A 72089-nucleotide genomic window follows, 5' to 3' on the forward strand; every position below is an offset into this window, starting at 1 on the left:
TTTGTTTATGAAGGTAAAGCTGCTATTTGTCTCTACCTGTAAATAGTTGCTCAGGACAACGTGAACTGTTTGTCCAATAAGCCTTCAAATCAAAGGCATTAATTTAATAATTGTTTTGACTTTTTGAAAAGTCACTTTTAAACAGGCTAGCAAAATATGTAAACTTTTCTCATCAGAAGGACATTTGACCTCAAAAGCTGTCCTTGTTGAGAGAGGTGACTGGACTCTCATATTAAGTGTTATGTGGTCTGTTCTATTAGGTTAATGTCAGATGTTACTTATTTCATTTCCTGACTTAGAGAAAGACTTAAATGCTTGTTAAAGGATAATTCTAGGCTTTGTGGAGTGGAGGTTATTGGTTTTTTTTAACTCTGTAGGGACTTGAGCTATAAACATGCAGTCCTTCATGTCTGGTTAGTATTCAGCTTATTGCTCGACTGCAGCTTTATTGTTGAGAATTGTAGAATCTCTAGTTGGATAGGACCCTGTAGTAGTTTTGACTTTAGTCAGCATAGGTCAGCATTAGGCCTCAGTTTTTAGCAGGCCTCAAAGGGTGTGACACAGATTAGAGGGGACAGGTATCATCTGACTTAAGCAGCCATAGAGGTATTTCATATCATCTGACATCATCAGGAAGTGTCGGGGAGTATAACAAGCAAGGTGGGAGGAGTCCACCAGAGATCATCGAGTCCAGCTCCCTGCTCCTTGCAGGACTATCTACCAGTGAACCATATTACTAAGAGCATTGTCCAGATGCTCCTTGAGCCCTGACAGGCTCAGTGCCATGACCACTTCCCTGGGAAGCCTGTTCCAATGGTGCCCAACCACGATTTCAGTGAAGAAGCTTTTCCTAATGTCCTGTCAGAAGTTCCTCAAATGCAGTTTGTTTCCTTCTAGCTGGGCAAGCTGGAGGCACTTTCCAGAATGTCAGTGCTACGTGACAGTTCCTCTGGCTCCCCTGTGTTTGGAAAGTGTTTCCTGGCCTGTTGATGAGTTACTCCATGGAGGAGCAGCCTCTGCTGAGACTTGCTTAGTGGGGCAGCACTGGGGACCCTGGGGAGAAGGAGTTAACATGGGCTGCTTGGGTGTCCCACAGAACCTGCTCAGCCCTGAGGCTGAGAGGAGCATGTGGTGAAACTTAGTGCTACTGGTTTCCATAGGAAGGGGTTTTGGGGCTTTTAAAAATCTGATCTGTGTTCCTTGAAATCTGGAATAAACAAATCCATTGTCTCTGAGTAGCAGAGGTGCTGCTGTCTGCGATAGTTCCATAGCTATAGCATAATTAGCTCAGGCCTAAGTTCATCTTAGAGTTTTACCTATCAGAGTGCTAACTAGGGCGTCAGGCCTCATTTTTTTCATACTATTGAGGAACAGTTGATGGTTAGAACTTGCTAAAACCAGTGAAAAGAACTTTTAGGTGGTGAGTTACTGTAACTTTTCTTTGTTTAGTTTCCTTTAATGATAGAAGTTCCTTGCTGTCATATGACCTAGTATAGTCCTGAGAAGAGTGGTTTACCCTGAGCATGGAAATCTAGATTATAAGAAATAAGGTCTCCTCTGTTAAAGTGTTGCTCAATAGGACTGTAAGTCTTGGGGTTGCTCAGAGCTGTTAGCACACCACTAATAATGTTCAATGGGAAAGGTCTGCTGACCTTTCCTTGTTTTACTGTTTTTATTGCTCGAGTGGATGATGCAAACTTCCTGGGACAGGGTATGGTTTCGTTTCTGTTATACTGAGTAAGAACTGTCTTAAACTGGCATATTCCTAATAAATTATAGCACTTGTATAGCTTAAATAAAAAGGATGATGAATCACTTGGTTGGTATTCAGGAGCACTTCACAATGGGGTGTTAACAGGATCATAACAAAAGGAAGCATCCACTGTGGAAAAATAGCAATGCCAGGTAGTCATGGGCAAGTTAAACATGCAATGGAGAGCAAATGGCAGTATCATTTAAAGATGTAAAGGTGTTCCATATATCTTTCTAGTTTAAGATTACTTCAGTAATTTTTTTGAGGAGTGAAAGCCTGAATTCTAGAGAGTTCTTAAAAACTCTGCTCGTGCTACATACTCCATACTAAATCACTTCGGGATCTGGATTTATGAAGGTTCAAAAGAAATACAGAAGATAATATGCTACCAAAAGTAGCAAGTTTAGTTGCTTGACTAATTGACTATTAGACACAGGAGTTGCTTTAATAATACTTGCAGGCTTCTTTAGTATTTTTGATCTTGCATTAAGACCAGAAGTCGTGTAGCTTGGACTAAAATACCACAGTTCTACCCCCTACCCCATTATCAAAAAAAGCAACAACCACAAACAAAACAAACCCCAACTCCTAATTAAACAATCTAAGAAGTCCCATCTCTGTTTTACTAAAATTGCTTGTCTACTGGTTACCCAACATTTATTATCCTCAGCTTGCTTTGAGAAGTGAAAAGATTTATTTGGAAATATTTAAATTAACTTTTTGATTTTGTTAAAAAGCCTCTTGGTCTTCAACTTGCAGCTCTTTTTAATTTTTCTATGTAGAACTTCAGGATGCAAAAATGACAATTATGATAGTTTTAGTGTTTTCACTAAGCCATTTTGATGTGGAAAACATATCTGTAAGTGGATGAAATACAAGTTTTCATGCTGAATACTAATCTTGGGTATGTGTGAGTATCCTTTTATGCCATATGAGCCTCTTGAGTATCTTTTAGTTTTTCCTTTTTTTTAAGTGGTAAAAGGGGTTCTATATAACCTTCCCCCTTTTTTGTCTATAATGCAACATCAAAACTAACTTGAAATATTTTTTTTCAAAACCAACGTGATGGTTCTTTGCTGAGTTCCTCTTGTAGCAAATCTCCAGATGAAACTTTGAAGAACCTTGAACAGTGTTGTGTAGAATGATTTATATTGGCATAAATGGATTTTAATCTGTGCATAAAGGACAGACAGCATAATGTGTGCTTTTGGCAGGTGTCTAACACCGGTCAAGAACTACAAGAAAGCTTTCAAGGAATCTTTTAGGTTGGAAGATCATGATCATGATTACCAAAAAACTTCCTAAACTTATCCAACCCTCAGACTATTACCCACTGTTGGTTGTCCAGGTTGGAAGTGATGACATTAATAAAAGGAGTACCAGAGTAATTAAAAAAGATTTCAAGGCACTGACCCGATCTCTTCAGGGGACAGGAGCACAGGTAGTAATTGCCTCAGTTCCTGTGCTAGTTGGGATGAATGAGGAGAGGTTTAGGAAAGCCCAGCTTACCAACAGGTGGCTTAGGGGATGGTGCTATCGTCAAAATTTTGGGTTTTTTGATCATGGCGCGAACTCCGTGTTGCCCAGTCTCATCAAAGCAGATGGGCTTCATTTATCTAGGGAGGGCAAAAGAACTGTAGCCCATAAGTTGGCAGGGTTAGTTAGGAGGGCTTTAAACTAGGTTTGAAGGGGGAAGGGACGGCAACTGGGCTCTCCAGAGATAAGCCTAAGGGCATAGAGCCTGAGTTGAGAATGAAATCAATGGCCCAGCTGAAGTGCATGTACACCAATGCACGCAGTATGGGAAACAAACAAGAGGAGCTGGAAGCCATAGTGCAGCAGGAAAACTATGACATAGTTGCTGTCACAGAAACGTGGTGGGATGAATCACATGACTGGAGTGCTGCTATGGGGGGCTACAAGCTCTTCAGAAAAGACAGGCAGGGAAGGAGAGGTGGAGGGGTGGCTTTATATGTTAGAGAGTCTCTTGACTCTGTTGAAGTTGAGGTCAGCAGTGACAAGGTTGAGTGCCTGTGGGCCAGAATCAGGGGCAAGGCCAACAAGGCTGACACCCTTGTGGGTGTCTGTTACAGACCACCCAACCAGGATGATGAAGGGGATGAATTATTCTACAAGCAGCTGGCAGATGTCTCAAAATCTCCAGCCCTTGTTCTTGTGGGTGACTTTAACCTGCCAGATATCTGCTGGGAGCTTCATACTGCAGAGAAGAGGCAGTCAAGGAGGTTCCTGGAGTGTATAGAGGACAATTTCCTTCATCAACTGGTAAATGAGCCTACCAGGGGGAAGGCCCTGCTAGACCTACTATTTACAAACAGAGAGGGGCTGGTAGATGATGTAGTGGTTGGAGGCCGCCTGGGGCATAGTGACCATGAAATAATAGAATTTTCAGTCCTCAGGGATGTAAGGAGAGTCACCATTAAAACCTCTACCTTGGACTTTCGGAGAGCAGATTTTGGCCTATTCAAAGAACTGATTCAGAGCATACCCTGGGAAACAACCCTTAAAGGTAAGGGGGTCCAGGAGGGATGGACATGTTTTAAGAGGGAGATTTTGAATGCACAGCAACAGGCTGTCCCAGTGTGCCGAAAGGCCAGCCGGAGGGGAAGACAGCCAGCTTGGTTAAATAGGGAGATTCTGCAAGAAATCAGGGATAAAAAGAAAGTTTACAGACTATGGAAAAAAGGGCTGGCTACTTATGAAGAATTTACAGATAGAGCTAGGTCATGCAGGAAAAAAATTAGGGAAAGAAAAGTGGAATTTGAAGTAAATTTGGCTATTTCAGTTAGGGATAACAAAAAGTCCTTTTATAAATACATTAATAACAAAAAGAGGGGCAAGGAAAACCTCCATTCTCTGTTGGACTTGGAGGGAAATATAGTTAAGGAAGATGAGGAGAAGGCTGAGGTACTTAACACCTACTTTGCCTCAGTTTTCACCAGTAAGACAGGTGGCCCTCAAGACAACTGGCCTCTGGAGCTGGTAGACAGGGAGAGGGAGCTGAATACCCCTCCTGTATTCCAGGAGGAAATAGTGACCGACTTACTGAGCCAGCTGGATCCTAACAAGTCTATGGGACCAGATGGGATCCATCCCAGGGTGATGAAGGAGCTGGCAGAAGAGCTTGCCAAACCGCTCTCCATCATCTTCCAACAGTCCTGGCTCTCTGGGGAGGTCCCAGATGATTGGAGGTTGGCGAATGTCACCCCAATCCACAAAAAGGGCTGCAAGCAGGACCCTGGCAACTACAGGCCTGTCAGCCTGACCTCTGTGCCTGGCAGGGTTATGGAGCAGTTCATCCTGAGTGCAATCACACAGCACCTTCAGGGTGGACAAGGGATTAGACCCAGCCAGCATGGGTTTAGGAGGGGCAGGTCCTGTCTGACCAACCTGATCTCTTTTTACGATCAGGTGACCCACCTGGTGGATGAGGGGAAGGCTGTGGATGTGGTCTATCTGGACTTCAGCAAGGCCTTTGATACTGTCTCCCATAATATACTCCTGAAAAAGCTGGTAGCCCATGGCTTAGACAAGTGTAGCCTCTCCTGGATTAAGAGCTGGCTGGAGGGCCGGGCCCAGAGAGTGCTGGTGAACGGAGCTGCATCCAGCTGGCGGCCGGTCACCAGTGGTGTTCCCCAGGGGTCTGTGTTGGGTCCAGTCCTGTTTAACATCTTTATTGATGATTTAGATGAGGGGATTGAGTCCATCATCAGCAAATTTGCTGATGACACCAAGTTGGGAGGGAGTGTCGACCTGCTGGAAGGCAGGAGGGCTCTGCAGAGGGATCTGGATAGACTTGAGAGATGGGCTGATTCCAATGGGATGAAGTTCAACAAGGCCAAGTGCCGGGTCCTGCACTTTGGCCACAACAACCCCCTGCAGCGCTACAGGCTGGGCACAGAGTGGCTGGAGAGCAGCCAGGCAGAAAAGGACCTTGGAGTACTAATTGACAGGAAGCTCAACATGAGTCAACAGTGTGCCCAGGTGGCCAAGAAGGCCAATGGGATCCTGTCCTGTATCAAAAATAGCGTGGCCAGCAGGACCAGGGAAGTGATCCTTCCCCTGTACTCTGCATTGGTGAGGCCACACCTTGAGTACTGTGTTCAGTTCTGGGCCCCTCAGTTCAGAAAGGATATTGAGATGCTGGAGCGGGTCCAGAGAAGAGCAACAAGGCTGGTGAAGGGACTGGAGCACAAGTCCTATGGGGAGAGGCTGAGGGAGCTGGGGTTGTTTAGCCTGGAGAAGAGGAGGCTCAGAGGTGACCTCATCACTGTCTATAACTACCTGAAGGGAAGTTATAGCCAGGTGGGGGCTGGTCTCTTCTCCCAGGCACTCAGCAATAGAACAAGGGGGCATGGGCTTAAGCTCTGCCAGGGGAAATTTAAGTTGGATATCAGAAAAAAATTTTTTACAGAGAGAGTAATCAGGCATTGGAATGGGCTGCCCGGAGAGGTGGTGGATTCACCATCCCTAGAGATCTTTAAATGCAGATTGGACGTGGCGCTGGGTGCCATGATCTAGTAAATGAGCTAGAGTTGGACCAAGGGTTGGACTCGATGATCTTGGAGGTCTTTTCCAACCCAATCGATTCTATGATTCCATGATTCTATGAAGATCATGAAGTCCAAGCATTAACCCAGCACTGCCAAGTCCAGAACAGTATAGTCCAATACATTAACTACAAAAGGTATTGAAAAAAAAATCTTGTAATTAAGATCACATAAAATGAAGCTGGTATGCAGTGCTAGCAGTTTAGAGAATGTATCATATGAAATGGATTATGAAAAATGAAATAAGCATGAAAATGATGATGGAACAGTAGGCCCTTTGATACATTCACAAACCATTTCTTTAATTAAATTTTAAATTTAAAACATGAGTTTGAATACAGCAATTAAAGAGGTACTGTGACAGCACTGAGAAATTACATAGGCTGGGGAAAGACTTAATATAACACATAAAGTTTGAAGATACAATTTAGCTTCAAAAGGATAAATGAAAAGGGCTGGATTTGAGCTGAGGCTTTAAAGCCAGAAGTCAAAAAAATGGTTTTTTAGCAGCCAGCTAGTACTTTTGCTCTTTATAAAGCATTAAGTTCACTTTGCAGAAGTGATAGACTTCCTTTGCCTGTCTTAGTCTATGATTGCTGTATAGACATAGAAGAATCGTTGTTTAGAATCACTGATGTTCACATCCATTTAACATTGAACTGCGGGTTCATCTGCAGATGCCCTGTAACTTCCTTTGAAACGTGATCTTTGCTGTGATTTATTTTTTATAGCTTAGCCATCTACTTAATTATTGTTACTAAAGTAAAAATCAAGTTTTATTACTAAATATTTTTTGCTCTCTTTTTTTATTACCCACAAGATGTAGGATGTATTTGATTTGCCATTCTGTTTTGAACTGACCTTGGTTTTCATGTTTTCATTTGTGCCTCAGGGTAGTAAGATTTTTGAACCAGTTTGCTCAAATTTTGAGTCTAACTGAAGCAAGAGAGCAGGAGCATCTAAAAATTGCCAGAGTAGGTAGTCTTTGAGTCAAGTCCTGTCCTGTTCAGCAGTATCCAAGGTCAGTTAGGATTCATGGACTGAGAGGGTGTGTGCTGGAGTCCACTGCTGGTTCACTTGCATTTCAAGCTGGTGATGCTTACCAAGGGAAATCCTAGTGCAAGCTTGAACTTAAACCAAGCAATTTTAAACATTTCTTCTGTGGAAGCAGCAGTGGATTGTGTTTTGAAGATTACTTTAGCCCAGTATTTCACATGGAGTTATGTGGATCCTGTTCAAGTTTTCACTAATAAGTAAGCTTTGTGAAGTAATTATTTCTGAAGTTCCCTGATGAGCTGAGACACCCATTGAGTACACAGAAAGTTATTTAGATTCTTTGTGCAAAGTTGTTTTCATTTATTTCTTACTGCTTGGTGTTTTCAGTTCTTAATAGGCAGAAGAACCTGACTGTTGGAAAGCCTGAAAAAACACTGTTCACGTAGAAAATCTTGACTGACAGTCACTGACAAGTCTATGCTTGAGTGTAGAGGCTTCTTAATTAGTTCAGTCAGGGTTGGGCAGTAGACATTAGTTTCATACTGGAAGTTAATGATTAGCTGTTCTTATCTGAAATCTGTTTTCCTGTGCTGCTGAATTAAGCAGCATCAGTTCAGTGTGAGGTGGATAACCAAAACATGGGGTTTATTCAGTGGTTAGACAATTTTTGTCGGGTTCTGGGTGGCTTTTTTTGCAAGTTGCATTATCCACAATGGTGTCACGTTTACGTAGTGCATCTTTTATCTTTGGACATCATTCAACTTGTGTCAACTTCAGGCTTTTCCTCTGACAAACTGCTGCTTGGTCATGTTCTGAAAATGGCTGTAGACATTTTTCTCTTTTGTTGTGACCATTCTTTGAATTTCTGTTGTATCTGGCCTGAGATGTTGGTATGTACTTTGGCCTATTTCTGCTTGGTGAAGTTAGGCTGCAAGTCAAGGGGAGTGAAAGTTTGTGTAAATGAGATCCGCCTAGGGTGGGATGCATTGAACTTCCTGCTTTTTGACTCCATAAAATAGTGTAAAAAAAAAGGGGGGGGGAGGGAAGGGGAGGAGAAGGGAAGCAAACCAAAAAAACCCACCCAAACCCCAAACCTAAACAATATATGTGAGCTGTTAACCCATTGAATAAAGGTAATTTTCCTGCCTAGATCTGCTTTTCTCTGTAATATAACATTAAATGCTTGACTGCCTCAGAATCAAAAGCAATTGAAAAATTCTGGGTCTGTATTATTCAATTTTCAGTACCTATTAGTTTATATAATATACATGTCTCATCTTGTGCCTGTTGGTGTTATTTCTGCATTAATCTGCAGATCCAAACCTTAAGAATCAGAAAGAAGGAAGCTCAGAGGGAGAGCCCAAGCTGTGTACTTTGAACCCAACAATAGGCAGTTTTTCATTTAGATACCCTTGTGTCTGAATTGTGTGCATCCAAAGTGCAAAAATTAGTTCTTGTGAAGAATCCATCACCCCATTAATTTCACATCTGGCCATTTTTAATGCATCTTTACTGATGTTGCCACTGACTGATAGAGTTCTGAAGTCCATTTCTTATCCATTTAGACAGTGCTTTATTATATTGCTTAATGCTAACCTCTAAATTTAAAATACCATATGGTGTGAAGTCACACTGTGCAAAAAAAAAAAAATCAAATACCTATCAGTGTGCCAGTATAAACCAAACCAATCAAGCCAAGCATCAGCTGTGCTCAGGCTGATGTGTTTTGCATGATGCTCATCGGTAGTGAAAGATAGGAATCCAGTTAATGGATTCCTGTGCTACCCTCTCTCTGCCTGTTTTTAATGATAGTCCAACTGACCTATAATTCTCAGCTTTCCTGTCTGCCTAATGGTTCTGCTTGACCTCATCTCTCTTCATGCCTTCATTACCATAAGAGTCCTGCAAGAGTTCGTTAATTATTAACTTTCACTCAGTCATTGAAGCCTTCAGAACAAGCCACCTGAGCATCAGCACACTATTCTTGCAGGTGGCAAGTGCCTGTGTCTGCAGAATTATGTCCAGAAAGATGGAAAGACCTAAGCATTGTTTGGCTTTTTTCTAATATTTTTATCAATTGGAAATATGGATATTTTTGTTTAGTAATGAACTAGTACTGTTAGGGCACATTTTTAAAAGTTCATTAGTTTTGCTGCTGTAGTTGGGTTTTTTTCTCTCATTTCAATATTTATAGTCCTTTAGTTTCCTCTTGTTTTGTTTATAGCTCAATGAATTAAATTGGACTTTCACTCAAAACAATCTTAAACAGGGCTCTTGACTACCCCCAAAAATATTATTTTTAGGTAGAATTTTTTTAAGGTTTTTGAATGCTTTGTCCTAAATGATTTTCAGTTGGGTCTAACCTTGGTTTAAGTTACTCTTTTTGCAATGTCAGCGCTGACCTGCAGGGGACCAGTGCTGTGTAGTCTGTGTTTGATTTTTTTTTTTTGTTACTTTGTCTCAAAGCACAAATTGAGCCTTTTGAAGTTATGAGGAGGGAAAAAACAGAACCATATTTAAAATACACCTATTGAGTATGTGAGTTTTAGGAAATTGCAGCATCTCTGACAAAGATAGTGCTGTAACCCACCTTTTTGTCCTGAAGAACTGGTGATTACTTTTGAGAGAGTCAGGGGAAGCTGAAGTCAACAGGCAAAGGAAAAGCAGATACTACTCAAGCTTAAAGAACCCTGGTCAAGGGGACAGCTTCTCTGAAAGAGATGCATGTACTGGAAAGAATGGAGAGTTAAATTTCTGCAGTTGTAGCAGTGTCTGACAGTCATCTTTTTGCTTATGGTGAGTCCTCTGGGCTCTGAAGTCATTCTCATGATGTGCTCTGCTCTGCTTCTTGCCAGTGGTGCTGTAGATCTTCAGAGCCTTCCTAGAAAATGTTACACTGTTATTTCCCATGAAGCCTTTATGGGATACTGTGATATTCCATATCTTCTCCTTTAATTGTTACTATTAACGTCATTATTTCCCCAGCCTTCAGACAGTGGCTCATGATGCGTACAGCCCACTGAGTCTGTCCAAGAACACTAGTTTTCTTTGTTAAGCAAATGGTTTTCAGTGGTCACTTGAAAATGCCTTCTCTGGAGGTCAGCATGCAAGACTTGAATTTTTTCAAGTGCATACTTGTGTGGTTGAGTTAGAATCTTGTGTGATTTTCTTGTTAAAGCAAAGTAAAATGCAAGTGGAACAATTTGCCACTGGTATTTTATTGCAGCTTTGGTGCTTTAGTAATTAAATTTATTCTGAAATGTGTGCTCATGGATTATTTAACATGGCAGCCTTTTACCCTGGAAACACATTTGTTGCCAAATAATGTGTTCTCTATTTATTTGTATGCCTAAAGATAAAACATAGCTCTGCATTCCATTTTTTAACATATTTTTCAAAAGTCACAGTGGTGTATAGATCCAGAACTATGACTATGAAGTAGATCTATAAAAACAGTATGTGAGGAAAAGAGGTGTGTTTGCTTTTCAAGGTCAAGCAACATTTAATTTAAGACTTCTGGTGCAAAAGAATAAATTTTCATAATCTCTCTTTTCTTTTAAAACAGACTGGAGGCCAAGAACAGAGTGCAGCACTGGCCATAGGTAAGAATTGAAACTGAACCTGCTTGAAAACTCTCCTGAAAAATAAGCAAAATTGTAATATGTTAAAGGGCAGAAAATAGGACTGTTTGCATATTAGCAATTTTCTCTTCAAGAACTCATTCTCCCTCATTTCCTTCTATAACTTTTGAAGTTTGTGGTGTTCACTAAGAAGTCCTGATCTCTAGCCGAATTAATGCCTTTCTGATTCAAGTTGCTAAACCAGGCTGCAGGGGTTTGCTTTTTGCTTGCACAGCACCTCACCACAGGCTGGTAATGATTTTGAAAGCTCTTCACCATAGCAGTGTTCCAATGAAGGTATTTTCAGTGTGCACAGAGTTATAGTAGTTTGGCCACATTTGTGAATGCATCCTGGAAGATGGTACAATTTCTTGAGAGATTTGAATGAAGAGACAATGTTTTGGTGGTGGTTTTATTTTCTCAGCCTCTTTTGTAAAGCTACAGCATAACTTTGCTTCTGAACCAGATGCCTTATGCCAGAAACTAGTACTCTGAACCAACTTGTAAGACTGAAGAGGTAGCACATGCTCATGTGAAGGTTTTAGCTCTTAGTTTTTTTAACCTGCTGCTTGTTATTAGACCTACGGCACAGTGTCTGTGTTATACTTCACATTTATTGTGCTTTGCCAGCATAACTATCCATCTTCTGTCATACTGGGAGGGCAGTGGTGCCAAATGTGAGGTAGGGAGGTTTTTTCTTCTGTTTTTAATTAATCATCAGGAAGTTCTTTGAATTTTGGGGAGCTGATGAAAGTGATTTGTGTGGTGTGTTGACCTGGGCTGGTTGTCAGGTGCCCACCAGGTCCATCACTCCCCTCCACAGCTGGACAGGGGAGAGAAAATAGAGCAAAAGGCTCATGAGTTGAGACAGGAGAGAGATCACTCATCAGTTACAGTCATGGGCCAAATAGACTTGCCTAGGGAAATTCATTGAATTTATCACCAATCAAATCAGAGCAGGATAATGAGAAGTAAAACAAATCCTAAAAAACACCTTCCCCCCACTTCTCCTTCCTTACCAGGCTTCATTTTATTCCCAATTCACTTCCTCTTCCTTCAAGTCTCAGCATAGGAAGATGGACAATGGAGGTTGCAGTTCAGTTCATCACATGTTGTTTCTGCCTCTGCTTCCTCCTCAGGGAGGGGAGTCCTTACCCTGCTCCAGTATAGGGTCCCTCCTACAGGAGACAGTCCTCTTTAAACTTCTGCAACATGAGTCCTTCCCAATGGCTACAGTTCTTCACAAACAACTGCAGTGTTGGTCCCTCCCACAAGGTGCAATACTTCAGGAACAGGCTGCTCCAGTGTGGGTTACACCACAGGGTCACAAGTCCTGCCTGCCAGCAAACCTGCTTCAGCACAGGCTCCTCTCTTCATGGGGCCGCAGGTCCTGACAAGAACCCTGCTCAAGCATGGGCTTCCCATGGGGTCACAGCCTCCTCTAGGCATCCACCTGCTCCAGTGTGGGATCCTCCATGGGCTGCAGGTGGGTCTCTGCTCCATCAGGGACCTCCATGGGCTGCACCATGGGTTGCAGGGAAACCTCTGCTCTGGTGTCTGGAGCACCTCCATCTTCTTTCTTGCTGGCCTTGGTGTCTACACCACATCCTTGGTGTCTCCCACATATTCTCCCTCCTCCCTTCTCTGGCCACAATTACTTTTATGCCAGAATTTTTTTTTTTGCTTCTTAAAAACCTTATCCCAGAGGCACTACCACAGTCAGTGATGGGCTCTGTCTTGGACAGCGATGGCTCCATCCTGGAGCTGAGGGAATTGGCTCAGTTAGACATGTGGGAAACTTCTGGCAGCTTCACACAGAAGTGTCCTCCCTGTTGTGCCCCTGCCACCACAGCCTTGTCATGCAAACCCAATGCAATTTGTCTTCAATTTTGTTGACAAGAGTAGAAAACATTTCCAAGTGCTGTGTCCATAACTATGTTAATACTCCATTCAGAATTAAGAATATATGTCACTATAAATGTTACTAAAGTAATTGTCCTTGCTTTAGTGCATAATTTATATTTTAAAATGCTAATTTTTCAGAATTTTGGGGTTTGATGAGATACCACATTTTTGTTATTCTTAGGGAGAGTTTATGATATTGCTGCCTCAGACCCACAGTCCTTATTGCTTTACTGTCTTGACTTGCTGGGTTATGGAAGGAATCTAGGAACTGGGGATGCATACAGCAATGTTTTGCAAATCTACAATAAACTAATGGAAAAACATCTAGTGCCAGCAGCAGTAATACCTTTTTCATTGAGTAGCTTTTACTTGCAATGTCATTGAGTGTGTTATTAAAGTTGCAGTTGGAATTAGTGCAGACTTCTAATTTATAGCGTTTTGTGCATTTGCAAAAGATACCTTATAAAAGACACTAAACTGGGTCCATCTAGCCAAGTGAAAGCTCCAGGACCAGCATACTGCCCTCTGTATGTGTGCATTTGATTTTGCACATCCTTTCACACCGTCCACTTAACTCCTCTGCTATAACAGTGCTGCCTCTGCTTGGGAAGGGAGAGTCATCCAGAAAAGCTAGCAAAACTCAAGGAGCATTGCTGGGAATGCTACTGCCAGCAAGAAGGGAACACTGCCCAGAAAATGGCTTCAGCACATGGCCAATAACTTCTCTTTTCTTTGAAAAAACTGAACCAACAGTATTTCAGGCAGTGAAGGGAAAATGTTTATAAATTAAGGTGGTGTGGTGTATGCTCCAGCAGAAGTTCGGGTGTCAGGCTCCTGATGCTTTCAACTTCTCCAGCTATACTGAGACAAAGTAGGTACCAAATGCTTGACAGCATCAGAAACCAACAGGGAATCACCAATGTGAAGGGTTGGGAGGGACTGGCAGAAGCCCTACCTGAGAAATGTGTTCAATAGTAAAGCATCTTTTGAAGTCATCTTACCTAGTAAGGTAACTGAGCTCCAGAAAAGAACTGGAGACTACTGAAAACTTTAAGCTTCACAGAATGAGACAAACCTAACTAGATGATGCTGTCTGAATAAAGTTAAAACTTGAAAAAACTCAATAGCCAGTAAAACCTGAGCCTTCAAATGTGAGCAGATGCCTAGGGAAGAATGGGAACAGGCAGACAGACCCATATGGTTCCTCTAGTATATAAGTATTTTCAGGTCAAGTATTTTTCAGAGCCAGATGTGTTTATTCGTTGTATTCAGTATTCTTTAATTGTTTTCTGTTCTGCATATATACCTGGTTTTCCCAAGAACTGCTGCAAACTCCTTGTGAGATGGGATTAAATGGGCTTCTAGAGTTCACAGATGGACCAGTGCAGGAAATCATAACTCTGCATGATATTCTGTATATTTGTTACTGATCTTAGTGAATTGCAGGTTGTATAATGCCACTGAAGAGTATCAAATGTTCATCCATATTTCAAACAGGTGGATGAAAATAAATTGTTTTATGATATCTTAGGCTTACAGGACATGGTTAGTTTAAGATTAAAAGAAAATTTGAGTTGAGTTGGGAGGGTTGGAAAATGAGATAAAAAATTATGATATTTATACAGCTAGAGGAATCTGGACCAATGTGGTCGAGGTTTTTTTGTTGTTGTTGTTTAGGTGGGATTTTTTTAATGCTTGTTTTCTAACAAAAACTATCCAGGTTCAATACAAGTTGATGCTGAGTTTCATGAGGGACTCTGAAGAAGGAGCTGGATGTAACAAAGATGCCTGTAGAGCCTTGATCTTGCAAGAAATCTCTTATGAAACTCCAAATACATCAACAACCATGTAGAGACCAATTTTATCCTTCTGCCCTGCCTAATGCCTGTCTGTTACTGTTTTCAAAAACAGATGGGATGGGAAGGAGCAACATCCTGCCAGTCATCCTCTGTTGTACCGTCATCATCTGGGTGTGCTTCATTAGCCTTCTCTATTCTGCAAACATGCTTTGTCTGACTGGTGTCTTGGAAAAAGGGAAGTCCATAAATGATCAGAAAGCTATCCTGAAATATATAAACCCACCCTTCCAGCTGAGTGATTTGGAAGGCCATAGGACTTCCCTTCCTCCTTGATGTTTCAGAGTTGGTGTGTCACTGAACTGAACTCACGGATGGACAGTCTGTGTCAGGTTCGTACATACAGGATTTGTGTTTTAGCACCGTGACATTGTGGAAAAAAATGCCTTGAGAAGGGATGTGTCAATGACTATTAATATCCATCAGCTTGATGACTAGATAATTTGTCATGGCACTGTTAGTGTAGGTTTACAAGCCAGGGCACTGAAGGAATGCAACAATTTCAGAGCCCATTCAGAAGGAAACATTTTACGTGAGTGTCGCAGAGTGATGCAGATGCTTGTACTCCTCCTTCTGGTGCGTTAGATGGCAGCAATGTCAAGCCTGTTGGACACTCAGTGCAGTTTCATCCAGCTCAGTACTGAAATGTGTGGCAGTATGGGAGATGGGAATTAAGCTACTCTGAAATAAAATTCTAGTTGGGGTTTGGTGTTTTTCTTTACACCGAAGTGAAAAGCTGGCAGAAGAAGGACTTAGCAAACAGATTATTGTTGTGCTTGATTTTTTTTTTTGAGAAAAGAGCTTGAGGGTTGTTAAATTACAGGCTGACATCCTTGAAATATGAAACTTTCTTAGTAATGTGGTAGTGTAGCAGAGTTTTAGTAGGCATGCTGTCTTTTGTAAAGTAAGCAGCTTTTCTCTGAAAGAATAAAAAACCCCTGTATGTAAATCTCCCATAGCTCTTCTTAAGTGGGGGGTTTTGTATATTTATGTACCTGATAAAAACATTCTCAGTTTACTTTGAAAAAAGACAGACTTCAAGGTCAGCCGCTCTTTCTATGATAATGACAGAGTAAGCAGTGTTTGGGCTAGAAGGATATTGCTGGTTCTGAGCTGTTGAGCTCTAAGATACCTTGGGCATGTTTGCTTCCAACTTCCGTCTTTGGAAGATCCAGCGGTAGGGCAGCGGCCTCTGTTGGAAGAATTACAGCACTGCAGAAGGCTCTGCAGATTTCAAAATTTGAAGGAGAATACAAAGTGTAAGTTGCATTCCAGTGGAAATGTCCGTGAACTGAAAAAGGTGTTTCTTCCTGATGGTTGCAATGTAGTGGAGTTAAAAGAGCATTTTGCAGAATTAAGTTAAAGCATGTTGAGCTAGTGTCATTTTGAAAGAAGAAAGCATAGTTAATTGGTTTTTAGCCCCAGATTCACTCTTTGAAAAATTGTGCAGTTACTTTTTGAAGGGTAATTCACAGCAGATTTTTGGAGCATAGTCTCTCCCCTATTCAATGCAAGTTCTGTTTTAAAAACAAGCGCAATTCTTCCAGACAAATTGGTTTTATTGCAGACTTGTGTGAGCATTTTATTGTAGCCCCTGTCAAATACATTATTCAGTGTCAGCTGTGCCGCTAAAATGTTCTCAGATTAACACGTCTCTAAGACTGCTCCTTCTAAAGGAACTGTGGATTCTTCAGTGCCTTTCCTTTGATTCCTCTTAGAGGAAAAGTGGACTAAATAAACACTGACTTGATCATACTTTACTATTCTGGGTTTGAGGAATGTGGGTCTATTCACTAGTCTGTTTTCCCTGGCAGACCTCCATCTTCCTGATATGACAAGTTTTGAATTCAGTTTTGTTCAGAAAGGAGACTTTATTGATGATGTGTGATTTCAACAAAAAAAATCCAAAAAAACCCAACCCAAACCCCCCCTTCAGTTTCAACTAAAACAGTTTATTTTATTGAAGTCATTTTAGCCAAATGAATTGAGGCAACTTTAAACAGCTTTTTGGTAGCCCAAAAACTTACTTTCTTGTACAAAAACATTTTCTGTCTGGCCATATAATTTGTTTTTCCTCTCTTCAGATAAGATATTAATGATCGAAGCCCCAAATAGTCAATAGTATAGGGTTTGTGTGGTTGGGTTTTTTTATTTTTTTTTTTTAATTCTGACCTGCATATTTTTTATTCTTATTGTGGTCGATTGCAGTCCCTGGTTTGTGGCCACTGGGTGTCAGCAGTGCAGAGCTGTGAACAGGTCTGGGCATGGGGTTGGACTGGAAACTCTGTCCCAAAAGTGTCCATGAAAACCAATGAAATCTTAACACTTGCTTGAACAACTTGTCCATCTATGAATGAAATTGCGTGCTTTATGCACAGCTGGTGGCTGCTCTGGCACTTTGTTTATGTGTTTGATTCAGCATTGGGGTGACATGCTCTGAACTGTTACCTTTAGTATTAGTAATGTTGCTAGAGCTATGATGAGTCTTGAAAATGAAACCAGATTATCCAATATATGACTTGTTTTAAGCTAATAGCACTGACTTCTTCCTAAATCTAAAGGTGATAATTTCTGTGTTGGTCTCCTTTCCACACTATGAGAGATAACTACTATTTTTTAAAATATTGATTCTAATTATTTTCTGGACAATGTATTTTATTACTTTGGGATTTTGTACAATTACAAATCTTTATTGCTTTAAACACCACTGATGTCAATAATAGGAATAAGAATGTGTCAGAAGGCATCTCTGCTTTGCTAGCAATATTCAGAAGAGAAGTGAATGTGCATTAGACCAGAAAAAAACATATTTGCATCCAGGGAAAATGTTACATCTCTCTGAAAAGAGAGGCTCTTGCAGTGTATTTTACAAGCCTGTTTCCATCTCTGCAGCAGTCTCTATCTTTTAGGGTTTAGGGCAGATACATTCTCACTGGTTATGAAGCTTAACTGCTTCATTGGGAGAGAAAGTGCCTCTGGATCCCATAGGCTGCCGGCTCTGTGATGCTGTGTGTTGCTAAGGGCTGCCTTGGATTCAGCTGATGTGGGCAGCCACCTATTCACTGCCTCTTTTCTTTTTATTTTTTTTTCTTTCCCTGTTTATGGCCAGATACTGTAGGCAGAAAATGTTCAGTAAACCATGAAACAGTTGCCAGGCTGATGGGATTATCATTCTAGAAAAATAGTATAGGGAGATGTTCAGCAAGGGTTTTGTTTATGTAGTAATGCTGTGTTATAACACTGTTGTATTCCACTGTAATGTTATACTTCTAATTCTATAAATGCTTTTCACTTACTTTTTTTGCCAAAGTATCTCTGAATTGGAGATTTATGCCACATTTACATCACTAAATGAATAGTCAAAACTGAAATCCTGGGAAGAAAATGTTTGTTCTTTAATTAGATGTACTTTCCATATAGTGTTGTGCTTAATTTCCTGCTCTGAACTCCAGAGCCATGGATACCAGGGTTTCATGGAGTAGAGCTTTCATACTCTGGATGTCAGCATTGGGAATAGCATATACGTTTCCAAAAGGTGAGCTGATGCTTTCTTGAAGCAGGCTTTCTTCAGTGGCCACAAACACATTTTTTATCTATTTTTTTAAAGTAGTTTGAAAACATACTATTCTTCCAATACAACCAAACAAAATGAAAAATATCCCTTAGGTACACCTTTGTAGTATTTTATCTTTAATGAGAGTAAGCAAAATCCTTGTTCATGTACAGTTTTTCCTTTAGGTGTGAGAGGGGAAATTTCTTTAGTGCTCCTTGCATTGTGTATTTCTATTATATTTCCCCTGGGCTTAGCCCGGAGGGGTGAGGGGGAGCTGAAGTGTGTCAGGGATGTTTTCAGCAGGAAGGGCATGCGTGCAAGACTTGTTTTGAAAATATGCCTTTGCTTTCCGCTTGTCTGATCATGACAGTACACGCAACATCATACAACCCCATAAGGCTGTAATGGGCTGAATCATTTTAATCAAATGTGGCATTCCGTATGTCTTCCTCTGCAAGTAGGTCAAGTTTAAACCATGTTCTTGGCTCGTGCTCCGATTTCCCATAACCTGTTCCACGTGGCTCGAGTATTGCCATGCAGTACAGAGCATGCCAGCAGGGATTCTAAGCAGCCTCACAGGGACAGTCAGTTTTTGGACAGAAACTAGGGTTTTCATTCTGCTCTGATTTTATGATGTTGGATTTGTGGCAAGAGAAAACTTCAGTGCTCTAATGTGTGCTTTTACTGAGTCCTAGACTGTTAGTTTACTGAGTGAGTTGCCTCTGGACACTGCACTACAAAATCTTAAAACCAGTAAGACCCTTGAGAGAAAAATTGGTTTGCAAGATTTGAAGTGTACTATATTCTGAATGAGAATACCAAGTCAAACTGGACAGAGGTTGACAATCCTGAAGCTGAGAAAGAACAAATAGGTAGTGATCTAAAGGGTATCTAAGGCTGGACATGTGAATATTTTGATATTAGTGATTGCAATATGCAGAATTCTTCTTGATGAGGATTACAGCTTCAGTGTGCATTTTGTTCCAATTGTGCTGCAAGAGTTGTGGGTCAGAAGATGTGTTAGCATCCACATAAGTCACCTCCAGTCCGTGTTCTGAATCAAGTGTTTGGTAGGACATTGAAGTCAGTAGTAGTGTTTGCTGTTGCCTTTGGTCTTCATACAGACTGAAGTCTTTCTTGAATTGGGCTGATTGATGGATCAACATGCTCAAGAAGAGTGCAGTTAGTGCTGGAAGATGTCCTTGACTAGACGGCGGTAGCTTAATGTCAGGGCTACCTAACTGGAACCACATCTGACTTTGTAAACCAGTAATTTTACTTCAGCTGAAGTTGTGGATTTCTCAGGAAACTGGAGGAGTGCTTGGGAAAGTAATACTGATTAGTCATGCCACTATGGTGGTTCATCGCCAAGGTAATTCATAGAACTACCGAAGTCTTCATCCTAATGATGCTTTCAAACAGGGCATCAAATAGCAGAAGAGGTCGGTGGAGGTTGTGGTAGGTAGTGACTGGTTTTATAGACTGCTCATGCTACATGCAAATTGTCATTATCTTGGATATTAGTCAGCAGTGATCCTTCAATGCGTTTTGGGCCCAGAAGAAATGTAAATGATGAGCCATCTTGAGCAAGACAAGAATGTCTAGTAAATCTTTATCAGGGGCTTGATATATCTCTGAGCTAGGCTACTTTGCTCTGCAGTGATCCAGTTATTCTGCTGACCCAGCAGCTTCTCAGAAAGGTCAGATTTCATTTTCCCCTTTATGGTTTTATACCCGAGTTCAACAGATCAGCTCTGCTTGCTTCTCAGCTCTACCTTTCGAAGGGAAATAATGTACAGAAGCATAGAGCCATGTAACCTTAGCCATGGCATGTTGACCTGCAGCTGCTTCCATGTATCTGGGAAGTTCCACAGGTGGCACCATGGTCTCGTTTCTAAAATGCCATTTCAGAGCTCAAGAAGGGAGTACTTAGCCTTGACAGAAGACTAAATTCCGACTCGTTGGCTCTTGCATTCATTACCTTGAATGCAAAGATGAGAAAGTGTCCTCCCCAAAAACACTAGAGAAATTACATGTTCTCAATATTTGTATAAATTGAGTTTTACAGATCTTTAAAGCTTTTTAAAGTCTTTCTGGATTACAACTTGGAGAAAAGATAATTTTTACAGTTTTTAAAACACAGCAGGCCTACTGGTATAAGGAATGCTTGAGATCCTTCAGTAACTGTTACAGTTTGCCTTGATTCAAGTTTCAAAAACACTGTTTATTCAGCTTTGCTAGATTTCCATGCACTCCATAAAAACTGAATATACAGTGAATGTTTTGATGCTAAGGAAGCAGATATGACTACACATCGTGTGTGCAATACTCTGATGTGACTAAGGTTTATCAAGATTTTTTTCAGTACACTGAACACTCAGGGGAAAAGGTCTGTTAGGAACATCATTATGAGCAAGTGTTCAGGCAGCTTTCTATTCATGTAAATTGAAATACACTCCTGTATCCCATCTTGTCATTTTGCTGCTGTTGTAGTTGAATTAATCCACTGTCATCGTCTTCAGTTTCTCTCCTTTGCTCAAGGAGGCTCTTCACCAAGCTTTTACCTTGAGGTCAGTTGCATCTTCTGCTTCAATATCACTTTGCCTATTCCATTGTAGTGCCAAACCTTTTGTTGTGCTTCTCTATTTGTTAAATTTAACTCCCAGAAAAGAAACCATATATTCTTCCTAGAAAACCTTTCTGAGAGATTAAGGTATTTGTATTGCAAAACCGAGTCCCCAGTCCCCTCCTCATTTTAGGAGGTAGCAGGGGCTTAATGAAGAAGCAATCTCTTCTGCAGTGGCTATATGCTCTCTTGTACACTTAGCTTCAGAATATTCAACCCTATAAGCATGCCCCTACTGTGACCTTCTGTGGTAATGTTATCCAATATTTAAGCCTCATGCATGATCCTGTAAACTCCTAGGAGGCTGCTTAATATCAAAGGCAAATCCTACAGAGGCATTTTTTTGAGATACGGGAAATATTTCAGTGGAGGAGGGAATGGTGCAGCTGAAGCAGTAATTGTAGGTACAGGAGTTCTCTTTAGGCCATTAACACTATTCACTGCCATGTGTTTGATGCTTGTTTGTTAATGGTAGAACTGAAATATGGAATACACTGTTCTGAGATTGAGGTTTGGGGTTTAAATCTGAATCTGTGGCCTGGATCATCATTATGCAGCTTCTACTTTTGGCTTTTTATTGACCCCGCTTAAAATATTTTCTTTAAGGATACCTCTGTCCACACCTCAGCAAGAGGACATGCATAATTTGGAAAAAGCTGTTGTGTGTTTATACAGCATTGGTGCATACATAGCATTTAAGGAGTTTATTCAGCTATGGAATAGAAGGTTCTGGAAAAGCTGCCTCTTTGAAGAAACATGTTTTAATGGTTTAGTTTTTAAAAAGAGCCTCTAGACTGGACATCCTAATTTAAAAATTCCTTGAAATAATGAGAGTTTCTCACAGGTTTAGAAGTCTGATCTGTGTTATAGTTTGAGCTGGCAAAATGCCAACTGCCTGGTACCCAGTCAAAAAGTCCACTCCCAGAGCAGGAGAGTGGGGGAAAACAGCAGAAATGAGGCTTTAAACACAGTGAGGTTTTTATATTTATACAAAGAAGAAGAGAGCTTAACACAGAATATGAAATAGCACATGGTGACAGGAAACAACAACAGGCTCACCGAGGTCGCCCCAGCTAACAGGTGAAACTCCAAACCAACCAAACCGCCTCCCCAGAGGAAACCCCCCAGCAAGAGGGAAAGAGGAATTAACAGGAATGTGCTCACGTCCCCGGCTAAGCAGACGTGCCGACCGGCAGGAGGGCCTGATATCAGCAGTCAGGGAGCGGGAACCGTCCTGGTCAGAAGCATGGACCGAAGAGCCCAGAGACTCCTCCCACCTTGCTTGTTATACTCCCCGACACTTCCTGATGATGTCAGATGATATGAAATACCTCTATGGCTGCTTAAGTCAGATGATACCTGTCCCCTCTAATCTGTGTCACAACCTTTGAGGCCTGCTAAAAACTGAGGCCTAAATGGGGACCTATGCTGACTAAAGCCAAAACTACTACAATCTGTTATTCCAGAAACTGCATTCAAATGCTTAGGAAGCATGTCTTGCATTTCCTTGAGTTTCAAGGAGAAAGCTGAATGTGTGAAAAAGTGAGTCTATGCCTGCTGCTGAGTTCTGTGTGCAGAGTCCCCAGTCGTCAGCTGGGTTACACTCAAAGTCACTGTTCTGAAAATGGAGATATTTTTTACAGTCATTTGGTCATTCTGTAGAAGTTGTTGGAGCAAAGACTGAGTATTTCAACAATTTGTAATTAATTTACCCTTTTTCTCTAGCTTTTTCTGATGATGTGAGTCACTGAATCATGTGGATCCCAAAAAATAAATCATGTGCTCTTCTTTGTTTGCTTTTTCGCCTCATCAACTAGTTGCGGTTTTTATGGAATTCAAGAAATCTATCAACACAGGTTCTGAAAATTAGTTTTGCCTGACAATTTGTTCTGAGTTCACACTGCTTCAGTTTTCTTGATTCCGGATAATTAATGTTTCTTAGTGTCACACTGCCTTCCTCCAGATAAACAAGGGTCTTCAGTAAAAGTAAAAATCAGGGGGAAAAGAGCATGCACTGGTAGACTGGTATAGTTAGACTAAAGTGAAAATCATTGTTTTATGTTTTAAAATAATTTGAGATGAGAGTTTTGGGTGATGTCTTGTTTGTCTTGCAGCTCACTCTAGTGAGCTCTTGTTATTTGAAAGCAATGGTTCTTAGGTATATTTTCAGCCACTGTAAAACATGGGAGGATCCTTGGAAAGGCTGCCTTATGAAATGCAGTTTCCATGCTCCTACTGAAGGTATTGATTTCTGAAACCTGTGGTAACATTTGAAACTGTTTTGATAATCTCTCTGATCTCAAGTAATCTAACAACTATTTTTTTCCACTTTTCATTCTTTTAGCTGGGATGTGACAGCAAACACAAGAAGAACTGTTGAAACTTGATTATTCTACTGGTTTTGGAAAAGTCTAGCTTGTGTTTAACTTGTCACTCTGTGATTTAATGGGAGACCTGTTCATTGGCCACAAATGACTACTGTTTTGGATTATGGAGAGATAGTAAAAAACCAGGCTTATGATGACACCAGTTCCATTTGAAGTTGCTTTTGTCCTAAGCAACAATGGATTTGTTTGGCACTGGATGCTGCAGTTATGCAAAACAATTGCTCAGTCATCGTAAGTCACATGTTCTTTAAGTGTGTTAGACAAGGATGAAAAAGATTGAATCTTTTTTTTGTCAAAGCTTATAATTTTTTCATTTTTTCAACAATCCCTGAGAATCCCTGAGAAGAAGTGACATGGAAATGCACTGTACAGTGCACATGTTCTGCTTCCCACAAGAAGCTGACAAGTCCAGTGTGCAAAAGGCAAATGGGACCCTACTCCAGTGACCCCCAGCCGTGTACTTGAAGTAGGAAACGGTTATTGGAACTAAATTATTTTGCCATTTTTATTTTTAGGTTTGCTGGCATGGGTAATCTCATTAAGGTGCTAACCAGGGACATAGACCACAATGCAGCACATTTTTTCTTGGATTTTGAAAGTAAGTCTCTCAGCCCTTCACAGCTGGTGCATTTCAAATGGTAACAGTAGGGTTGCTTATACCTGCTGCAGTGAAGGCCAGGGGGACTCAGTTGCAAATCTGGAATTTGAAAGAGTTGCATGTGTTTTTTCTGTTCCTCTTTTGTTTGTTTGTGTTTGTTGGTTTTTTTAATCCCCTCCAGTAGTAGCCAAGCCATCATCATGCTGCTGTGTGAATTTTCTTTCAATGTGCTTAGTCATTTTGGGTCTCTGTGGTCACTGATGTCCATCCATCTGCCTGCAAATCAAGTAATCATGAAATGGAAAATTCTGTCAGTATGCCATAGTAGTCTGTGCTGAGCAGTTTTCACTGTAATCCTCTCTTAGACAAGAGTGAGTCCTAAATCATTCCTAATTCTGCTTTGGTCATTCATCATGCAGTTAATGTGCATTTTCAACATCCAAAAGTCCAAAGTGAAACTGTGAGCTTCACAGATGTTTTAGGCACCTTGTGTAAAAGATCTGTGGTGTACCTGTGTTAGCATTTTCTGCACACTGAAGTAATATACCTAGATGTGATCTTGATGATCTGTGATGGCTTTCTGACAAAATTATAAGGGCTGATAAAATGAAGGCTCTTTCCTTCTGTTGTCCCATCAGGTAAAAATCTGTGGCATGGCTAATGCTTGCAAGTATGGTACTTGGCCCTCAAGGCAGTACTCCTGCTCAGGACACTGGTGCTGGGGTGTTCTGGGACAGAACTGGTCACTGGCAAAGCCTTTGGTTGGGTTCTGCCCCTTTCCGAAAGGGGCAGCTGTGGAGATGTTGGTGACATGGTCACTTCCTACAGGAAAGCAGCATTGCTGGGATCGCCAGCTGTCCATCCTCGAGGTGTGGGGGTCTCCCTTCACCCACCAGGGCGGCAGCCTGAAGGACGGGTTCGTGCCTGATGGAACTCTCTGGTCTTCTTTCCCCCACTGCTTCAATCAACTACATTTGGGCTGTTGCTTCTTGTAAAAAGAAAATTTTCTTTTCTCTCATTCTTGTCTTGGCAGGTACCTTAACATGGGGAACCTTCTAAAAGTTTTGACATGCACAGACCTTGAGCAGGGGCCAAATTTTTTCCTTGATTTTGAAAGTGAGAAGATGATTTTATATATCTATTACTCTTTGCCTGCAGTAGACTGCATTTGTCATGTACTAAATGTATGTTTTCATTTTGCCACCCCTTCTAACTGCTTTGTATGCCTGAGCTATGGATAATTGTTCAGCAAACTTTGATATAAAGCAATAAGCTGTTCTAAAATATCCTCAGATTCTAAAATGTAAAATCTTTATTTCAACGAGAGCTTTCAAATTGTATTTTGCTGTTGAAACCTGATACGGTTCTTGTTTTTTTCCACTAAAGTTCTGCCTGCTTTTAATCAAAACTTTAAAAATAACTGGAATTTTTTAAAGATGTACTGAAATTGCAAGGAGATGTGTGCACCTTAAAGGAAGGACTGAAAAGGAAACCTGATTCTTGTCACTTCCAGCGTGCCACTTAATAATGCTGCTTATACAGATTTGCTCACAACAGCTATTCATAGCTCCAGCATCATCACGTTAAAACTGTATATGTGAACCTTATTTGATTTGGCACCGAAATTTAACCTCATTTCTTCTTAAAAGTGGATCTGAAAGTGTTTAGAGCCAAAATAGCTTTTGAAAAGAAACCTGTAATTTGGCTGATCAATGCCAGGTATTATAGCAGGTTCACATATTGTCTATATTTCTGCTTTTAGTTTTTGTTGCATGATACAATATAGCCTAAGAATGGCAGGTAAGTGTTGCTGGCTTCTGCTATGCATGTTTAATTACTGTCTTTTGGGATGTGCTACTGCTTTACCCAGCTGTACATCAGCAAGCATAAAATAAGAAAATTAATGCTCAAGTGCGTTTTGATGATAAAAATATTGATGAAGTACTGTGATATGGATAATTTGAGAGGCATTATATCTTCCTTTCTTCCCCTGAATTATTTTTCAGTTGTGTTTGGTGAAACAGTAGCTTGTTTATATTAGTTACAATATGAGAGCAAATGCTTGGAGAAATACGTTTTTGCTTTGATGATACTTAAAGTTATAACTTCTCTAAACCCTTACCCTGTAGTGTTGATTTTTATCAGATATCTCTTCTGAATATATTGTCATTGGAAGATGATAGCCATTCAAATTATTCATAAAGGGAAGATTAATCAAGGGCTGTGTTCAAAAATCAGAAAGCAAAATTTGTCTGAAATCAAATCTTGCATATCCTCAGAATAGGTAGAACTTAGCAAAGTAGTGAGAACTCTTATGTGAGACTATTTGAGCTGTGATGTTCCAGGTTATTTTATGAATATTGAACATTGAACTGGAATAAATTAAATTCAAGTGAGCTGAATAGAAGAGGCATAATTCTGAAATAAATTGCAATAAAAATTGCTGTTTGGTTTTTCTTTTAATACAGATTTTGTAGCTGTCAGTTTTGTTTTAAAATGCATGTTTTGAGCATGAACAAGATTTGGCATGAGAGTAAGCAGGTTGCTGACATGAAGTGTTTACATATGCAGTTAAATTAAGTGACTTATATTATGGCTGAATTGTTAGACTGTTCTTTATTCATTTTGGAACCTGTCCTGCCTTTGTTTCTGCTGCTATACTGTGTATCCATGCTTCTTTCTCCTCTGTTTCAGATAGCTTGCCTTGACAGGATCTTGGCTTTGACACAGTCAAGATCTTTCTTCAAGACTTGGCACTTATCTTGTGATACTTAATATTGTGTTTTTATGTGGAAGGACAAGTAAGCTCTGTATTAAACACAAATATGACAATTCTGTGTCACGTCTGGCCCAATAAGAGGCAGTTTGAAGGCTTTTGTTCTGAAATCCATCTAAATCTTTGGAGTGAGCAGGCTAGTTAAATGTTTCTTGTGTAGTACCATAAAGAGCTAAAAATCAGTGTCCATAAAGCTTTATAGCGCTACAAACTTCAAATTTTGAAAGGTTTTTAACTTGCTATTATTATTTCCCCCACATATTTATCTTGGTGCTGGTTTCCAGTGGTTGGTATGACTATCAGAATGCATGAAGAAAGCATTCTGATGATTGATATGGTGGGCTGTTGGCTTTTCCTTGCCTCAACACTGGTTAAGCTTATGCTTTCTTTGGTCATTCACCTTACCTGTTTAAAACAGTTGTCTTAAGTATTCTGCTGAAGTCTGTGTAGCGCCATTAGAACATGAGCAAAGTGCACAGCTTTGTAAGGACAATATTGTCCACATAAAACAACAACAACAACCTGTAATGTGGGAAACTTACAGCTCAACTTTTACACTGTATTCATAACTGTCACAATACAACTCCTTTCCAAATTTGCTGATTTGAATAGTAGCTAAAATATAGTGTACTTTCAGATGGTGATCTCAAGCTAGGGCTGACAGTATTCTGTATTACCCCCAGAAAACTTGGCTATGTTTCAGAGGAGCCACAGCATTCTCTGTAGTAATGCCAATAGAGATGAATAAATTATTTCATCTCCATCAGTCTGGGATTTGTCTCTCCCTTGTTTTTGAGTTTTGTCCCAGACAGTTTCAGATGACTTGACATGTTCTTCCCTGGGAAAAATCTCAGTTTAAATAGTGTTTGCTGTGCAGTATAAACTTTTAACCCCAAATTTCTCTTCCTAGTAGTACTGTAGGCTAGCCAAAAATTTTTTTTAATATTCACTAAATGTGTGTGTTCCCCCTCATGCCATATGTTGTCATATTTTTGTAATATTTAGTTCACATAAACAACGTTTGTATATTGTTGCAAGTCTATTCTTGTGTTTAAGACTTTATTGTGTGAGCATTCTAAACTCTTAATGTATATTGCATCTATTGCAGTAATATTCTGATTAAGTTTAAAATTAATTTAAAGATGAGCTCCCCACTTGTTTACAGGACCTCAGTCTTCCCTTTTCTTGCTATATTAGATTACAAATAGGAAAGTTGCCCTGAATAACCAGGAGCCAGCTCCTGTGACAATAACAAACCTCAGAACATCTCAGTGAGCTGTGCTGTGCTTACTGTGTTTTTCCTATTTTCCACAGAAAATGGAAATCTTTTTGGTTTTCCAATGGAAAAGCATTGCTGGGTAAAGGCACAGCCTAGTTGTAACGCTGTAGCAGGAACCTCAATGGATAGATATGGGGAAAGGGAAGTCCCTGACATTGTATGTCTCCTCCATCCTGCTCCATGAATGCCTGGCATTGCCAGCTGCTTTTCCTTAGTTGCCAGTAGTACCTCCAGAAGTGCAACTCCTTTTCCTGCTCTGTGCACTCACATGGAGGAAAATGAGTTCCACAGTTAGTGATTCTCAAGCCAAAGTCCCATAGCTTGAGTCCTCAGGTACACACTGAGGGATGCTCTTCCCATAATACGGAATGCTGTGTCCATCTAGTCAAGGTGACAGGTTAGGAAGAGGAACGTCTCCCTGTTTCTCCACCTGCAATGCGCTTTCAGAATGCAGTGCCCTGATCAGTACTGAGAAACAAATAAACCAGTTGCTCTGGGTCACCCAGCATTAGGCCTTGAAGACTTTCTATATCATGCCTTTTATCTATGTCCTAATAAGATCTTATAGTATTCAGAAGGGATTATAAAAGAATTCAAGATTGCTTTTTAAATTTGAGCACTCTTCTAGGTGGAAAAAAAATTACAGGCGGTAGAGGAAACTAGTTGGGACAAACCAGGTTTACAGATTTCTTTTATTTTAGAGGACTAGGTTCACCAAAATGAAATATGTACCAAAAGGAATAACTCAGTACCTACTGGGGTTTAAAACAGTTTTATATTTAGAAGTTTGTAATAATCAAAACAAACAAGCAAACAAAAAAAATAGTCACCACCCCAACAAATTAAGTATAAAACCTTGGTTTAGGTTTCCTGGAACATTTTAGGGGAATGAAATACAGTAGTTGGCTGATTACATCCTACACTAACAGAGCTGCTGAAGGTGTTGACTTGCCTAGGCAGCTGTGCAGTGAAGACCACAAAAATTATACCTGGAAGATGATTTTTGTTTCATGGAGGGTCACAGTACTGCAGCTGCTCTGCTTGTTGGTGTGTTTCAAAATGAGGAGCAGGAGTTCTTGTGGGCCCTTCTGCTCTGCCCTCCCAAAGTTAAAAAATGAACTCTCCTTACTACACAGAGTGAAGAAAAAAATGGCATGAAAAATTAAGTAGGCAGGAGATGTAGGCAGTGTGAGATGATCCAAGTGACAAGTCTTGATTGCATTATTTAACAACACAATCTGGAATGCTACAGAGCTTCACGTTTTGGTCTGTATTTCACTATAGCATTTCATGTTCGTGCATGAACTGCTGCCAGTCAAGTGATGCTTCCCTGTCTGCTCTTTTCCCTCATTTTTTGTCTTCATTTCTTACAGCAGTCTTCAGCAGCTTTCAAAATTATGTGACCTTTGTGATGATCTGAAAAGCACTGGCCACTTTTACTCGATGCCTAATCACTGTGGTGCTCTTTTATTTATTTTTAAATGAGTGACCAGCTCTTTTTTAACCTGTGCTAATTCTTGATGTTTCTCAAAATATCAGTTAAACTGTTGCAAGGTCTATACATAGGCATATTTGCCAATAATGCCCACTCTCTATGCATTAAACCATAAAAATAAGAAGTATAATGCAAAACTTACAGCAAAATCCATACAGTCAATGCACATGAAATTTATTTTCTCCTAATACAAACTTTGTTTTTTCTTGTGTTTTTCTAGTTTGTAACCCTAGGATACTGCTGGGGTTTTATTTCAAATGTAAAGATGTACCTAGCTTCCATGGGAAGTTGTATGTATGGATCATGGAAAAAGCACTTTTAAAAAGACATTTTCCAGACCCCTCAAACTGTACAAAGTCATGATGATATATTGTCCTTAGATCGCTTTTGTTTGTCCCTATAAAAAAGAGTCTATTGTTAATACCCTCATTTTTGGCATTGGAAATAGTGGATTAAACTACAATGATATTGATTTCATAACATATTTTTCCCAAGTAAACAGAGAAGTGGTTTTTTGGGTGTTTTTTACAAGAGCTTCAGTAACTAACAATTATTTTTTAAAAATATGAGTCTAAGAGGAACTAAATTATTACCTTCCTCTAGAATTTTAAAAGAAAAAATCTATTTCATTTCGGGTAAGCAATGTCCGAGATACTTGTACTAGGTGGTTCTTTTTATAGGTTAAAACCTTTTGTTGATTATTCTCAAAACATACTTTTTACAGAATTGCCTTTCTTTAAAAATATGTGTGTACCTTTTTGAAATTATGATTAAATATACATTTGGGAAGTCCTTACCAATTATAAAAAAACAGGAAGACAGCATATATTTGTAAAGACATGGGAAAACACCTCCCCATGCCCAAACTCACACTACATGTTTTTGTTCTCAACTCTGATTGTGCAATGAGTGCAATAAAGAATATGTTTTGAGAATTAATTTTATTTAGAAGTAAAAGATACGGTTTCTTTCCCAACCAGTTAAATATGAGGTAGAGAAGATGGAAAATAACCTGATGCAGTGTTTCTACATAACAGTAGACATGGACACCACCTGTGCTATCTGCACTGAGTATCTTTGAGTACTCACCTAAATCTTTTCCAGTGAGCCTGTACTGCATCCCAGGGTGAAACTATATATAATCATAAAGACAACTCATCAAGATTTCTTCTCCTAACTCAATTTAAAGTGAGTTAGGTGTGGTTTTGGGGTGGTAAACAAAGCTGAGACTACTAAAATGAATAGAATTACTCTCTTGGAGTTCCTCATAGATTGTAGTAGCTCTTCAGAGAATGAAAATTCTTGATGAGTTGCTGCATGAAGAATTTGTCCCATAAGATGATGGTGCGCCTATTGAATTCCATATTGTTGTTAAATTTATATATATACATTTAATATGTTCTGCTGTTTAGATGCCCAACCTACAGAATCTGAAAAGGAAATTTATAATCAGGTGAATGTAGTGTTAAAGGATGCAGAAGGAATACTGGAAGACTTGCAGTCATATAGAGGAGCTGGCCATGAAATACGAGAGGTGAGCTAGAGTATTAAATTATGCACAACCTGTGGTTGCTCATTGTCTGATCCTAACCAAATACTGCTGGGTTTTAGCTTTGCTTGCAGGAGCTGTTTTGGCAGAGCATGTTGTCTATTAAAATCACTGTCTTGAATTGCTGCTCTGGAATGTTTCTTTTTAACAGTGAAACAGATGTCGCTTCTGTCAGTCATATTAATCCACATATGTAATAGCAAATGATGCCTCTCAGACTTTTCAGGGAATTGTTGCTCTTGATTTTTTCATTGTATTCCCACATAAGCTCTTCTTGAGTTAATAGTGAATTTGAAAAGAGCATGGCGTGACTCTACAGTGCAATACTGAGTAGTGTTGACATCTTCTTGTGCGGTAATTGGAGAAGTCTGGTGTGGTAATCCTAACACAAAAGACATCTCATTTTCAACCCCTTTTAATGGCCTTTTATTTAATAAAGTAGATGTTTGGAATAGAAGCAAAGTTTCTGTACAGAATATCACTCCATTTTTCCCTTGCCTGTAAGAAAGGGTAGGATAAATACTTTCACAACCCCCTTTCTTTCTTTCTTCCTCACATGCAGCATGGGGACTTACTTTGCTCCTGAAGTAAGGAGCTACTCACTGTAACATACCCTTGAGAATTAGTATTAGATAGGAGGAGTCTCTGCTCACTCCAGATGAATTTGAGATATTCATAGCTGTTCAGCTTTGCAAGTTTTTCTCTCCACCGAATTCGTAAGGTAGGTTTAAGAAGGTTAACTGTGTCACACAAAATCCTTAGGAGAGGAGATGGCTTACTTGATCTTTAAGGATGGAGAGACTGTAGCATTAGAGATCAGTTTCGCTGAAAATGCAGCCGGAGAGTTATGAGCATTTTTATTTCTGTTTTCTTAGTATATTTTTGGTTGCTAAGTAGTAGAGTTTCTATCTTAAAAATCTGGAGAGGTTTAATTTAAGGTATATGTCTAGGAAGTTTACTGTAAAGACAAGGTCTAACATATATCCCTCAAAGCTCTGGTATACACCATGTTCTAGTGGTGCTTTATGTTTTTGATTATGCTTAAATGCTCTTACTGTAATATTTACCCTGAATTCCACAGCAAATTTGTTGATTTTTTTTCTTTCTTCTTTTTCCTCATTTGCAAATTTGGGAATTGATGATAGATACCAACATTAGGATGAGACTTTGATCACTAAACCTTTTTGCTTGGAGGAACCACAGTAAAGTTGTTGATTTTAATTAACTAGGTCTAGTTATGTAAAGTTTCTTATCTGAAAAGTTTTATTTTTAAAATTTCTTTATACTGTCTCAGAGTTGTTTTCCTGATCAGGATACTTAATTTCAACGCAATTACTTAGACTTTTTTTGGAACTTGGATTAGTATAGGCTTGTCTCTCAACTGAAAACTACTTGGTAGATTTTTTCATTATTAGCGCTCCAAACAATTGTCCTGTATAGGTTATTTTTATAATTTTTTTCATCAGCAGTGCATTAGTTATTCTTACTCTAAGCATACTTTTCTCTTCTCTTTTTCTAATTTAAGGCAATACAGCATCCCAATGATGAGAAGCTGCAAGAGAAGGCATGGGGTGCAGTTGTTCCACTAGTAGGCAAACTAAAGAAATTCTATGAATTTTCTCAAAGACTAGGTAAGTGGAAAGGTATTAACTTGGGGTTTTGTCTTCATTAATTGATACACTTGGCATATTCAGATGTGACCACATCTTGGTCAACTCGTTAGCAGGAAAAAGTTCATGTTGCATAGATTCCTTCTGTACACTGACTTGGATCTTATTTATATCTGTGTATTACCTTCTCGCATGTGACAGCAGACTTGCTTCTGTGGATACCTGAAAGTTCTGAGAAAGAGAGTGGGAGTATACTTGTCATCCTCTTTTTCTACTACTTTAGTAACTCTGGAAAGCAGTAACCAGATGATTGTTTGAAAATTAATGGACTAAATAATCTGGGATTTAGTTTTGTAAATGTTTCTGGTAACAAGAGAACTCAAAAGCAACTGTATAATTTGTCCCTAAACACCAGAAATAACTTGGTCTGTGGAAGTGCCTGATCTTGGTTTGCACATGCAATACTGCAAATGGTGCTTCATACCTCTTATGAAATCAACTTCACTGATGTGGTGGCTAAGCTGATTAAACCTATTAGACTTGTTTTTTCATAAGCTGTTGTTATCTCACTTTTAATCACAGTTATTAGCATAGCTCATGAAAAATGAATTCAATACATGGAAACTTTGTGGGCAAGTTCTGCTTTGTTAAAAAGGTGAGACTTTTTTTTGAGAAGATGAGCAGGAAGTTGGATTATAAGTTTATCTTAAATAAGACATGACTTCTGCTTATAGTTACGTGCCTCTTGAATTCTTTGTTATCATAAAGACTGAAGTCTGCCAACACAGGTTATTGAAATGTGTTCTACACAAATGTTTCAGACAAAACTTGAATAAAACCTTTTCAAGAAGGTTTTGTGGCTGTCAGTGCTCATGAGACTTAGTCTGCACAGCAGTTTGTAAGTAAATATGACAACAGTGACACATAGATAAGCTGTTCGTCAAGCCCTTTTATTATTAATTACCATCTATTTTGGAAGACGTATATTTTAAGTCTAGCATGCAGAATATCAGCCAATAGAGATACAAGAAGCAGGTGCAGTTGTATATTGCAAACTACTCTCATTTTAGAGGCAGGATTGCGAGGCCTGTTGGGAGCCCTGACGAGCACTCCGTATTCCCCAACGCAGCACCTGGAGCGAGAGCAGGCTCTTGCTAAGCAGTTTGCAGAAATTCTTCACTTTACACTCCGGTTTGATGAGCTCAAGGTAAGAACTTGTCATTTTGTAAGCACAAAGGCTGACAAAAAGAAGCCAGGTTTGTTTACTGAAGCAATCCATGTTGTGTTCTGTTCTAGAACAGAATGTGCAGTACATACTCAAAGATCTAGCATGCTTGGCTTGTTTGCATGACCTAGAGTTAAACTGGAAAGCAGATGAAATATCATATTAGCTTTAGGCACTTGTTATATTTCAGTTCATGTTAATCATGCTTCTTCATCCAAATTTGGCATATCTCTTGCAATAATGCTGTTACTTTTATTTTGTGCACATACACAGTCCAGCCATTTTCTTGCTAATGTGCAAAGAACTAAGCTGAAGTTACTAATTTGCTGATCTGATCCTTGGAGTCAAACTAGAAAAGCAGGTTTTTTCAACCTGCTAATTTCCAACTCCTGCTTAGGAGACTGCTCCTTTTCTTTTTCTTGTTAGATCTTATTCTGCAAAATCTGAGAAACTAACCAGAAAGCTTTACTTTATGCTTATTAGGTCCCAACAAGTCACAGGCTTTTTCACTTCAGGAAGTCAAATATTTTTGTTTGGAGTATTATATTTTATGAAAACTTTTCTTTATTTTTCTTTAATTTGTCACAACTCTTTTGCTTCCATGTCTATATAGATGACAAATCCTGCTATACAGAATGACTTCAGCTACTATAGAAGAACTCTGAGCCGTATGAGGATTAACAATGTCCCAGTAGGTAACCCTTGGATGAGATGGAATATAATCTTATACTACCACCTCTCTTCTTCATGTACAGAACAACTAAACTCTTTTTATTTTCCTTCTGTTTTGTAGGCAGAGGGAGAAAATGAAGTAAATAATGAGTTGGCAAACAGAATGTCTTTATTTTATGCTGAAGCAACGCCAATGTTGAAAACCTTAAGTGATGCTACCACAAAGTTTGTGTCAGAGGTAAAAGTGTAAATTTATGTATTTAGAGTGCTTCAGACCACTGCAGGGCCAGGCATAATTTGGAACACAAAACTTCTACCAGGCTTAATTTGGCATGTAGAAATCAAACTTGGCTTTTGGATCCTCAGGAAATGTGATGTGTCTTTCCTGGATGCTGTAGAGGTTAGTGACTTCAGCCACCAAAAGTTAATGCATAGTGTTTCATCAGTGCTGATAGAGGGGAAGGTAGGACAGGTGAATATTTTGCCTCCATTTTGAGGGTGGCTTAGAGCAGAAATTTTAGAAAATTGAAAGGGAAATAGTTTGCTTCTATGTGTTTGAAATAGGGAAGGGAATTGAAATGTGGCTTCCTTTTCTCCTTCCCAAGACTTCTGTTGCGCTGTGTAACGTCAAGTACACTACATGATTGCAAAATGGGAGGAACCTGAACTGGAAGAGTCTTCCAACATTTTGACACATCCCTATTTATCCTTAACTACCTAGATAAATATTGGTGGTAAAATCCAGTCACTACAAGTATTATGCTTGCCTTCTGGTAACTGTAATGATTTTTGGCTTACATGCAAAGAATGCACACAGTTTCTTAATTTAAATAATTGTATGTTGCATGATTAATTCAAAGACACATTTGTCTTTTAGTATGTTTTCCTAAGCTCTGCTTTACGTTTGAAATACCTTAAGAAAACTGGCCTCTTACTTTGCATTTCTTTGTGATGCTTTTTAGCAGCAGTATTAAGTTTTACTATTACAGCAGATGACTGTATTTGGCTGTAGAAATTTTTGTCTGTAAGGAGCAAGTTAAATGATTCCTTTAAAATTTACCAGAAGTCAGTGGTGTCAAGTGTAGTTCTTTGACTACAAACAAGGAAGCAAAACCTACTTGGTAGACTTTGTTCTGGAAGTTGCTCATCTATATGGTAGGATTTAAAAAAACAGTGCAAGACTACCCGAAATACCAGAATTCTGTTTATGTTTTTAATTTCTCCACATTACCATGCCAGCAGATCACTGATTTGATTTAGGTGTTGTAGTACAACACTTCACAACAATTGAATTGGAAACTTAATCTTTTTTTGCAGAACAAAAATTTACCGATAGAGAATACAACAGATTGCTTAAGCACCATGGCCAGTGTGTGCAGGGTCATGTTGGAAACTCCGTGAGTATAAATAGTGCTTGTACTGGGTATGAGTCATCTCTGTAGCTCCAGATGTGACTCGTGGTGCATAAGTTGAAAGAAATATAATTGGGGTAATTAGGAACTATAATGTTTTCTCTTTTACCAGCCTAGTTTTTTACCTTGACATGGAAGTGCCTTGTCTCATTTTGCTAGCCCTGCAAAACATTCATTCTACTGTTCTGAATGTATTAATATTTAAAACTAGGATGGCTATGGAAGCTAGACAACCTCTTGGCACTCTTTATAAGTGGTTTTCTCATGTATAATTCAGAGAAATAGACTATTTGAGCATGATTGCCTAGGGCCTCCTGAAAGAGGGGCTGTGGGCAATGCACTGGATGCTACATCCTTGTGGGCTGGCCCAGCTCATGGCTGTAACAAAATGACTGTGCCCCTCTCTGGGGAATTAAGAGACAATTTCTAGGCATAAAGGCAGTCTGTTGTCTACTGTACATTTGAGAGGCACTAGGAGCATGACCAAAAAATCAGACTAAATTTTGGTTTTCTTTTTAGTCTGTTTTTTCTGTGTTCTAAACACTTTTACATTGGTAAAAATTACTTGGGCATGAGCTAAGTCTTATTTAAATAATTTTCTGTCCAAATATCACAGTACTTGTTTTGGAATACATTAAATGCTCCAAACATTTATATTCTTTCCCTTCTTAGAAATGGACTGTTCCATTCAAGACAGTAGTTAAAAATTGTTCATTCGCTTGCTTTCTTTATAATATTTTTCCCCTGAGTCAGGAATTTGGATGTGTATTAGAGAGCGGCAGGGAGAAGTGTAGGAAACATTGAAAGCAAAGTTAGTGTGTATTCTTTTAGCCTTTTTAGAAGCAGAGTCCTACTTGAGGTTTAAGAGTCTTTATTAATCTTCAGGTATCTTTCTAAGCAGTCATCTGATTTGTAGAGAGGTTATTGAAAGGGGAAAAGCCTGTCAAAATCTTAGTGTTGATGGATTTGCGTTTCTTGTTTTGGTTTGGATTTTTTTTGGTGGAGGGGATTCTCTTTTTTTCTCAGAGCTTTTATAGTAGAATTTTTCTCTTTACTCTTATTAGGGTGTCACTAGTATGTAGTCTTATGATGTCTTTCATAGATAATAACCTGCATTTTTAAATTACAGTGAATATAGAAGCAGGTTTACAAATGAGGAAACAGTATCGTTCTGTCTGAGGGTAATGGTGGGTGTCATCATACTCTATGACCACGTGCATCCAGTGGGCGCTTTTGCCAAAACTTCAAAAATTGATGTAAGTTTATTGTTCCTAAAGTGTTTAAATTGTGTGTAAGCTCCTTTTCTGTCTGCCAGGTTCTAGTAGCAGATGTATACATTGGATTGATGATAAATATGTAGTGGTAACTGCAAGCAAAACTATGTATTTAAGTAATGAGAAATAAAAACTAGGCCTTCAGGCATGTAAATGGTCATTGTTAGGTCATGCAAAATCTGTTTTTATGGGCTTCAGATAGTGTCTTGAAATACTTGTAAACAGTGGTTGTGTTTAAAGATCCAAATCAGAATGACTGAAAATTAACAATGGTAATTGGCTTGTTCCTTACTGTCTAGTGAATAGGTCAGTTCATTATCCACCAGCCTTCCAGTTTTTAACTTTTTGCTGTTGTTAATAAGTCTGTGGAATAAATGCTGTTACTATACATGGCTTCATGGCTGTTTAAAATGGTCTATTATCCCATTGTATTAACTAAGAGGTAGTCATTATTTCACTAGCTGAATGTAATAATTCTTAAAGGATTTACAATAAGTATTTTTGTTCACAGTTCCCTTTTTTTTTTCCTTAAGATTGATAAAGCAGAGCTTGACATGAAAGTTGCATTGTCTAAAGTTGTAATACAATGGTTTGGGCTAAAAGGGACGTTAAAGATCACCTAGTGCCAACCCCTGTGCCATGGGCGGGACCACCTTCCTCTAGACCAGGTTGCTTAAGGCCCTGTCCACCCAGACCTTGAACACTTCCAGGGGTGGGGTAGCCACAACTTTGAGTTTAAAGCCGTTCTCCCTAATCACTCTGTGCCCATGTAAAAAGTCTCTTTCCAGCTCTCCTGTAGCTCCCTTTAGGTATGGAAGGGAGGTCTTTCCAGAGCCTTCCCTTCTCCAGGCTGAACAGCCGTAGCTCTCTCAGCCTGTCTTCATAGGAGAGGTGCTTCAGTGCTGGGAGCATCCTCGTGGCCTCCTGGACTCGCTCCAGCAGGTCCGTGTCATTCTTCTGTTGGGGTCCCCAGAGCTGAGTCCAGATGGGGTCTCACAAGAGCAGAGTAGATGGCAAGAGTCGCCTCCCTCCACCTGCTGCCCATGCTGCTTTGAATGCAGCCCAGGACAGTTTGGGTTTCTGGGTTGTGAGTGCACATGTGGTGTCATGTGTTACTGTTTGTCCACCAACACACCAAGTCCTTCTCCTCAGGGCAGCTTCCAAGCCGTTCTCCACTCAGTCTGTTTGTGTGCTTGGCATTGCCCTAACCCAGGTGCAGGACCTTGCATGTGGACTTGCTTGCTGAGCTTCATGAGGTTTAAATGGCCCCACTTGTCTGTCCACACCCCTCCCTTCCCTCCAGTGTGTCAGCCTCACCACGCAGCTTGGTGTCATCCACAAACTTGCTGAGTGTACTTAGAATGCAGCTTTTTAAGAAACTAAGCTAGTTTGTCATAGGAAAATACCATACTGAAAGCTTAATTCCTTTCTAATATCCAGAAAATGTCTTTACACTGCTGCTATTTTTACATACTTATCTTTTCTCTTTGTCAAACTGAACATTAAGCATCTCTGTAAACTCAGAAGGAACTAGCATGAAAAAAACTGTAATTTTTTTAACTCCTAGATGAAAGGATGCATCAAAGTTCTTAAGGACCAGCCTCCTAACAGTGTAGAAGGCCTTCTAAATGCTCTCAGGTACTCTTTTTTTGTTTTGGATTTTTTTAGTATTTTGACATGAAATTTCATTAATTGTTCAGGGCATTGTCTTCCATGAATTCCGTGAATTGTTTCAACAGCAAGTATTCAGTCACTGTTACAGGGAATGGTGAATTATTGCAGGTTTTCTTCCAATGTGTCTTGAGACAAGGATGCATGAAGAAGCCAGTTTTAACTTGTAAACTTGCAGTTGTCATTCTAAGATAATTTGTTGCATAGATTACCTGCATGCAGGTTAAGAACAAGTCAGTATGGTGTCGTAAGTAATTAGAGATTGTTTCTCTTTCAGAAAGCACTTAAGGCACAAGTCTCAGTGCTTTTGCTGTAGAATAGATGAGACAAGGACTTGACATAATAATTAGAGCAGTAAAAAAAGTTAATAATTCAGTATATTAATCTAAAACCTGCTAATCTGGGTCGTAAAGCTCTATCTGTAGACAGAAACGCGTTCTTTGTGTCGGTGTTCAGCATAAGAGAAGTGACAAAAAATGCCAAAATGTGATAGGCAGATCAAGTCATTGTTCTTGTCCTTAACTGGAAAAGTATCATACTATTTTGGCAATAGATAACTGTAACTGGATGTTGTTACTCATGCACTTGCTTTGGAATGTGGAAGCCTTAGGTTTGTCTTGCCTTAGAATGTGAATTTGGGATTGCTTTTTCTTATCTGTAGTGAAACTGCTTTAATTTCATTTGCCATTCTTTTTATTTTTTTGTGTTATGATGTGGTAAGAAGTGAAATAATATGGTATTGTAAGTGGGTTCATTTTCAAAGTTGTTTCAGATTATTTGTTAAACAAACAAACAAAAAATCACTTAATTTGAGACTTCACATGAGTATTTCCATGCTAAAATCTTGTTGATTATTTCTGAACTTCCTGTACATGATCAGTCTTTGAGAGGGTGAGCAGTGAAAGCACAAGGTTCCAGAGGGAAAATGCTCCACATTAGCTTTTATTTTCTGACTAGTTTATTGTGATTACAACTGCAAATGGGCACCAGGCTTTACAGGTACCCCATTTTTTCTGCATCATTGTTGACACTATTTAATTCCATGGAAGGTATATTTCAGGTTCTCACTCCCTTACTTTGTGGGTTAGCAGTGTAAATTCAGTCAGTGCTGTCATGCTGACCTTTCCCTGCACCAATCCTTTCCATTTATGGATGTTTTGACAGCCCTGGTTTCATACATTTGATTAGTCCTTTGGCTAGCATATTTAAATATTTTAGAAATCAATATTTGGAAATGTAAGGAAGACATGCGGGGTGAGCTGCTGTGTGCTTGTGTAATGAAAGCCAGGTTCAAGGTGATGCCATGACAAGTCCAAATCTGGGTGTTTGATTCTGGAGGAATGTTAGAAATCTCATGTTTTCTCAAAGGATAGATAATGTGTTTCAAAAGCAAATGGAAGGTTGTGTGGATTTTGGAGGGAGATCAGCTGTTTGTAATTTGAAATTCTTATGAGCATTGTAATCATGTTCACCTTTTTCTCTCATGGGCAAACACTTTTCAGGATTTCAGAAACCCTTAGGCCACTTGTTTGTGGGAAATATAAATGACCAAAAAATGCTACAATCTACATTGATATTAATTTCAAAAAAAAAGTCATTATATATCCCTCAAGTGAGCAAGTAAATATCACTGCAGCTTTGGACAACAATGAAAGTGCTAATTTAACTTGTTACAGTACAGAATAAGTTTTCATTTGTTTTTAGATTAGTTGGGAAGGAAGATCAGGTTAATTTTACAAAGAAGCCAGCATTGAGGATATACATTACTCCCTTTTAAAAATAGAGGTAACTAAGCTTCATATAGATTTAAAAATAAGCTATTGTCCTAGAGAATTTTGAAGGGGAAATGGGCTGAAATTAGCACATGGGTGTGCTCTCAGTTTTAACAGAAGTCACTTAAATAAGGAGGAAATTAGGCTGAAAAGTGGTTTAATCCATTGTCTGTCATTGAGGGATTTTAAGAAGGTTAATGAAGTTTTGAAGAAAGGTTTCTGAAGTTGTTTTATTTGAAGATGTTTCCTGTGGAGAGAGACCTGAGTTAGTCTGATTGATAATCACCTGTCACAGGTGGTAATATGACTTTACTATAAAATGGCCTACAGCCTTGGTGCAAGGCTGCTGGGTTATAACTCTGATTGATAACAGCATTTTCTGATCAGAAAATGTGATCTGTGTTCTGGGTAACCATTGACTGGGTGGTGATCCATGGTTCTGAGGGTTTTGCTCTGATACTGTCAGTTTGAGACATAAACAAAGAACTTACATATTTGTTACATGAAAGTGCAATAGCACCTATGCTTATCTCAACTTTTATTTCTGTGTTTAGGTACACAACAAAGCATTTGAATGATGAGACTACCTCCAAGCAAATTAAATCCATGTTGCAATAACAATGACCTGGAATTCTCACCTGCTGTAGACAGTATTCTGCAATGACTGAGATGCACAGATTTATTTTTTTTTAGTGATTGCAACTACTATCTGGTTCATTCTTGCTTTTTATTTTCTCTCTTCCTGTTTACCCTTTTTTTTTAATCACTTTCTTGTTTCTACGTAAGCTCAGACTTCTTTTCTGTGCCAAATCAATGAAATTTATCAATTCTGGAAAGTAGTTCTACTTCTCAGAATAGCCATCCTAAGTGGCAGCTAATTATGCGTTGCATTTGGATTTCTCTGTACTGGGGAAAGATTTGTGACTTGAACTAAATATTTTTAAACTTGTGGTTTTTTTCTTTTTTTGAAAAACTAATATTTAATATTGCTTCTTCTGCATGGCAAGACTGCCTACTTCTGCTATTTAAAAATCCCTTGATGACTTCATTTTCTATTGCAGCTTATTTTCATGTGCAACCATGAGGAAACTAAAAGCAGATTTGTTTAAATTAACTGTGTTTGTACAAAATGGTACCCAACACAAAAGTTTTTTTAAATGAGTAAAAACTGTTTTGTTTAAAAGTTACGTTTGCATTTTGACTCATTTTTGTAAGGATGTGTGTTGTATGTTTAACCTTTAATAACTAACGTTGAACTGTGGTGTGTGCGTAGCAAAATTACGTATGCATGTTCATGTCAAATGATTGGCTGTGGATAAGATAATAAAATCAGCTTTCATTTTTCTAAGTGTGGTTTGATTTACCAGTATTTTGAGTGAGATGTCTTTGTGCTCTTTGAATTTTTACAAAAAAATAAATTTATAAATTTTATATAGTGAAAACTCTGCTGTTTCATTACCAGTAACCACTAGCCTAATCCACTGATTTAAGCCTATTGTGTTTTAGGGTTCTTCCTCTCCACTCTGTGCTGTTTCCCTGTCCCCAGAAATATTACTTGGATGGTGTTTGTGGGGAGGAACTTTGTGCAATCCATACAGAAAGAACCCAGTTTTAGGATGTAGCTGAAGAACTTGCATCTTGGCCTGAGCTGGCTCCTCAGTACAATCGTCAGGAATGGAATTCCAGATTAGGCTCTTCCCATACCAGTGGTGGGGAGTTGAACTTCCCTTGCTTTCTACTGGTCTGTACTCTTTTTGAACTAGATATTTGAACTGTATAAAATCTGAATAATCTCAGTACTAAATGTTTCTTCTTTATGTATCATTTTATAGCAACAACTGTTAAATAGGTCAGTGAAGATCTTAAAGCTCTTGTGGGAAGGAAAGAATTGAAGGGAGAATGTGCAGCTTGTAAGAAAGACCTTGGCAGATTGGAGAGTTGAGTAGAGAACTGACTAAAATTCAGCAAAGGGAAGTGCAGGGTCTTGCACCTGGGGGAGAATAACCCCCTCCACCAGGCCAGAATGGGGGCTGATCTGCTGGGAAGCAGCTCTGCAGAGAAGCCCCAGGGGGTCCTGGTGGACAGCAAGCTATCCATGAGCCAGCAGTGCCCTTGTGGCCAAGAAGGCCAGTGGTGTCCTAGGGTGCCTTAGGAGGAGGAGCATTGCCAGCAGGTTGAGGGATGTGATCCTACTCCTCTACTCAGCCCTGGTGAGGCCCTCACCTGGAGTGCTGTTTCCAGTTCTCGGCTCCTCAGTGGAGGGGACATGGAGCACCTGGATTGGGTTTAGCTGATGGCAACAAAGATGACTAAGGGACTGGAACATCTTTCTTATGAGGAAAGGCTGAGGGAGCTGAGCCTGTTCAGCCTTGAGAAGAGATGACTGAGAAGGGACCTCATCAGTGCCTATCAGTATCTGAAGGGAGGGTGTCAGGAGGATGGACCAGGCTCTGCTTGGTGAGGCTAAATAGTAGAATGAGAGACAGTGGGCAGAAACTGATGCCCAGGAAGTTTTGTCTGAATATGATGAAGGACTTCTTTCTTGTGTGGGTGACCAGGCACTGGAACAGATTGCCCATAGAGCTTGTGGAGTCTCCCCCACTGGAGATACTGAAGGAGCATCTGGATGCAATCCTGTGCTATGTGCTCTGGGATAACGCTGCTTGAGCAGGGTTGTTGGACCAGATTGACATACTTTGGTCCTTTCCAACCCGACCCATTCTGGCATTCTGTGAAAACAAGAATTTAGAATTACTAGAAATTCACTGGGAAATGGCATGTTTTGCGTCAGAGGTAACATTTTAGTGCACCTCATGTGCATGGTGCCGTTGTGATTACAGCTAACATGAGTTCTGGAAAGGAGACTTGAAACCTCTAGGCAAGTGTGAACCCCTTAGCTTTATTTTTCTAGGCAAATATTTTGTAACTTTACATAGCATGCTGGCTCCAAGTACAAGGTACTGGTGTCATCATGCTGTATTTCCTGTGGATACCCCTTCTACACCATTAAGAAATATTCTCCTTTTTATCTTTTGTTTGCTTATTTTTGGAAAGAAGTTAGCTGCAAAATTGTAAATCATGAAAGAGTTTAAAGGAGGTTTAAATGTGTATTGTGGGTACCCGTATGTTGATCTCTGTTAGGCAGGGCAAGACATTTTTTTCTTTCCTGCCAATGATAATTAGCAGAGGTCTCTGCCTCAGAAAACCAACCCAAGTGCAATGCTTGCAGCAGGAGAAAAATATTCTAACTTTGATGTGATACTGCTCTATAGTCCTTTTGGCAATATCACAATTGTATCAAGCTGAAAAAGGACAAAAATGGATTTGTTTAGGTTTTTTTAAAAAGAAGAAAAGTCTTTTCCAGAATCATATGAATGTTACAGACAGTATGCAACTGACCCTTCTGTATGGATCTGAAAGGGAAACTGTCCTCTGGTTCGTTACCCTGAGAAAAACCCAACAATTTAGTTGTCAGCCTTGTTATTCTGAATACAGTTAAGGATTAGTAATCCCAGGAAGAGCAAATCATCCTCCTGTCCAGTGTTATTTTTTGGAAGTAGAGCTTTCTAAAGGAAACCTAATTTACAGAGAATGGATTTTAAGCACAACTTTTGTAGTTGACAGTTTTTACTTCTGATCTTATTAGAAAACATTTGAAACAGTAAATCTAGCCTGGGTGCTGTTATGGAAGAGCCAGCCATACACCAGATTTCTTCTTTGTCTTGCCTCAGTGGCTGCCAACTAAACACAATTTCTTCAGTCTTTTGGACAGCTCTCCCTTTCTGCTGCCCTGCCAGCATCTTTGCTTTTAAAGATTGTTGTTCTTGTGGTCTAAGAATAATTGGAGCTTTCCTTTTTTTCTTCCAGTGTTTGTGTTCTGCAGTTTCTGTCTATGCAGCTGGGAAGGGAGATTAGAGCTGGCCTGCCTTGAGTTGGCTGGCCCACAGCTCCACAAGCTTCCCCACTCATGAGCTTTCCCAGAGAAGAAAACAGGCCCTCCTGGTGTACCAGGCATGAGCTGTTTGCAGTTTTGAACTGACTGCTGTATGTTTCCACTCAAGCTTTGGTGCTTGTTCCTTGCAAAACCACTCTTCAATCTTACCCACTTTGTTTTGGCTCTTATATGTGGTAGTGGACAGGATAGCAACTGTCAGGCCCAGCACTAAGTATTGTCCACTAAACAGCCTTTATGTAAGTTTTGTGGGAAAAATGGGATGTTTGGATGGCACTATGCTGGTGCATGTGATACCTGGAGGCTTGGGGTCCTGGGCTGGCTGGTACTCAATGGTTTAAATAAATGCTCTGCTCAAATTAGCCATCCTCCCTGTGCTGTGAGCTGGTGTACCCACCCTGTAGCTATTGTGGGTGGAAGGCCTTCTCCTCATGGTTCTGTGTCTCAGTGTAAATGCTATTGCTCCTTTCTTGTGAGTCTCAGATTCTTGGCACAGATGGGTCTCTGGGGGAAGCAGATCCACAGTGGTGTGTGTGATGTATGTCACAGACAGTAAAGAGGCTGCATGGCTAACAGCATGTGGCACTCCCAAGCTCTGGAATCTTTCTGCAGTTCTTTAGTACCAGCTTGCTTTAGTGGTAGTGATTTGGTTCTTTAAATTTCGCATAAAAAGTAAGTTAGGAAAATGTTTCTCCTAAAACAGTGTCCTTCCTTGTCTGGGTCTTCTGCTTATAAACCACATCAGGGGTTCACTTTGCCAGAACTGCTGCCTATTTCCACATGGTTTTCTTACATTCGGAGCAGATCTGAAATGGTTTGTTGCACATGGACTTTGATTGTTCCTGTGCAAAAATCTCATTCTAAATGCATTGCTGCTCTAGCTGTTTAGTCCTGGCTTACAAGATTAATGCTAGCATGTCTTCTGCAGCGGGAATATGATTATTCTTTAGACTGCTGCTTCACTACGAGGACACTCATCCTCCTTTTTATTGGGTTTTCTGAGCTTATTGTTGTCTTTCTGTCCCTAAAAAGACTTTAGACCTGTGAAATAACTAACAAAGAGTATTTTGTGCAGTCACTGTAGTTAGTTGTGGCATTTCAAGAGTGTGCAAGCTCACTGTGATGTTCCCTGAGTGCTGCAGGCAAAAGTAGTCTCGAGTCCTGCTTGAGGCAGGAGCCATCCTTGAGGGTGCCCTTCCTGGCTGTGGTGCTGGGGGTTGCTTGTTCCTCAAAATTTTGTGAAATGCATCTGTGAAGCAGCTACTTTTGTCAAAACAGAGAGCTAGCTCTGAATTACCAAGCTGTCTGCTCTTGCTCACCCTTTTTTGTAATTTTACTGGCCTAAGTTTTTTCACCCCTTCTTCCAAGCCCAGTGTAATGCCTGCTGGCTGATTCGCAGTAGCAGCTCCCCATCTGAGAGCAGTGGACAAGGATTAAAGCAATCCCAGTATCAAGTTCATGGTATCAATTTGCATATGAATTTTGTAATGAATTGGTAGCACATGGAGTAGTTAAAAACCAAATGATTGCAACCAACTGGCTGCTCTGGATCTGGCTGGGGATCCTTTCAGGCTGGTCTCATCTTTCAATTTTATTACTGTGATGATATAAAGGTGCCTCGACAGGGTTACGTCTTCTGTCAGGGTTAAAACACAAGATGGGCTGTATCTGGTGAGTGAATCTAGCCAGGTAGAAACTGACCCTGTCTCACATCTGTGCAATGTCATGGACCCTTTTTGTCACAGCTATAGCAGCGTAAAGCGGGCATTTGTGGGATTGTGTGGGGCAGTGGTGATGTTACCCCTAATATCTAGGGGCGTTACAAGACTTGGCTAAGTGATGAAAGTTGAGCTTTCAAAGTGCTGTAGTTATTTCACCAGCAAATGCTTGAGTGCATGATAGGCTTGTAACAAGTTACACGGACTTAGGTGGTCATGAACATGCTTACTTAGGTTGCCCTTTTATGTGAGTGGTCTTGGAGCTCCCAGGGCCACGCTTACCTGCAGCTTTTCCACAGCTGCCCTTCTCAGTCATGTCTCTGTGTCACAGGCACATCTTCACACAAGACCCTTTGTTTTCCTTTTGAAATCATTCATTTTCTCTGTCTTATATAGGGAAGTGTGTTGGTGCTGTCAGTTATATTCCATGTGCTGCTATGATTAGAAGTAACTCAGGGCAGTTCCTAGGTTGGCTCCTGGAACCTCCGTTTGTACAACAGGAATTGAAGAAATTCTGGGGGTCTATTTGCCTTGTCCCCTGTAGCAGTCTGCTGTGAACTACAGCCATCTGCTATCCCCTGCAGGCTCCTACCCTGGGGGCTCTGCATTCTCTGCTCACACTTCAGCCCTGGCCAGAAGCCAGCACGTTACTGAAGGGGTCAGAGGTGTCCAAGAATTGAGGTGAGGAGTTACAAGCACCTGGTGACCATGTTAATAAAGTGGGACATACAAGAGCTGTGCCCTGTCCTGGTTCCTGCCATGGGGTTTCCTCATTAGAGATGGCAAATTCCTTTTGATCCCAAGGTCTCCAGACGAGTGTTTCTGCAAATTGTCCCCTTTCCTCACCATTCAGGGTGTGTCACTGATATCCCATCCTCAGAAGAAGGGAGAGCTCCTGCTGCAGGTGACATCTGTATGCCCTTTATGGCTTTGTTTCTTGCTGGTAGCCACATACACCATGAACTGACTGGAGCAGAGAAGAGGTGGTCTCTATGGTCACAGGAGTCTAAGGCAACCCCAAGTCAGAGCTGGCCTGTCAAGAGGGTCTGTCTGGCCTGGCCCATCTCTTCCTTGGATGCAGGCAAAGAAGCAACTGAGCTGCTTATTTAGTCGTGGCTCCCCATATTCCTGCATTGCATTTGACACGTGAGCCCATTGTGTCAAAGTGAGGCTTGAAGATTGGCCAAATGACGGGCCTGTGTCCAAGCTTGGGAAAAGAGTGTGTGTGCACATCCAACTCATTCCATGGGCTGGAAACACATCCATCATGCAAAGGGGCACATGAGATGTGTCCAATTGCAGGGTGGAGGGAGATATTGCTTATAAAACTGATGTCCTCATAAACAGATATGTGACTACTGACCAGCGTCGGTGTAATTAAACACAGTGTGGGAGTGCATTGCAGAAACACATGGGCTTAAGTAATATGGACATTCTAACTGAGCTATTTCCTAGCTGTAGAGCAATTCCCATCATCATCTTTAATATCCTTCTATTGTTTTGAAGGTGATAGATTCTCCATTCAGCACTGTGCTTCTTTTAAATGGCTTGTAATTCTTGAGAGTGAAATGCCACTGAGGCCCAGGCTAGGGATGCTTTCTGTGTGTGGCAGCTGATTGACCATATCCTGGCTAGAAGAATAATGATTTCATGCATTGTAAGGAAAGTTGGCTGATGGCATGATTTGTTTCCTAACTCTTCTCTTACGCTAATGTAAGCAACTTACAAGAAAAGTGGAAGAGGGTGGCTTCTTGGAGACATTTCAGCTAGACTAATAATGGGCCAGAGGGGTCCATTAGGAAATGTTACTGAACTGAAATGGGCCAGAGTGACTGACAGGTCTTTTCCATCAACTGAAGGGTGCACTGGAGATAATGTTTATGAGATGTTCGTGCATAGGCCATTTGAGGTGTCAAAATCCAGGAGCTGGGAGGCGTTGGACCAAAGCATCCTCTGCAGATCATCAATAATAAATAGAAATATAACTTTGACTGGAGTTGCAGAAAACTTTCTTTTGTATTGCATAAGCCAATAAACACTCTCAGGGAAGCTGCTGTGTGTTGGGAGTGTTGGGAAAGAGAAAGTGTCTGTCCTGCAGATGGCAGTGATGCTCTTCTCAAACAAGCCATATTTACTAGTTGAGCGCTGCTGTTCTTTGACAGTGACTGTCGTACCCGCAAACTCTCCCTTCTATAAATTACTGCAATATTACTTTTCCCTTCAAAGATTCAGTGATCCATTGCTCTCTTTATTTCTCTCCCCATTTCGACACATTAACACAACTTGCTTCATGCTCTGGCTTTGCAAATGAGGAGCAATTGATGCAGCAGCATAATTGCATGTCTACTCTCAAGGAGGGAATGTGTTTCAAAACTGATCAGCTCTAGACTCCAAAGTTGTGCCTCTACTGATCTGCAAGTCTCTAAAGGATTTTGAAATATGCTGTTAATCAAAAGCTAATTAAATATTTTGATTAGTTTTTAACAGGGTGGATTTGGTTAAGGAAGGCTCTGTCTAGGTCTTTGCCACGGGAGGCTCTTGCTCAGGGAGCCAAGCAGGTAGAGTAGAGCAGGAGGGTTTCACTCAGTTGCTTTGCTGAAGGACCTCAGCCTTACAGGCATCATCATTCTCAGTGTCTGTCCCTCTTTAGCAGAGAGAGCTGTCTCTTATCAGTGAGGCTTTGGGAATGATGCTCTTCACAGGGGCAGCATCAGCTGCTTTTGTCCAGCTGAATGTTACTCCATGGTTGGCCAGCTCATGGCCCCTCCCATGTTTTGGAGTCAGTTTTACTCTTCAGGTCTGAGCCCTGGTCTCTGCAGCCCCAAACAGCTCCACAGCACAGGGATGGCTCATCTGGGGCTTGGATCTGGAAATGATTAAAAGACAGATCTGATGGGAGATGAAGCCTACCCCATCTGCTCTGGGGGTAGATTTCTTCTGGAGTCTAGGGGAGCTGGAGATCAGACCATGGGAAATTTCTGTGGTCTGAACCTAGATCAGCATTTACAGCTATTGCTATGAAGGGCTCTGTGCATCTGTGTCTCTATGTCTCTCTTTCATCACCTTCTGCATCACTATTGTCAGTGCTGTAAGGGTGCACTTAAACCCTTTGCTGCAGGTAAGGGAGGAGCTGACACTGGGCACTACAGGGATTTCTTCAGTCTTCTGCATCTCCCTCCCACCCCTGGGCAGGGGCTTTGCCTGCATTCTCCTTCCCCAAAACTGTTGGTTTGGGGTTCTGGGGGGTTGTTTTGTTGGGGATTTTTTAAAAATAATGTTATTAATAACAGACACAGCTTGAGACTACAATTAACGCAGGGAAAATCTTGGGGTCTGATTAGCCTGAGGCTAGGAATGTGCCACACTCAATTTCTCCTGTAAAGGAAGACTTTGGCTCTCTGAATCTTCACTTTATTTTCAGGTCTAAGCAAGCAGCCAAGGCTGTACTGAGACGTCCAGAGAGCAACTCTGAGGGGCTGTGTAAGGGGATCGGAATTTGGTCAGTCTGCGCAGCTTCCTCTTCAGCAAGGCGTTGGAGATGGAGGAAGGCTGCCCGGAGCTGAGCACTGGGCTGGGTTTTGGGGACATGCCGGAGTGGCAGTGGGTAGCATGTGTGTTGAGCCCTACTTCAGATGTAGCCTGATGCTTTGAGAAAACAAGCAACGTGTGAGCATTGAGGAGCAGGGCTCTGGACCTCAAATGATGTCTGTGTGACCAACTCACAGATTTCGAAAAACCTTTATAAGGAGATTTTTTTGCAAGGATGATGTATATGCTGATAGGTGTAGTGCTGGCTGTAAATGGGGAAAGCAGACAAATGTGCATTTGGGGAGTTTCTGGGGATGCTAATCAAATTGTATTTCTTATTCAGGAGTAATTCAGCCACTCAGCAGTCCTGTCACCTCCTCTAATCCACAGTCTATTGCTAGAAATGACCATTCCTCAGCAGGCAAACAACATCAGTGCTTGCTGAACCTCAGGTTTTAAGCACGAGTTTTGGATTCAGGCCAGAAGAGAGGACTCATAACTCTTTAGTAGCATCACTGGAAGATCAAACCGATCAGGATGCAGAGTGAATGCTGCTTCCCACCCTGTCAATATCTATTAGTGCTACTGACCATTAGGTGCTGTCTCGCGGAGGAGAAATGTTTCAGGGAAATTGCACAAAAATGTTTGAATTTTTCATAGTGAGGCTCAGGCAGTGAACAGCAAAACTAAATGGGCTGCCCAGGGTTTCTGTTGCTTACCTTGCCAAGTCCTACATAAATCACCCTCTTCTCACGTATTTTTTTTTTGCTGTCTGCACACAGACACTAAAGGAGCCCATTAGGCAGGCTCAGCCCGAACGCAAGGGCTGCAATGGTTCGGTATTGTGTAGAGTGGTCTGTACCAAAGACTGGCCATTGCTTCCAGCATTTTGGCTTGTGAGTGGGTGTGCACAGCCCCAGCTGGCTGACACCACTGGTTTGGAGATAGTGGCATTTCATGGTGGCATCATCAGTTTGTGGGTGCTGCCGTTGCACCGCTGGTCTGTTGGTCATGGCACTGTGTTTTACTTTCCATGCTTTGATCAGCTTCATGGGTTTGGCACATCCCAAAGAAACCTGTCCACTCCTGTTCATCTCTGATTCAGCCATGGTTCAGGAGGGCCCTAAAAGAAGCTCAAACCTGCACATTTGACTGAGTGTCCCTGCTGAGGCTTCTCTGCTCCCTGTATCAGCACAGGCTGTGGTGTTTCTGTACCTCCTCCTTGCAGAAAGCACAGACTCGCCTTTGGTGAGACTGTGGCTGTAGGGTAAATCTGGCACAGCCTGCAGCATGTGAGGGACTCTCACTAGTCCAAAATGGTGTTGTGTATCACGACCAGCATTGGCTGCTCCAGCGCATGTGTTCCGATTCCTCCCTGTGCGCTGCCTCATCATAGAATCATAGAATACTTTGGATTGGAAGGGATCTTACAGTTCATCTAGTTCATCCCTGCTGCCATGAACACATGCACCTTTCACTAGACCAGGTTTGTCAGAGCCCCATCCAGCCTGGTCTTGAACACCTCCAGAGATGGGGAGTCTGCAAGCTCTCTGAGGACCTCTCTGCATTTCTGTGGTATTCCTTATCTAACACCTTTTCCAGGGGATTGGTGTGCCTCAGCCCATAATATTGAAAAAATCAGTAGGTGCTGGGGACAGAAGCTTGGGGTTTACCATTGAATTCCTTTGATGACATGCTATAGTAAAAAACCCCATGTTTGGGCAGGAGGTGAAATGTTCCTGCATTGAGGTTGTGGATCTGAGAACCTCAACCTTCACAGCTGTATGGAGCATCTCTTGGCCCTTCTCTGTACAACATCAAAACCCCATCACTTCCACAGCAAACCACTCCCCGCACTTCTGCCTTGTCAGAGTGAAAGCAGAAGGGACAGTAACCTGAGCACACACAGTGATGTATGTTGTGAGACCTTTGTATTGGGGGACACAGTCAAGGTTGGAGGCTCTTGCTTTGATCATTGCAAAATGGGTGGTGAAAATGAGTTTCCAATAAGAAGAAACAAGGAATGGATTTAACACTGTATGGAGGAAAGGAAAGTAAAGCAGGCTGCATATAATAATTAAAATTTCATTAATTGAATGGATCATATTGTGTATCAATAAGTACTATGGTCTTCACTTATTTTCTTTAACAGTTTATCAGTAAAAGTGTTTGAGCTTGAGTCTCCTGCAGTGGGAAGCTATATTCTCATTCTAGCTTTCTCACGTGCCAGAAAAACACTTTTAACAAATAATTTACAGCATCTAATTTGTGTGTGTATATATATATAAAATATATAATATGTAAATTAACCCCAGTTATTTGTAATGGACAAAGTATTAATTGTAGCTCCTGAGAGGGGGCAGGGGAAGGTATCTATGGTACTGTTTTGCCTGTAACAAAATATCTGCTTTTAGATAAGAATATATTTCTATAATTAGTGTGGAAAATAAAATGTTTGTAACAGACAAAGTATAAGTTACAATTGTTTTTCAAGGAATTTAGGAGCTGCTAATCTAACTCAGACCTGCAAGTCTTCCAGCCTAGGATTTTGACAATGACCAGAACAGGGCAGACCAAGGGTGTTCCAAGAAACCCTGCAACAAGCAGTTAGGTTATTCTTTATCTCAGAAAAGTTTCCATTCCTCCCCTTCCCTTTGCAATTAAAGGTTAGCTAATGTCTCTCAAATCATGAGAGTTTGCATCTTTCCTGCGACTTCATTTCAAAAATAACTTCGAATATTTACTGCTGTAACTCTGGTCATGCTCGTTACTAATCAAAATGTTTAATCATGGTTGGAGTCTTGACAGGCTTTTTTATCTTTCAGCTTCATCCCATTTTCCTGTTGCATGATGATCTAAGGATGGGTGAGAGGAACGATCTGTAGAATGACCAAATAAAAAATGGTAAGAGTTTGGGGAAATTACTGAAAAACAATAAAATTTATGTAGTTTTTCCATTTCATGTAACATGCTGTAGCAGGAGCACAAAAACACAATAATACATTTTGGGATTGTTTTTCACTCTGATAACGGTGTGTTGGTGGCAATCCCAATGCATGTTGCCCAGAGCTGGCCTCTCCTGATGGGAGATGCAATGTGCTGCTGGTTATGAGTCACAGGTGCTGTGGTCCCAGACCTCAGCTGGACCCTTGTCATCCTTCTCATGCACTGAATGTGGTGCTCAAGGACAGAGCTGCAAGTATTGCCCTGCAGGGAGCAGACAAGGGGACTACTGATAACCCAGGCTTGGAGATATTTGGGCACATGGAATTTTGAAGAGCCTGGGCATGCAGTGTGCTGTGGAAACTGTCCTGTCTGAGGAGGTAAGTGATTCTAGCATGGAGGCAGATGTGGCCCTGGTGGGAGACCTAGTCACCTTTGACATAGAGGTGAAGCAGGGTCAGACAAGGAGGTCAGTTTCATGGAGATGAACACTGGTCTGAACACATCCAGCATGCCTTAGGATGTGGGATTTATCTGCCTGCATGCATCTAACTCTTCTTTTTTGTGTAACTCAATAGCTAATTGTCATCCTTGTGCTGATACATGGTACCAAAAGAGCCCTTGGCCATATCTGGGTTTCCCTTGAGTCATAGGCACTGTGTAACAGAGGAGAGCGGCCTCATTACAGCCTCAAGGTATGACGTGATGGTGGTTCACTGCAGCTGCCACCTCATTAGAGCATAGAGCTCTTCTGGGACACCTTGGTCCCTCTGGAATTAGCCCTGTGGGGGCCAGACTGGTGTCTCTGACAGGCATGCTGATACTGGGATGAAAGCAAGACACTGGGGAATGAAACAAGGTTCTGGTGGGATGATAACCTCACCACAGACTCACTGTTTGGAGTTAGTGATGGATGAGATCCTGCTGATAAACTAGCTGCTGTGATATCATCAGGATGGATTTCAGTGTTAAAAGCTGGTTTGATGTAATGGAGTTTGGTTTCCTTCCCACCCCATCACAGTGATAAGACAGTGATGTTTAGTAGGGATAAATACCTTACTGTATTCTGCAGTCAGGCTTTTTTTCCCTCTCATTTGCATTAATAGCAGGTATTATTACAAATGTATTACTGTGTTCAAGAGGGAATTGTGAAACTGGCAGTTGAGGGTTTCTCAGTCCCTACAAGTGTAGGGGCTGATGCAGTGGAAGTACAAGGTTTTGGCCTCCATCCCCAGCCTTCCTGATAAGAGAGGCTGAGGTAGCACATAAACCCATCCTCATGCATTTAGATGTCTTCATCAGCAGAGAGCACCGTTTGGGTAAGAGACATTTAAAAATCTCTTTGTACAGTTTATAGGTTCTTTAAAGCCACTTAGTCATTTGATAGCAGGTTAAAATTACTCCATACAAGATAAGGCATCAACACAGTCTTTTCCCAAAGCTCCTTATTAGCATTGATTTTTCAGTCAGGAGAAGAGTCGAGTAGTGGAAGATTAAATTAATGATACTGCGGTTGGTATGGTTTGCCGGAAATGCCTGGCATCTTGTGCAGAGACCTTGGCACATGACTTTTCATGAGACAAAACCTGAAGATTCAGCAATAAGAACGCAAAAAGGTCATTCCCATTCTAGGGCGTTATTTTGACTGTGGTGGAAACTATTTTTGCAGCTCTCTTTTGTTTCACTAATAAGATGATGGTTGACGTGACATGATCCTCATTATTCAGAACTTCATTTAGATAATTTCCTGGTGACTGTGGTCTCTGAATTTGTCTGAGTACGTCAAAATAGTATATTGTTCCTTTCAGAAAAATTCAGTTAGAATGATAATTTTTGTTGGTTAGTTGATTGTTGTTTTTTTTTGAAAGCCACATGTGAGTCTTGAAGCACTTCACAGACCCATTTCTAGTTCCACAGACCAGTTCCAGTCCATCACTGGTTGGTCCATACCTATAGGCTGCAAGTCTCTGTTTTGGCAGATGTTTGAGGATTGGACTAGATCATCCTATGGGAAGGGAATCTCAGAGGCTATAGGGTAAGTGATGAGGTGACTCCTTTGAAGGAGCTGGCCTGAAGGTGACCATGGGGTGGTTGCAGTAAGGCGTCTGCTCTGTTCGTTGACTGTCAGTGTGGTGATGGTCCTGAGCTCTGTAGCAGTGGTGGCCTCCCTGGTGAGAGGGGACAGTAGCTAAGGAGAATTAGAAGGAAGGAGGGACTGGAAATCACAACTGCATCTCTCCTTTTACTTATTCCTTTTCACATACATGCTGTCTTTTAGGGGGATTATATGCAGGTTTCCAAGCCCAAATTTTGCCTTGTGGGAAAAAATGTGTTCCAGCTGTTGTTTTCTGGGATGCTAACATGCCAGGCTGGGGCCCTTGAGGAAGATCCTCTGTCTCTACAGCTTCATTAGACCTCCTTCTGCCTCTCCTCAAAACCATGTGTTTCAGCGCTGCAGGAACATCATTTCAACAACACTGTAGCAGCCAGTTGCTTTATCCTATTTGATGCCATAATTTCATAAATCAGATCAGAAGATGACACTGGGTCATTCTGTCCTGGCTGAAGTGATTAAGTAAATCTGTGCTATTAACTACAGTTATCTTCTGAAAATGTCAGACTTCCTGCCAAGATCTTGCCATGAGTCAAATAAGCATCTGCTGGCTGAGGATTCAGACTCTGGAGCGGAGGTGATCATACATAACTCCGAAATGAAAACCCACAGATCAAGCTGCCCCCTTGGACCACCAGATCCTTCATCATGCTGCCCCTCAGTGTTGTGGTTCTGCACAGAAAACTCCTCTGCCCAGCACTTTTGTCCCAGCTCTGTGGGTTTTGTCCAGCTGAGATATCAAGTAGCTGACAGTTGTTTCTTGGTGAGGAGCGGAAGGGGGAGGGGAGAAGTTCTAAGGAATTTAAATATTCTTTTTAAAAGGCAGAACTTTTTCCGCGTGTTCACTGTATTAATTCAGTGGTTCCCCCAGACATCTGGCAAGTATTCTGGCTGTGTCTAAGAGATTTTGTAGAAGGAGCCTTGGCACTGATGTTAAATGCAGTAAGGGAAAACTGAGAAGAGAAGAAATTGCTGCTCTAAGGAGGGCGAACACTTGCTGCATTGCAAAATGGCATGGAGCTTTTACTGCAGGCTGATATGGGATTAACATCCCTGCAGCAGTGTTTTGAACTGCCTCCTGGTTGTCTGGAGGTCATTCAGGACCTGCTTCCCCCCATGGAATGGCAGTGCTGGCCGTTAGCATTCTTCATCCACAAATGGATGCTGGATCACACATCGGCTCTTTAATAGTTCCCTTTAGGATGTGAGGACATAAAGTGTTAGGAAACTTGCAGTAGTGTAATAAAAGCCACTAGGGATGTTTGGTAAGACAAACTATTAGAGGTTTCCTTCTGCATAAGTAGTGTGTGTGGATATCTATATATTTATGTGTGTGTGTGTGTGTGTGTGTGTGTGTGTGTGTATACATATATGTTTGCTTCAGGGTAAATGCATAGTCCCTCTCCTAGGTTAGGGAAAGACCTTTGTTGTTCCTAACACATGAAAACACAGTCCATGCTGAAATTTGTGCCTTAGGTTTTAATGTTTTCTTAGGATTGCTTTGCAGCCTTATAAGGATGCTGCAGAAGTAAAATGGAGGATCTTTACAACTGAAATGAATTGACAGTGGGAAGGGAGAACTCTCAGCTTTTATTTCCCTTGGAATTCTAAATCTTATCTTGCCTGTTACACTAAACTTCTCTGAGCTCCAGTTAACTTTGTTGCTGCAACAGGAATTCCCCTGGTGCTGTTAGCTGAAGGAAGCAGGCTGGACTGGTGGGACAGTAGGGGAAGGACAATTTATATCATCTCACCTGTGCCTGTGTCCTTGCCTGCCACTGTCCCAGGACATTTGCTATATTTACCATTATCTTTGCTTCCAGTGGAAGGATTCAAAATTGTGGATATTAGGAAGAGTGTGTTCACTTGCAAGCAATTAAAGAAATGGCGTAAGTTCATTGCCAATCAGTTCCTGATGTGATTTAATGGCAAGGTTCATCTAGAATTGCTGGGTTCAACATTGTGTTTGTAAGGGTGTCTGCTTTAGCAAAGAAAGAACATTTCCCAGAGCATCACTGCAAGAGCACCTCAGTTTTGGAAGAATGATTGACTGTGGGTCCTGTCACAGATGGTAACTTCTCAGGGTGGGGATGGTAGATCCTCCAGCCCGCATTGTGCTAAGGGAGGTCTCCCCCATGAGTCCTGCAGGATTAAACCCTCTCTCCAGGGGAGGATTTTCCATTTGTAAAGGTAACAGTGCTGAGCTGTGCAGGACTCACTTCTTTCCTGCTAATTCAGAGCTATGCCAGGAGAATTGGCTCCTTGTGTGCCTGTGTCAGTGGCTGCAGGCATTTCCCCTCTCGGCATGCTCAGCCATATGGCCACAAGGACACACAGCCAGTGGGTTTGCTGTGGCTGACTTTTTTCCCTTTAAAGTTTAGGCTGCCTGAGATAATACTCAAGCTCAGAAGCAGTGGAGCAGCAATGATCCTTTGTTTGTTGGCCATAAGAATTTATTTGCTTGTTTATCACCCACCCTTGTAATACCTTAAGCACAAGGTCAGGACAAGAAAAGATTAAAAAGCCTATTTTCTAGTCTCATGTAAATACCAGAGCCATCAGTGGCATTATCTCTGCAGGATGTTAGACCTCAAATTCTTATATTCTGGTATTTTTGAATAACAGTTGACGTTCACAGTGAGTGAAAACTGTTGTGTCACATCCTCAGCTGCTACAAACTGGCACTATGCCACGGAAGTTAAAGGGGGAACCAATAATTTACATCAACTGAGTTTTTTGGCATTGTGAAGTGGTGGTGAGGAGACCCAAATGGTTTCCCCACATGCCCTATAGTGAGTGACCTTTTATGTCTGCATGGCAGTTTTATAATTTTCTTTTGCTACTTGGCAGTTTCAGTCTAATCCCTTTTCCTCACTTCTTCCTGCCAAAAATAAAATAAAAGAAATGAGTCAGGTCTTCCTTGCTCTGGATGCATCTCAAAACCCCTTGGAAATAAAGTTTACTGCATTCTAGTAATATTTGGCATGGATTTTTTCCATCCATGGAGTATGGCTACTAATTATGGACCTTTCAGGCAGTTGCAGGGGGCTGTCAGTGGGAGTCAGGAGTACTGAGCATCTTAAACAAGTAATTCACCTCCATCACAATTTGGTGTGACAGATGTTGTTTGTGAAACATTACAAAGAACCCCAAAGTTCAGTGGGAAATGGAAGCAGCCTTTTTGCATTGGAAGTTTTAACAAAGAAGTAAATATATGCATGTGTGCATGTAATTTCTTGGGTTTTTTTCCCTTGCCTCTTTCTTTGGTTTATCATGTGCATATCATCTCCCCTAAAGTTCCTGGAAAAATTTATTCCTTGACCATATAATTACTTTTAACTGCATATTTATTTCCTTAAAGACATCCACCTACTAATTATCTTTTGCTTCTTCCTCCCCTCGTTTTTTTTGCTTGCCACAAAGAGACTGATTCCCTGTCCTAGTTGAGCAGGAGGGACCAGTTGACACTGTGTGGGGGTGATCAAAGCTGTGTATTCTACCCCCTCTATTCATTCCCAAGGACAGTGGGCCATTAGCAGCAGCTGCCCAGGGAGTCATTATCACCTTCACACCCAGCCTGAGGGGGCGGAGCTGCTAATGGGCCATCAACAGTTCAAACCCCCCTCCTCTCCCCCCCCCCCCCCCCCGTCCCTCCCCCCCCAGCTCCCAGAGTTAATCACCCATTGTGTGAGTCCCAGCCCAGGGCGAGGGACTGGGTGCTCCCTGAGGGTACATAAGTGGTGGGTAAGAAGACTTTGGTAACTTCTCATCAGATCCAGAGGAGCAGCAGGACCTCAACAGGAGGAGATCACCGCTCTCGCCCAGACCACAGCCCTCGCCTGCACCAACAGGTTTTTCATTTCCTTTTGCTCTGGACTTGGGGGAACCACAGGGGTCTCAGCACAAGGGCAAACAAACCCCCTTGGGTTTTGTGCCCCAGGACACTGGGTTATACTGCTGGGGTTTTGTGAGTTGAAAGCAATTTCCTTTTTTGTGTCAGTGTTTTTATTGTAATATTATTATTAAATTTTAGGTCTGACTTATAATCTTGCTTGTGGTGAGTTCATTTCCCCTGCTGGTTCGCCTTTAAACCAGCACATTCCCAAACTCTAACATGAGTGACGGGCAAGGGTAAGTCTGAATTTGGTGCAAATTTGGAAGATTATTACTGGTTTCTCTAGGAGAAGAAATGGAGAACATTATGCATGAGCCGAGTATCCTTTAGCCTCTTATATGAGTAAAAGTGCTCTTTTGTGGGCCCAGGTATCACAGTGATGGAGCACAAGTGGGACTTGGGCACATCATTATGGAGCAAGGAGCAATAAGGGCTAAGATGCTGGGATCTACACTTTACCTACAAGGCTGTATTGCACTTCACCCTCGTGACAATTTCTCACCTCTTTTGTATCAAAAGGCATGCTGTTAAAGGGTAGAGCAATAAATACCCATTTGTTTCTCTCAAGCTGCTGATGTTCCACTTATGGGACCTCCTGCCTGGGCAGACAATGGGGAGAGAAGATGCCCTCAGAGGAGATCAGGCAGAGGATTAAGCCAAGGGAAATCTTTACTTCAACTTCTCTAACCTGGTTTATCTGGGCCAGCACTATTTCAGCTGAGGGTTTGAGACAGTGAAATGTGTGAGAGCTGGAAACTCTACAGGTATCTTTGGTATGGAAATTCTGTAGTGGTTGTCTCTCCAAGTTCAGGTTGACTTGGGACCCACCAGAGTTACAGATATGCTTGGTTTGGTTTGTGTGCAGTGAGCTATTTTGCTGCATTCAAATCATGTGCTCAGCATATGCTGTGGGTGAAGAGGAGGCAAGTTGTATTGGGTTTGAACTACAAACTTTTCACATACTCTCTTCCCTTCTCCTGTCCTTTCCCCAAATCAGGAACGCTTTTTACTCTCCTGCCCTTAGCCTGAGCTCTGTAGGACACTAGCTAAGGGAACATACTTGCTTTGTATGGTGAATTAATGAGTTCAAGTGGTCACTTTTCACAGCAGAGATGTGTGGGAAAGAAAAGCTGTGTCAATGTGAAACATGTGTGTGCCTGTCCAGAGGATGAGGCATCTGATTCATAAATCAGTGGCAGGGAGGTAAGGAAACATGTGTGGGTTTGGTAAGAACTGTTGGACTGAAATGGTGCATTTTACTCTTTTTCATCTTATGTATCCCATGAAGATAATATTTTTGACTTTCATATTTTGTCTCCAGTGCTGACCAGAGTTTAAAGCATCCAAAAGGTCAACATGTTCCAGTTTCATGTCATTTTGTCATGCCTGGAGATGCTCTGGGCACACAAGTCCTGTCAGGATCTGCAGAGTATTTGTTTGTGCTAATGAAGGAAGGCTGCAAAAGTTGTCTGAGAGCTGTGTCTCACCTGCTCCTTTGGGAGTGTGTTAATACTGCACTAAATAAGACATGAAGAAATTCAAAAACTGCTTTTCTGTGCTGGAAGTGTTTCTAGCAAAGACATGTGAATGTCTTAGGAGAGGAGACAGAATATATTGTCCTGCTTACATCAATTACTCCTTTAAAAAACATTCCAACTGAACTTGCAATAGCTTTAGACATCAGGCAGGGAATTGTCCCATCACAGTGAAATCTGCAGGCCATGAAGAAGCTGCCTGTTTCAGACAGCTTCTGGAGATGGGTTAACATGTGTCTGAGACCCAAAAATTGTTTTGTGACTAAGTGTGTGGTTGGCAGGATCTCCTCTTCCTTAGTGTGATTTCACATTAGTTGTTGCAACAGTGGAGGTTGAGAAGAGCCCCAAACCTGGGCTGCTGGCATTATGCATGGAACTAGGTCAAGGCACAAAGAGCTGGTCTAGGTCAGAGAGACTATAACTGGAGAGAAGCCTGCCCATTTTGACAGGGGACAGCAATTCCATCGAATATTTTAGAAAGGCCTCTGTTTTTGTTCTTGCACTGTCTGCATTAGCAGTCTCTGAGTGTTGCTTTCTGGACTGAGGGAGAGAAAGATGTGTTGAAGCAAATCATGTCATGTCTTCTCCCACACTGCAAGGATAAAGCAGGTCCTGCCACGACTCTGGAGTTCCTGTTTACGCCATACATGGTGTTCCCAATCCCTTCTGCTCTTCCTCCGTAACTAACTCCAACTGGCACGGCTGAGACATCAGCAGGATGAATCCTTGGAGTGCAGCCAGCTCTGGCTTTTGTTTTGAACTTGTGTCACTGATGTCAGGCCTTTGAACAGGGCCTTGGGCCCCCATTGCAGCATTGGGCAGACACATACAAGAAGGGAGTTCTTGTATTGTGGGGTTGACCAGAGTGCAAGTGTTTGTTGTGGTCCAAGCCACAACTTATTTCCTCCAGTGACGCAAACTTGTGTCATTCCCCTTTGGTGGCTGAGCACGTGCAAAGGGAGGTGCTGACCACCCTGGCATTCCTCTACTTGTACGTGAGCGCGTGTTTGCACAAACCCAGAAATCATGGGCATGATTCAATGATGAATCAATAATGACTGGGTTGGGTGCTTTTGTCCATGGACTGCTAGAGCTCTGAAATGAGTTGTTGAGCTGGAAACCTCTGGATGAAGACCTGGAAGGAGTGTGGGGTGTGTAGCACTTCACATCACTGAGACTGGCAAGGCTGGTTCTTAAACTTCTCAAGACGCAATCAAGACCTTCCCAGCAAGAGCTAAACATTTGCTATCGACATCTGTAACAGCTGAGGGAAAGAAATATTATACTCTTAAGTACTCTATGATAATAACAACACTCCTTCTCTCTGGTTTTGCTGTAGGTGTGTGCTCTTCTGGGGTGCAGCCAGGGCTGAACCACATGTGAGAGCAACAGCTGTTGACTTGCATCTCCTTACTGAATGCTAGTAGTGAAAAATGCACATGCATTGCACATGCAAATGGATCTATAGTTTCCAGACTATTCTGTAGAACTTAGGATTTTCCTGGGGACACTGATAGGTCCGGTCCCTTCCTGTTCCTGACATTGCATGGATTCTTCTGAAAGCATCACTCTGTTCCCCTAAATCACAGCAATCCAACTAAGCAGGAGTAACAACCTCTATAGAATCTCTTTCTGTTTTTAAATGAAAAAGCTCTTCCTCTGTGGAAAACAAAAATTTATTACCTGTAAATTCCTCCAAAGGAATTTGATTTTTTTGGCTTTTTCTTTCCTTCTCCTTCTTTTTTTTTCCTCTTTTTTTCTCTCTATGTAATGGAAACTTGCCCAGCATTCTTCTGGTTTGCAATGAAGATTTCTAGATGTTACAGCAGTAATGCAATTACTCTGGTTTTATGGTGGTTTATACAGAAAAGTGCACACAAAATGAAGATCTGACTTGATATCCTCAGCAAGACATGGGACAAGTTCAAAAGCCTGTACCCAAGTTAAAATATTTGGCTATTTGGCCCTGTCACCTGCAGCTGTGAGGCTTTTGTGCAGAAGGACTCCAAAATGCTGAAGGGGATGTGGCTATGTCTCAAACAGCTTTTTCTATAGGAATCTTTGCTCTTATATTTGGGGGAGAGTATTATTCTCTGGAGCCAAGGCACCATATGCTTTTATTTGCCCTTATACGAGTGGGAAAATATAAGTAGGATTACATAACGTTATATAAACATGTTTCTTGCCTGACTGGTAGATTTCTTCCTACACACATGTTAAAAAATTGGAGTTTTATTTCTAGAAGTCTCAGATCTGCTGCTCAATTTTTTTTCTTTAATTCCTAGAGGTTGAAAAAAAATAGATTCTCTACTATTATAGCTAATTAAATTACAGAACAGACTGGAGCATTACTACAGGTGCAGAAAGCTTTTCTCTGCCTTCCTAATTTCTCAAGTCTTATTATCTGGCATGAAAAATTTCCTACAATTGATCTACCAGCTTTTCAGCAGTTATGGCCAGTCATTCTTCTTAGCAAAAATCAGCCAATCCTTTTTTTAACATGAAATAATGAAGTGATAAAAATTTACATCAGCAAAGGATTTATCACAGAATTTTACAAACAGCCTTACTACTGAATTAAAGGTATTTATGGTTTCATAAATACCAGGCATTGTTTATAATCCAAGGCTTGAAGTCTTAATTCTGTCACTTTATAGTTAAGCTGGTAGAGAACAGGCATGAAAGAGAGATATTTCTCCCTCTTTAGTGCAAAATATGCTTATTTTATTCCCCCAGTAAGAAGAAATGATTACATGAGCAAAAATTATGATGATTCTAATTGGTCATCTAAGAAATCCAGGGGATTTAAACAGCAGGTTTTCAGTGGGTACTGTGAAAAGGTATTCTGGTATCCCTAAAGCTTTCCTCTTTTGTCTTTGCATTTGCTATACAGAGTAGTCAAGTGTCAAATGCCAATATGCATAGGGCCAAATGATACAGTTAGACCTCATCTTCTTCACTGACCGGGAAGTCTTTGTTTCACTTTAACAATGTCTTTTTGTGTCCCTGGGAAGTCTTCACACAAGGGCCAGGCAGGCTATTTCTTGGTTGTAGAATGATACTGATATGATACCCAAACGTGTAATAACAAAAAAAACCCAAGTCTCTAATATTCGGAAAAAAAATTGAAGGATTTGAGATTTTTACTTTTGCTTTGGATTAGTGGTTTAAAGGACAGAAGCACTGAGAATTGATCAACTCTGTTTTGGTGCATTAGATTCTTCATCCCTGAAACAGACACAAAAGCTGCCTCTACTTCAACAGGTAACTGGAAGGGATATTGGGGTGAAACTGCTTATTGCAGGCTCCTTCTCAAACCCCCATCCTGGTTCCTGAATGTGTAGACTCACTTTCAATTTGAAAGTCACGATTCATCATTATTTCATAGGACAACAGGAGGTGGGGTAGCTTTTTCATGGGATTTTTACCTTTTTAGCTGCCTAGGAGCAATCAAAAGTAAGCCCTCCATATCTATTCAAAAGGGCTGCTGTTAACTTCCCTTAGAGAAGCACTCCTGATGCTGGATGTTTACTCTGTGTGTGTACAACCCCACTCACTGTAAATAGTAGAAATGAAAATTTGGGAGAAGAGCAACTAGATCTCTAATAGAAGGGGTGTTGACTTCTGGCTTCAGCCCAAAGCCACATCCTTTTGGTGCTCCTCTGTTCTCTTAGCACCTAGATCTGACCTTGATCTGAATGTAGCATGACTGTCCTGTGCTAAGAATTGCCTTTCTGGGCCCCTGGTGTCATCACAAGACATTTCTGTGGCACAGTGATAGCTCCATGCAATTGTGTGATCTTTCCAAGCGGGGTCACCCACCTTGTGTTGTTAATGACTGCCACACTTTTTAAGAACAAACAGCCTGCAGTATCTTTGTTGAACTCACTTATGCTGTCACAGAACAGTAATGCTGAATGTTGATATCTTATGGCTGGGACATGAAGAACAAGGGTTGGCTCATGAAGAACCATTTTGGGGTTTTGCTAAGGAGAGGTACTGGCACAGACTTGTGCCTTTGCAGGATGTGAAGCAAGACATGCACACTTGCATGACCCTGTGCTGCAGGGCCGTTTGTGTGTGTCCCAGGGAGGAGAGGCTGTGGCTTCCAGAGCCATCCTTTAGGAGAAACAGGCTTTGGTGCTCTGAAGCTGGTTGGATTGCTGGGGGAGCAGGTTAGAGTGGTTTTGGCTTGGCTTTGTGGCTGGCCTGCCTTGTACCTCAAGGCTGGTGGAGTGCTGCCTGTAGCTGAAGGTCTGTGCTCATGTTTTCCTGTTGGTTTTGTTTCTCTGAGTTTGAGGGAGGACATATGCAAAGTTTTTGATTCTGGATCTAATGCTGGTGCGCAGACACCAAAGGTGGTATACCCTGTCATTGGACAGCAGTTGTATTACCAGGCTTTCTCCAGTGAAGGTTCAAGTTCAGACTTTGGACTGACAGGCCAAATCCCATCCATAGGTCACACTCCACGGTGAAGCAGCTGCAGTTGTATGGACTCCTTTTTGAAGGCTGTCTTGTTCTCTCTAAATGCCAGTGTTCCTTATTTTTAATTCTGTGCTGCCATGAAATAACTCAGAACTAAGTATACTGTTGTTTTGCTTTACCTTGAATTCTTCAGCTTCCTTGGGCATGCCTCAAGACTTGTTTGGCTCATATGGGGCTCATCAGCCCACCTTGATGGTGAAAATGCTTGGTGATATGGTGGTTTGTGTTCTTGGTAGTTGGGCTTTGAGGTAGATGTGGTGAAGGGCACTGGAATTAATTCACACAACCAGCACCTGGAGTATGATGTGTCCTTTGAAATACACTTATTTTGCAATGGCACCCACATAAAACACCCACTTGCCCTCTCTCTAGGGCAGTCCAAGAAACTAGAAACTTCTCTTTTTTTGCAAAGATGGGAAACTCCTGCTGACACCTGAGAGATGAAAATGAGCAAGATGGGGTTTGTTGGATCAAATGGGGACAAATGCCTTGTTGAATGTGATAAAGAGAGATTGGGAAGGCCTGGCAAGGAATTCCCCTCCTCTTCTGTTTGTCAGTGGAGAAAAGACAGGCATGAGCAAAAGCCTGGATCAGGAGCTCAGCTTGGGCCAAACCAGGACATGGGTTAAGCTCAGACCTAAATTGTTCTCACTGGAGTTTGGCTGCCATTGGTGGATATGTCCTAAGATCCAATGGCTGCACAAGACTTTTGCAGTTCTGTGTGGAGATCTATGGGAGATTATTTAGCTTTGTGCTGATGAAACAGACCCTTTTCTGAGGGAGATTGTATAGAAAGCATTTTCTGGAAGTTTAAACATGGGTCTGGAGGAGTAAGGTAAGAGAACATTGTAATTCAGGGACCAGTCTGAAAAGTAACAAGTGGTTCAAATTGTCCAGGAAAAAGCTTAGGCAGGAAATAAAAAAGTTAATTTCTTTCAGAAAGAGTTGCTCTAGAAGAGATTCCTAGAGGAGTAGTTAGCTCGTGAGCAGATTTTCCCAGAGGAGCCTGTGTCTCCCTCGCTATTACTGCCTTCTGCAGTTTTTAACCAAAAGCCTTCGTTAAAGTGTTGTCCCAGTGCAGACAGCTGTGACAGCAGTGGGTGGCTACCATGACCCAGTGGAGACACAGTCATGTTGGGACAGGGCCCAGGCAATCAAGTAGGACTGTGCAGACAGGAGGTTTCCTCCAGCAAAGTCAGCAGCAATAACATAAAAAAATGAGGTTGTGAAGGGACAGTGTTTGCTCCCTGTGTCCATTTGCTTCTGAGAGGCCCATGCACAAACTTGTATGTCCTGGAGTGCACTGCTGGGCTCAGTTTTGTTGGCTTTTCTGTGTAGTCCAAGACCTATGCACTTTGCTAAGTTTTGTAACTCAGAGTTATTTCTCTGTTTCTCATCCCAGCTTCCTTTTTCACTGTGGATTACTGATGTTGCCTCAGTTCAGTACTGCATGATGGTATATAGCTCTCGCCTTTTTCTAGAAATGGGTCAGAAATTACAAAAGCTGTTGAAGTTTGTCAGTGAGGTGAAGTTCTGATGACCAAGGGCACCTGGGATGAAACTGGGTTGCATTCATTTCATGCTGTAAGTATCAGCAACATAACCTCCTCCATCTCTAACACACACTCACCTGTTTAGTTTTACATTTCTTCAGCATCACTTTGGGCTAACTATGGTTGCATGTACCTGGTGCATACAGTTTCCCCAGCTCTCTGCTTTGTTTAATCTGCTTGCTAAATGCATTTCGTTGGCATCTTTGCAGTGTTTCATGAAAAGTTTTCCAAAATCTCCATGGTGAATTCACTGAAAAGACTGTTCATAAATTTGGGATCTAAAGCCCCTTTGAGTGGGCAAGGAATTTCCTGTGAAGAGATTTTCTTACTCTATGACTAACTGTGCTTTTATTTTTTTTCTTTATGGCCAAGTTGATGCACTCCTGTGGTGGGATCAAGTGGTTGAAATGTGCCAGTCTTGAGCTGTGTTTGAATGCTGTAGGACATGCTAGGAATCTTGGCATAAATGTGTAGAGATATATTTTGTTTTTACCCCAGTTTTGTCTTGATTCCTGAATTAAATAGGCAGTGGACATCCAGAAAAAGGGAAGGGAAGAGGAAGAGGGAAAAATTGGGAAAGGAAGGGGAAAAGGAAAGAATAAATGAAAGAAAAGGGGAAATAAAAAAATGTTAAAAAGAGATGGGATGGTTTTCACTGGAAACAGAAATTTCCCTGACTTCCTATTTACAATATTTGCTGCTATGCTGGAATACATGGAAACTTACTGAGAAAATCAATTTTACAGGAATTAATGTTTGTTATTTTTATATTTGGGTGGTGCTGTGAAAGGATGCTTCTGGGTACTGAGGGAAGGAAGGATGAAGTGGGAATGCACCTATTTGCAGCATGAAGTAATTTGGAGGGTTACAGGAGATGCCTGCTCTTGACTGTGCAGGGTCTCATGCAAGTTCCCACTGCCTCCCTTCCTCCATGTTCCTCAAATAACAGCAGTCATTCTGCCTATGAATGCATGGGATTAGAGGTAAGTATTTAGCTGCATTAATTCATGGTCTTTGTGAGAGCTCCTTCCTTCCTTGCCCACCTCAGAGCATTTAAGGCCTCTCGCTGCCAAAGTATAATAAATTGCAGGTCTGCATCCTAACAATTCCTCATCCGGGAAGCCAGGGATGCAGGTGATTTATTTCCCAATGATGAAACCTGCAGAAAAATAAAGGGTGAATTGCCTGAATGAAACTACTGCCCATGCATTATTCAGCTACCTATGAGGAGATCTGCAGGAGGACAGGCAGAGGCCAGCATTTGCAATGGCAGATTGGTGGATTTCTCTGGGATGGGCATCCCATGCCAGTCCCCATTGCATCCCCCTGGGGAGTTGTGGGGCTGTACATGGCAGCAAAGGCTGTGGGATGGGAAGGCACAGTCGCAGCTGGTTTCATGGGCTCCTGGGAAGGCAGTACATGCATTCACTATTATTGGGGTCACCCTTCGTCTGGGTAAAGTAGGTTAGCTTAGCAGTGGTCAGAGTAGGCAGAGACAACTCAAGCTGCAGTGTGATCAGAAGGCTTCACCGAAGACAAAGGACTTTATTTTTAGTGACAGCTTCACCTTTATCCACTCCTGCATATAACATGCTAGCACACTATTGGTCAATAGTTCTCCTAACAGACATGGACAGATTCTACTGGTTACAAAGCACCCCACATTCTACAGGTAGTTCTCTACTCCTTAAGGTTGCACCCATCAGTTACCTCAGACCTTAGGAGAACACACACACACACACACACTGTCACCCTGACACACTATGGCTTGAGGTTTCCAAGGCAGTGGGAAGAGGAATGGTGCACACTCCATGGTTGGGACTGAGAAGAAGACATTGAAGAGGATCTGTCCTGTAGACAGGAGGAGTGAGACAGGAGGGGAGAGGAGATCTCTCAGATTGGTGTGTGTTTGACTGCCCTACCTGTCCAATCCCACCTGGGCTTTGCTGCTGTCAGCCTCTCTCTCAGTCCACATCCAAGGCTGGTGCTGCCTGCAGTGGCCAGAGGGCTTTGTTTCCTCCTCAGGTGTAAAGGGACCTGCCCACTGCTCAGGGACAGGAGGAGAAACTGGAGGAGGTGCAGCAGGTCATCTCTTGTGCTGCCCTGATTTATTCCCCCCAGTTTTAATTATAGTGCCCAACTGTATATGCAGATGTTAAATTTCTGGTCTTGGATGAAAGTTATGAAGTCTCCCCTGACCTGTGCCTTCAGTGCCTCAGCCTCTGTGGCTGCTTGACCCTTGTCTTCTGAGTCAGCCAAAGAGCCAGTGGGTGGGACACAAGTGCTCTGGGGTGAACTCTCTGATATTTGCTCCTAGAAATTATGGGGTTCCTAATCAAGCTGGGGCTAATGATCAGTGTGTCACATCCGGCACAGGAGGCTGCACAAGACTTCAGGGAGTGTTTCTCATGCTCATCCTAGTTTAGGGGTAAACTCTGATGGCTCTCCTGACTGGTGGGGCAGCTTTAGTGCATTAAAACTCATACTACTCCTTCCCTGCAGGGTAACCAACCTGGCAGACATCTTATCATATAAACTCAGAGGGCTGAGAGATGCAGGTGCAGGGGAATACATCCAGATAAATGCTCTAAAGTGAACTCAGATGTTGATCTTTTAGCCTGATCCTTACCATGGTGTCCCTGGCACTGCTGCTGGAGAGAAAAGGGAATTTACCCACTAGACTGCTACTTTACAAACTCTTCCCTGAGCTCTCAGTTGCAATGCCCTAGAAAACTGATTGGGGGGCCACATGTGTATTTGATCATATGAAAAGCTGTATTTTCCTCTTGGACAGTCCAGCGAAAGATCCACATTCAGTCTTCAAAAAAAATCACCTTAAATCTTTTCCTTTACTCTCCTTGTAGCTTTGAATGAAGTAAGACTAAGGCAGAGGGTATGGACAACTGCTGGGGATAGAGCTGCAGTGCTGTTCGCTGAAGTAATGTTACTTGGCAGGGTGAAAATCTGAGTGCAAGCCATCTTTAAGCTGTGCCAAGTGGCTATTTTGAGTCTGGGAAATAGACAATACCTCTAGGGTGCTAAAAGTTCATGAATTCTAATTATTTTGATTGTAATACATAATAGAGAAACCAATGCCCTTTGCTCCAGTGAGGTGTAAGAAAGTGTTGAGAAGCAGTAGGGTCATGGCAGATGTCTCTCCACAGTGATATGCCTCTTCTACTTCCCAGTCACAAAGTATGGGAAAGGGGTTTAGCCAGTGAACAGTATAAAGAAGAGTTTTTCATCCCAGAGCAGTGAGGAAAAATGCCTGACTGTGGGTGAATCAGCTATGGCAGTGCTAAAGGAAGTAGGTTGGTATCTGTACCAGGGATGCATGGCAACCCCAAGTGGCTGCTCCAGTGCAATGTGTAGCCTCATGCCCTGTGAGTTGGACCTGCTTCATACCTGAATTTCCCTGGGGCAACCCTTACATGGCATATCGTGTCACTCAGATTCACGAAGTTACCAAAAGTCATCCTAGCTAAAAATGGGCAAGGAGCATTCTGTGGTCTGTCACTGCAACCCTTCTGTAACAGCTTGGGGACTTGCATGTCAGGGTCGGGTGTTGGCTTCACTTACACCAGTATCTGTCCAAACTTACTGGAATTTGTTGAACTGAGGGCCCTGTGAGGGCTGGTGAAACTGGATAAGAGGCAAATGTAATGTGAGAAAAAAAAGAAATGGTATTGCACACATCAGCTCTGGTCCATGAATCATAGAGATTCCTTGTTTACAGCATGTGGGACAATTGTTTAACTATCTCAGTGTTTGCTGTCATTTTTCTTCCTTTTTGTCACATCTTTAAAAACAGTATGTTTAAAAACAAGGTTTCAGGAGATGAGGTGAATCCATGGAGCCCTTATGCCCACTCCTGGAGTATGAATGTCCACCAACAGTGACCTTCAAGATCCATTCTCCAGGGAGATCAGCTTTCTCATTTCCATGCCCAAAAGTGTTGTGGGAAATTTTGTTATCTCCTCTAAGGGCCTTTGAAGGAGACAGTGGGGGCTCAGGTAGACCTAACAAACGATCCCTGCTGCTCCTCGCTGCCCTCCCAGCAGCCTAGGGGCCGTGTGGCTTTAATTAATCAGTCGACTCATGTAGCAATGCTGACACAAATGGCACCTGCTGTCATCCTCTCCCACATAAATGCTGGTGATAAATGGCAAGGGGTTTGCTGGCCAGTGAATCCAGTTGGCCGAGCAGAGATGGATGCTTGTGTCCCTCTCTGTGACGGAGAAGTTAATCATGATGAAGAGTGAACATGTAGGGCAAATGGCTCCAGCCTGCTTATCCAAGGAGGCTGCTGTGGTCCAGTTTGAAGAGAGCCTTTGCCAGTGGTTTAGAAAGGCATGCAAGGTACCACGTTCTCCCTTGTGTGCCAGCAGATAGATTTGGTGCAGGTTAGTCATATTTTAAAGGATGCTTTACATACCTGTGTATGGGAGACTGGTAGCTGCTGCTCATCTTTAGCTCCTCCTGGGTGCAATGTACTAGGAGTTCTTCTCACAGCAGGAATGTCCAGGCTGGGGCCACCAGGAGAGCAGCTCTACTGCAGCCCATAGGAGGCAGATGCACTGCTTCTGCCATGCCTGTGTCTGCCAGGCAGGACTTCAAGATGGGACTAGGCTCCCCAGAAGATCTAAGCCTGAGATATTTCTTCAGGTCTTGATGACCTAAAGGGTTTTCATGGTTCTTATGGTAAATCCAGAGAGAGGAGTCTGGATTTTACTAATTTCCTGAGTCCCCCATTGCTCCTCTTCCTGCCAGTACTGTCTCACAGTAAAATTCCAAAGTTCCCTTCACCATGCATATACATTCTAGGTCAGGAGATCCTATGAACAGAAGTGTTACTTGGCTACAGAGCATGTTGTAAGATGATGAAGCAAGAACTGTCTCCAAGCCTGGAGTGTTAAAAAAGGGACAATGCCATCAGATGGTCACATACTCCTCTCTGTGTTCAGCCAAGGAGATGTGCAGAGCATCTGTGCCAAGCATCTGCATGGCTTTTGGGACAACACTTCCCGCAGCACCTCAGCTCAGCCACTGCTCTCAGTGACAGTGACTAGTAACAGTAGAAAGGAGCCAGGTCAGAGGGCACTGATGCCTGAACCCAGTTTTCCCTTTGCAGAAGTGTTTCACAGGTATTACAGACACTCAGGTGACGGGGTATGTGGTGGTGGAAATTATATGGGGACTGGAGGAATAGTGTAGGTGGTTGAGTAGAGAACTGACTGAAATTCAGTAAAGGGAAGTGCAGGGTCTTGCACCTGGGGAAGAATAACCCCCTCCACCAAGGCAGGGTGGGGGCTGTTCTGCTGGGAAGCAACTCTGTGGAGAAGGCCCTGGGGGTCCTGATGGACAACAAGCTGTACATGAGCCAGCAGTGCCCCTGTGGCCAAGAAGGCCAGTGGTGTCCTGGGGTGCCTTAGGAGGAGGAGCATTGCCAGCAGGTTGAGGGAGGTGATCCTGCCCCTCTACTCAGCCCTGGTGAGGCCTCACCTGGAGTGCTGTTTCCAGTTCTCGGCTCCTTAGTGCAAGAGAGACATGGAGCTCGTGGAGGGCAACAAAGATGATTAAAGGACTGGAACGTCTTTCTTATGAGAAAAGGCTAAGGCAGATGGGTCTGTTTCATCCTGGAAAAGAGATGACGGAGAAGGGACTTCATTATGTCTATAAGTATCTGAAGTGATGGTGTGAAAAGGTGTCAAGTAATAGGACAAGAGGCAATGGGCAGAAACTGATGTACAGAAAGTTCTACCAGAAGACG

At 41.5% G+C, this 72089-nt stretch overlaps 1 protein-coding gene across 1 annotated transcript; it reads left to right on the plus strand.

The window, feature by feature from the left end:
* Window positions 1–24374: 24374 nt before the first annotated feature.
* CYRIB (CYFIP related Rac1 interactor B) lies at window positions 24375–41945 on the plus strand. Its single transcript, XM_071553834.1, is given in 13 exon segments — window positions 24375–24603; window positions 24605–24742; window positions 24744–24778; window positions 24896–24978; window positions 30825–30946; window positions 32487–32592; window positions 33642–33778; window positions 34410–34487; window positions 34590–34706; window positions 35786–35865; window positions 37010–37136; window positions 38722–38792; window positions 41152–41945. Coding segments are annotated over 13 exon segments (1239 nt in total). The 5' UTR covers window positions 24375–24522; the 3' UTR covers window positions 41216–41945.
* Window positions 41946–72089: the final 30144 nt, after the last annotated feature.

Source organism: Pithys albifrons, chromosome 4, assembly GCF_047495875.1.
Source record: "Pithys albifrons albifrons isolate INPA30051 chromosome 4, PitAlb_v1, whole genome shotgun sequence".
Classification (NCBI taxonomy): Eukaryota; Metazoa; Chordata; class Aves; order Passeriformes; family Thamnophilidae; genus Pithys; species Pithys albifrons.